Source organism: Amphibalanus amphitrite, unplaced genomic scaffold, assembly GCF_019059575.1.
Source record: "Amphibalanus amphitrite isolate SeventyFive unplaced genomic scaffold, NRLGWU_Aamphi_draft 000599F_arrow, whole genome shotgun sequence".
NCBI classification, from domain to species: domain Eukaryota; kingdom Metazoa; phylum Arthropoda; class Thecostraca; order Balanomorpha; family Balanidae; genus Amphibalanus; species Amphibalanus amphitrite.
Window position 1 is genome coordinate 354,984 of NW_024882093.1, and position 59,947 is coordinate 414,930.

At 47.9% G+C, this 59,947-nt stretch overlaps 2 protein-coding genes across 2 annotated transcripts; both read right to left on the bottom strand.

Moving 5' to 3' along the window:
• Window positions 1–550: 550 nt before the first annotated feature.
• On the bottom strand, window positions 551–8,960 carry LOC122394563 (cell surface hyaluronidase-like). The gene is made up of 3 exons (XM_043391529.1): window positions 8,820–8,960; window positions 1,597–4,469; window positions 551–1,235 (listed from the first exon to the last, which is right to left on the bottom strand). Exons 1-3 carry the CDS (start codon window positions 8,949–8,951, stop codon window positions 1,028–1,030), a joined length of 3,213 nt encoding a protein of 1,070 aa, XP_043247464.1. The 5' UTR covers window positions 8,952–8,960; the 3' UTR covers window positions 551–1,027.
• A 21,737-nt stretch (window positions 8,961–30,697) lies between these two features.
• Window positions 30,698–40,689, bottom strand: LOC122394570 (serine proteinase stubble-like). Its single transcript, XM_043391547.1, has 6 exons — window positions 39,281–40,689; window positions 34,976–37,124; window positions 32,995–33,455; window positions 32,534–32,665; window positions 31,515–31,673; window positions 30,698–31,484 (listed from the first exon to the last, which is right to left on the bottom strand). The coding sequence occupies exons 1-6, from the start codon at window positions 39,335–39,337 to the stop codon at window positions 31,470–31,472; spliced, it is 2,973 nt and encodes a 990-aa protein (XP_043247482.1). The 5' UTR covers window positions 39,338–40,689; the 3' UTR covers window positions 30,698–31,469.
• Window positions 40,690–59,947: the final 19,258 nt, after the last annotated feature.

The window sequence follows — 59,947 nt, forward strand, 5'->3', positions numbered from 1 at the left end:
ACACTAAAAAACGGTGTATGGACACTGTTTTTCAGAATCGGATTACACCATGGGTGTCAGTTGATTTCCAAATAGGGGATCGTGATTCCCGGGGGGAGTAATTATTTTTCTCCGTGTATGCCTGGTTTTAGTAATGGTTTCTATTCAATACAGCATTTCTTTCATATTACCGTTCAAAGAAGTTCCATCTTCTATATATAAATTTCATTATATCGTTCAAGTTTTAGGTCCTTTTTGCATTACATAATATGTTACATTCATGAGAAAGCGTTATTCCAATCAGGGTCATGTTCTGAAAAAAATAATGCAATTTATCAGACTTAGTACCTCATGGTTAACAATACCTAGAGGTCGAACAGAGGTTGATCTCGAAGACAACAAGCAGCCAAGATAATGAGTATGTATGTACTCTAGTAACTGCATAGTGCATGGATTTACTTATTCTGGTCACCCTAGTCACAAGTCATCGGTCATTACTCTCAAAGGCAAATGCTTCCAAACTTGTTCATCTGGAGTCACCACACAGCGCTCCATCTTTCTATCCCGTTATAAGCAGGCTGTTGCTAAAACTGTATATTGAAAGATAGGTGCATCACAAACAACATTTTCGGACGACAGTGTACACACTACACAGTGACTTCTGAGCAAACCCACGGCAAACAAAAACCACTCCGGGAAATCATGATCGATAAAAATGCAACATAAGAGGGAAAGTGCCAATCACCAAACTTTTGAAAACATTCAACAAACTTTAACCGTACATAATTGAACAGAACTTGAAAAACTAATAAATGCAAAATGTCCGGATTTCGGTAATCAGTCTTTCTAAAAGGTCGATTTACCAGAAAATCTCGGTAAGAAAATGAATTTCAGAAGACTCGCTAGTCGCTGCAAGGGCCTCCCTATCAAAAGCTGGCAAACATAGAACATACTTAGCACACAGGCGCCAAAAGACAATAACTTTCAAAGGACGGTCCTTTGGTCAGATGCTGCCATCTCCAGTAGTTCCACTGTCCGAGGATCTCCCTCAGAAGACGGGCTCGGTGAGAGCTCCGGTCGCCGACACGGGGTCCGTGCTGTAGGCCGGGTAAGCCCGCGAGCGGCAGTCGCCATCATCATTCTCCGCGTCCAGCTCGATCTTGATCTCGAGGCTGCAGATGCCGTTCAGGTCGGCGTCTTCAGTACCCGGGCAGTGAGAGTAGGTGTTGCTGCCGCGCGGGTACGGACTGGTGAGCCTGCAACGGCGCGCAGTGGCGGTCAGAATACAGACTGATCGGTGCGATCGCTTCTTTTCTGGCTGGGAGGGGGGGGGGGGGCAGCATGAGAGCTGAGCTGGCTTTCAAAGTTTTCATATAAGCTGCAAAGTTAAGATTTATGCTGCAAGCACATCACTTAATTATGATGCTTTTGAGCTACTTCCAGCTTTTATGTCACACATGTGCAAAAATATGCTAGCAATCCACCATGATGATCTGTAATTTTTAACAAAAAATTGTAGCCTTGTAAGACTTCGATTAGAATACATTTAACAGCTAAAAGTATAGTAATCTATCATGTCATCAAGGCAACATCAACGGAGTGTTTTCGTTAACTCACTTGAACATGACGACACCGATGCTTGGGTCGTAGTAGTACTTGCTGTTGGAGTCATCAGCTTTCAATTCCGTCATGTTGTCGGTCTTCGTGTACGTGTTCGGATCCACTTGGAGTGATGTCTGGTTTGCTCCGACGCACACACCAACCAATTGGGACACGTTATTCTGCAGACCATATGGCGCCATCTTGAACTTTTTAGGAACAGTGGTGTTGAAGTGCAGAATGTATGACTCGGCAGAGTTGAGAGAGTAGCTCATCTGCTGCTCAACTAAGGAGATATCCGGGTCACTGGCACCAAGGTCGTTACGGGTCATGAACGTTGGCACCAAGCCGGCCAGTCCTGACCAGATTTTCAGCCGGGAGAAGCGGTCGGGACAGAGGGCCGTGCCGGGACCCCACCTGGGCACGACCACACAGCGCGCGTTGATGAGGAACGGAATGGGCCGGACGATAGTGCAGCCCGCGTGGCCCGTCAGCGTGCCGTCAAAGTCCATCAGGGTGTTGTGCCGGTTACCGTCACGGTCCCTGTACCCGGTGACAGTCGCGTTACCGTCGTAGAAGCGGATACCCTCCGACGGATCGGCAAAGTCGAACGAGACGTTCCTTACGCTGTTGATGGGCGAGCCGAAGTAGACGTTGGAAAATCGCTTTCCGATGGCCCCTGCAGGCCGCAGGGAGCTGTTCTTGAAACCAGAAAAGGTGATGTTCATAAAGTGCTGTGGTCCTCTGTAGCTGGCAATGCCAAGGAGAGCGTGCTCGATGTTTTTCACTGGAACCGAACGATTCATCTGAATGGTCTCTCCCGACTCCAGGGTGATATTCCCTGCTGGTTCACCAATATTTTCCGACTCCCCGATAAATGTAGAATTGGCCAGGATTTCATAATGGGTGCCGACGTCATCGGAGATCGAGGACGCGGTCAGGATGCCAACGGCGTTGTCGGAAAATTTGAAGTTTGTCATGTGCGTGTACATAGTTTTTAGCCACGCACCATCAGTGTTCTTATAAGCTGTGAGGTCGTCCAGTTCTAGCAGTGCATAGGCGCTGTCGGGATCGGTCGGATCCACCTGGGGATGGTACAGATCCGGGGCAAAGGTTCCGTCAGACTTCAGCTCATCGTCCAGTCGAAAGCCAGTGTCACCGTTGGAGTGGACAACGTTCTCTCTGAACGCCTTCAGAAGCGTGCGCTGTGACTGACGCTCCGTCAGACCAAGATCCATATCGGCTGAATGACCAATTGGAAGAAGAGGCATCAATATCCAGATTCCCATGCCCTGGGAGCCGGCAGCATGGTTGCCGATGAGCTTGTTGTCGGGATTGGTGATCCAGAACGTGGCGACACGCTGGGCCACATCAGACGGAATGAGGGTGCCCCTCCTTGTGACAAGACCGAGGTTACCCTTGAAGACGTTGTCCTGCTCTCCCCCGTCTTCTAGGAAGAAACAGTGACCGAGATGATCAAAGGCCACGTTCTTTTCCACAGTGACGTTGTGAGTTGCATGAAGGGTCAAACATCTCGAAAACGTGTGATGTATGGAGTTCTTTCGGATGTAAACGTCTTTTGAAGAGGTATCGAGACACGTGTGGAAGTGAATGGGGTACGCAGCAAGAACAGGCTGCTGACCCATGTGGAAAAATTCAGCGTTTTCAATCCGTGCCGATGTAAAGTTACGATGGATTTTTATATGACCTCCATATGTGTCGTAATCAAATGTGTCGCAAAGATTCCCGCCATAGCATGCGTTTTCCATCTCCCCATGGAACCGCACATTGCGCGAAAGGATTCCAACCTCCGCCTTCATGTTGACCCCGTTCGTCACCTCTCCCCAATGGGTGAACAGCACAGGGCCCATGATATTTAGTTGATTGTTCGCGCAGGAGTTACACTCGACTATCTCAAACTCCTGCGCTTGCAGCATGTCATAGTCCGTTGAGGCCATAACAATGAAGTCTCCCTCCTTCCATGAGCCAACGGAGTCGTCCAGTGTGATGGTCCTTACCAGGGACGGCACCGTCCCAGTAGCGTAAGACGCCGCCTCCACTTGGCCCTCAGAGTTGATTCCGGTCAGCGATACTACAGACATTGCAGCGAAGTCGACGCTGCCGACAGTCTGCGTCAGCCAGCCCGTCTGAGACCTGTAGTTGATGGACGTGCCGACAGTCTCCACACCATTAGCGGGGGTTCCGATGTGACAGATGGCTGCGAATCCAACCCGCTGCCCCTCGACCATGTTACGAATCTCAGACTCTTTGGTGTCGTTGAAGCATAGTGATTCGAAGGCCGCAGCAGTTGCTGCGATGTCATTTCCGTCAAACTTAGCCTCTCGAGAGATAACAACCGCAACAACGTTTCCCGTGTTGGATGCGACTTGGTTGAACTTACTAGCACCTGAGACTCGACCCCAGTTTTTCACAGGATGTCCTGTCGCGTTGAACTCAACCATCCGAAACCCAGATCGAGAGAAGCTGTCATCATTATCAGACACGCTGTAGATGGGTGTACCCATCATATCCTCCCTCGTCGTTTTGTTCAGTGTGCCTGAAAGCTGAGTCCACGGACGTTTGGGCTTCCCGTGAACCTCAAGCCTACCCGTATGAACAACCACGGCCTTCTGCACGCTGGGCGCTCCGGCACTCTCGTCACGTTTCCCCGTCAGGAGGACCTCGGCGTCTCCGGTGAAGTGGCAGTCCTCGGACCCGATCCAGAGCTCTCCGCCCATGAGCTCCACCATGCTGGCGCTCAGCCGGACCGAGTCGGCGGACGGATCGAACACCAGCTTCCCGCCGGTGGTGATGGTGACAGTGTCCATCCGCGCAGAGTTCACGTCCAGCAGGACACTGGTGTTGATGGTGACGTCACCTCCGGAAGGCACCTGTCCACAATCGTGGTGTGAGTAACGATTAGACGATACGCTCTGTAACCAACAATATTCTGTTTACGTTCGCATAAAACTAATTATTTGAGCATTCATAAATTGAATAAGTACGTACAATACAAGTATTGCTGTTAAAACTCCAACTGTAAAACTTGATTTCAGCACTAAGGTAAATTGAAAGTTATGAATCAACTGCGGAATATTAAAATTTGATTATTATTACTCTGTTCATCTGAAAAACTGACTTCAGTTAATTTAGAATCGTCGCGTAAGGACCTTTCGATTAGTATCGGTTTTGTTTCCGTAGCTCCCTTATTTACGGAGTTAGACAGTGGGGGGGGGACGAAAAAGGCCCCCCCCGGGCTGCGGTGGTTGGGATTACCCCCCCCCCCCCGGGCCCGGACGGGTTAACGAAAATTTCTGAGTATGAGCGGCCGGCCGGCCGTGCGGACGCTTTTGCGAGGCTTATATCTCAGCAACCACTTGACCGATTTACACGCGGTAATTTTTGTAGGGTAGCTTCATTCCTTCTACCAAGTATTGGACTATTCCTGATGCATGTGGGTGACCCCTTATGCACGTGCCACGTGCAAAACGAAGAGGTGTCAGTTTTGTAATTGTTGCACTATCTCGGTAACTACTTGGCCGGTTCAGGTTGTGCTGAAAGTTGGCATGTAGGTAGGCACCCACTAGGCACTACATATCCATGTGCCAGAGTTGGGGTGCTGCTGCACGTGCGCACGTGCAGGGGTCGTTTCCAGATCCCGAGAACGGCTCGACCGATTGCGCTCAAATTTGGTACACAGTTAGGGACCGGTTAGTAGCGTGCCGTGCACAAGTCAGCTGGGACCCATTTTGCACGTGCGCACGTGCAGGGTGCCGCTTCCAGATCTCGAGAACGGCTGGGCTGATTGTGCCCAAATTTGGCCCATCGCTAGAGACCGATTAGTAGGGTGCCGTACACCAGTCAGTTTGAGGTACCCCCTCGCAATTTCGCACGTGCAAGGCCCACCCTCTCGTTCGCTCCGTTAGTCGCCCCAAAAGGCGTTATACTGGTACTGTCGCCACGTGTCCTCTGGTATTTCACACGCCAACGACACTTATTTAGCCGGATGATAGACAAGGACTGTAGGAGAGCGATGGGTAGATAAGGATGGTGAGGAAGACGCCAGCCGCTGCCCGATTCCAGCCTCTCGATGGCGAGACCACTGTAATCGGACAGATCAACCGATACTCCGGCGCCTCGATGGCGAGGTTAGCCGGAGCCGACTGGTCGCACCCCTGTCTGAGCGGAGACCCCGCACCCGAGTCTCGATGGCAAGACCCGGGGAACGAGTTTAAGCTCAGTGACTCGATGGCGAGACACTGTGGCCGCCTCCCTCACACACCCCGGAAGAGGCCGTGTTATGAGTCCCGGATGGAAGGAAATGATCGGCTACTCGCACGCTGAGAAGACTCGCTGCTGTTCACTGTCCCTTCCCTTTTTCCACTGGTCCAGCTCCTCTCCACACCAGTTAAGATATTTTCACTTGCTGTATTGAGCACCACCACCACACCACAGCCAGAGCACCACTTCCGCCCACACAGCGAGCACTTCCCCGCCGAGCATTCAGAACGAACTCCCCTCGAGCCCCGTGCGCCGACCCGAGGTCACCTCGCCGGCGCCCCGAGGGCAGGAGCCCACACAGCCAATCACGGGGCCGCTTACAATGAGCCAGCTCAGTGCCGGCATAGCCCCGAGCGCCACGTGGTCGGCCGGCCGCCACATGGCCCGCTCGGAGGTCCGGGCGGCCCGGCCTGCAGCCGCCGGTGCTAACAGGTACCTACCTCGGATTTTGATCCTTGATATGTTGGGACACAGACTTCTCTATATAACTGGGACAAGAAAATATTTAGAATATTCGAAAACAGTAAAATAGAAATAGTCTCAACATTAAAAATTGCATGACACGCCTCCGCCAGGACCATTAAATCATGTCAGATTTGGCTAAGTTGTTCGATTCTTAGTGTTGTATAAAATACGACCAAAGCTACCCAAAATCAAAGACATCCTATTTTCAAGCTTGATTTTCAACCACTCTAGGTCACGAAGCGCCGCATAGGTTAAATCACCATCTGATTCCTCATGACGTGTTGTGTCGGATATATGTACAGTAGACAGCCTTTCATACAAAAAGAAAAAGTTGTCTGTTCAACATAATAATGACCTCACCATCAGGTCAAATTAGTCTTCACCGTTCCTGGTGATCCAAAGACCATTATTTGCAATACAACATTGGCCACAAAACGTGCATCATTATGACACAGTTTTGCAATTAAGCAGCCTTCTATGGTGTGGCCTGTGCAGCATAGCATGACCTGATAGCAATGAATACATATTCTGACCAGTCCTGTGACTTTATCGGTAGTGTCACAGCAAAAATAAGAAAATATGAATCCGCCTGGGAGATCTCAAACGAGGCTAATCATGGCCAATTTCTAAGGTAACAAGGGTTGCAAAAAAAATCCCCTACGTCGCTCCGGTCAGGGTCTGGCAATAGCCCTACGCGGTGTAGATTAACCCGGCAGGCGGTGGGCCTACCAGCCACCTTCCGCGCGGTGGGGGGGGGGGGGCACTTTTTTGCCCACCCCCGTATCTCCGAAACTACTGGACGGATCCGGAAAATTCAAACGGCGTTCGATAGCCCTGTCAAATTTGTCGAAGGAAACCAAATTTCATTGACCTCGGGGTCACCGATGACGTCACAGGTCAGGTCAAAGGTAAAATGTTTCACCGTTCACGGGGCTTCTAGGGAAAGCGCTATAACACAGAGTAAAACGCATTTTGTCGAAAATCAGCGATAAGGCGTCAGTTGTCTAGTACATATGTTGCTATTAGAGGTCACTGGTCATACCAGGTCAGGTCACAGGTCAGGTCACCAAAGGTCACCAAGGGTCACCACATGAGCCCAACTTTACTGGCAACTTAGCGGCCCCCGGCTAAGAGGCGTTGGGCGAGGGCAGACAGATGCCGGAGAGAGCGAGGGAGAGGGAGGGAGGGTGGGAGAGAGAGAGATAAGCGGAGCGGGCGGGCTGGGGCGGGAGGCACGAGGGGAGCGCGGGATATAGGACAGTCAGAGACGAGCCAGCGAAGGGGACGGACCATCGGTCATGGTCTCGACAATTTTTTTTGTTCTTCTTTGTTTTTTTTCCTGTCGTGACCCCACTGTGGCGGGTGGTTCCAGGAGCAGGAACTGCCACCAGTGGGCGATCGGCCTTTACTCAGCCAACAGAGTGTCTAGATCACGGAGGCGTCAGGCATGAGCCCAATAAGGCTATGCGATGCATGTTTTATGGCCAGTTTTTCATTTCCAACTCAATGGTGTTGGTTACAAGACCATCAGGTACGGTTTAGGTCACTTTCTGGTGGAGGTCAGGTCAAGGTCAGGTCAAAAAAGGTCAAATTTCAAAGTTAATATTTTTGCATAAAATGGGTATCGATTCGATGCAGCTCGTCACGGGGAGTCTAATGGTGGTCTTTGTTTTGCGCTACGAGGTCTAGAATTGCTAAAAATTGAGTTTGAAAATTTGACGTCATCAATTTTGAACAGTTTTTTTCGCTATAACTTGGCCAAAAAAAGAGGTATCGATCTCAAATTTGGTATGTAGATAGAAGGCGGTAGGGGCTATCACATATATTCCGGTTTTTCCAAAATTCAAAAAAATTTATGGATTTTTTGGCTATTATATTCAAAAAATCTATTTTTTGATTTTTGGGGGTCAAAATCCAAAAAATTCGAAAAACCGAAATAGCAGTTTTGTAGCACTTTTAATTCCACACCTTTTATGTTTGAAACATTTGTCTGTATCTCTAAAGCTGTAGGCCTGACAGCTCTTCCCGCGAAACCTTTTTTTGGGTCGAAAATGGCAAAAATGACGTCACTCTGACGTCATTAGCGGCCAACCTATCATAGCCTTTGGAAAACATTTTTGGTCACCATGTGCGCTAGCTGCTCCCGGGAGGGTACTGAAAGTTTGGTGACGATCGGCGCAGCGGTTCTCGAGATATATTGAAAAAACTAAAGGGGGGCAAAAAATGCCCCCCCCCCCACCGCCTGGAAGGTTAACTCTAATCAATAATCATATTTTAAGCCGTAATGTTGTACATCAAGAGCATGAAAACTATAAAAATATACAACTTAACGCTTAATTCGCGTTCCACTGAGCCTTGAACAGACCTCCAACTTCCAAGGTAAAGTCATTTATGGGATGGTTGAAAAGATTCATTCATAGACAGTCCGCTTAGTTTTATGAATGATATGGTAGTGATGCTCTACGTTCAAATAAAGCCACCCAGTAGGTACTTACAGCACCAGAGGGCCAGGTGGCATTGGAGCTCCACAGGTTGATCCCGGCCTCTTGGTGTGGACAGGCAGCCCCGGAGAGCTGCGGCAGCAGGACCAGACCGGAACAGAACAGGAGGGGGGTGAGCGCCGCCATCGTGTCGCTGAATGTTTACAGCGCGCTACTGCCGCCCTATTTATACCTAACCAGCAGGGGGTACTGCTGAGGGGGTGGAGGCGGGGGTGGGGGGGGGATGATCATTGAATGGCTATGAGTACTGGCAACAACGCAGTGCAACAGAGCGTATTGCAGCTTCATTTACTGGGGGGGGGGGGGGCAGTAATAGCCGTAATAGCCACGCCATGCGTGGATCGCCCATGATCGTAAATGCATACATACAATACGCTGTGGCGAGATGAGCTTTCAAGCCCATCCCTCACACAGAGTTTAAATATATTATAATTGATATATTTAACATATATTGGAAGCATTTCAAACCCAGATGAATAAATGTCCGTTCACCAGGACCCGTCAAGCGATCACACATCACGGAACTGCAGCGCTTGATACGGCTTACAATATTGTACAAAACTGTTGGATTTGTATACCGTTGACGTCAAGTCGAGTGAACTTTGTAACGCCTCACTTATCACTTGCAAGACAATGTAATCCAAACTTTTGACCATTTCTAGCATTTTTTATATATTTTCCTCGAACTCCTACATATTGACCTAGGGGCCACAAAGTGTGCAAAGGGTCGAAAATTTATGTATATCACGCGCACCGACGAGGGGGGGGGCGGATGTCCGCCCCCCTGAGGTTTTTCGCGAATAGCGGGAAAACCGCGGCGTATAGCGCCGCGAAATTTGGTACGACTATTTTGTCATCGATTTTACACATGGTGTGCAAGTTTGGACCTCCTACCTTTTAACCCGCGCACCGATGGGGGGCGGATATCCGCCCCCCCCCCCTGAGGTTTTTCGCGAACGCGAAATTTGGTATGACTATACTTTCATCAATTTTACACATGGTGTGCAAGTTTGAACCTCCTACCTTTTAAGGTCAGGTCACCAGGTCACTTTGAATGACCCAACCTCAAGTCACTTTTTTGCAACTTTGTCACCGTGCCAGAGCTACAGTAGATGTCGGAGGCCTTTGAAAGTCGCAGGATATTATTAGGTCATTAGTAGCTATAATTTGTATATCTCGGAATTTTGATATCGGTGACCTAAGGTCAGGTCAATTTCGCGACCTCCCCATTATAAGTCAACGGGGGAAAAATCAACTCCCTGTTTTTATCACTAAAACGGGTCGGAATGGCCCCATATACCATACATGACTTCATATACGATCAGCCTTCACTACCTTGAGGTCTGTTTTGCTGTTGGGCAGCTGTGAGGTCATGTGACGTCATCAAAGGTCACCAAAGGTTTTTGGCCAATAACTCCGTACAGGAACAAGATACAGACACGTGGATGGTCTCATTGTGTTCAGCTCGTCAAGACGCATCGAATGATATGCATGATGACCTCGAGGTCACGTGACCTGAGGTCAACCTTTGACCTTGACCTTTCGAGGTCAACATATATGTATATCATTCGATGCGGATTGACGAGAGGATCACGATAATGCCCTTAGTTTGTTCCTATCTTGACTAATTCGAAAGTTATTCGAGAAAAACTCTCTCCATACCTAGCGCCGCCATTTTGACTTTTTCGACCCCTGTGACGTCATCTTTGACCTGACCTGAAAATAACCTTTGTAAAAATTGTAGATCTTGACCGTGCGTATCCGATGCCGTTTACCGCTTGTCGCTATCTTGCTTCGTTCTCGAGATCTCAGGGGGGCGGTCATCCGCCCCCCCCCCCGTCGGTGCGAAGTTGGCGCAGACCCCCGTCGGTGCGCGGGTTAAGGTCAGGTCACCAGGTCACTTTGAATGACCCAACCTCAAGTCACTTTTTTGCAGCGTTGTCACCGTGCCAGAGCTACGAGGGGCGTTCAAAAAGTTCTCGGCCCAGCCATGAAGGAGTTGGAATTTCGGCCTGCAACGCGGTGTGTTCAATGATGTGTTATTGGGATGTCCACTTACGTAGCCATTAACCAATCTGCCCTGTGATTGGTTCAGGCTGCCAATTAGTCGTAACATAGTTTGCTATTCCCGGTCAGAATGGGCGACGCCCAGAAGAGAACAGTGATTTGGTTCATGTATTGCAGAAAAATGCACCAAACGTTATTCACGAAAAGCTAGTGCCAACACATGTTGAGGTTTGTCTTTCTTACAGTAGCGTCAAAAAGTGAGCATCTCTGTTCAATTTTGGTCAACAGATCATTAATGGTCACCCCCGTAGTGGCCAGCCACCAACAGCATTGACTCAAGAAAATATGAAAAATAAGCACTTCTTTGTGAAAAATGACAAATTTTCTGGTCTGAAACAACGCAGCAGAAGCGGAGGTGTCTATCAGGTTCCTCAAAGCCATTCTTCGACAGCGTATTAATATGTTTAAGATCTCTGCAAGATGCATCCCCCGTTTGCTGACACCAGAGGAAAGGGAAACTCGAAAGGAGGCGTAACGCGAAAATTTTGGCCCCTATATCGAAGATCCAAACGAGTTCATTGAACTACTTGTTACCGTGGAGGGATTGTGGGTGTCACACATTGACCCTCAGGGCGTGACCGAGTTGCACAAGTGGAAGCACACTGAGTAAAGGCCACCAAATGTGTGCGACGTGTTTAAGTCAGACGGCAAGGTGACAGTGGTTGCATTTTTGGATGATGGCGGGGCTCTGCTCGTCAACTTTCTAAAACAGGGGCGCACAATTAATGATGAATGCTACAACTCCCTTCGATAACACTAGCGAGGGCAGATATCAAGGAGAGCTGACTAAAAGTGTGCGCCTGATCCAGGACCACGCACCAGCACACATGAGCAGGGTGACGATCAGCGAAGCAGTGAGCTGTGGCTTCGAGTTGTTGTCACAGACACTTTTTTCTCTGTACCTTGCACCCTCAGGTTGCCACCTCTTCCCCAACATAAGGAAATTGCTTAGCAGTGGCAACTTCGCTGACAGCAAGGAGACAAAAGCAGCCGTTTTGGACGTGCCAGATGCGTCCAAAACCCACTTGGCTATGGAGACCCAGGGGCCTCTCGCGAAGCGCTGCGCGAAATATTTTTGTCTTAACGCTGGTTATTTGACTAAATGAACATTTTTTTTGTCTAATAAGTCGACATCGTATCTCTGCTCCTTCATGGTCGGGCCGAGAACTTCTTGAACGCCCCTCGTACAGTAGATGTCGGAGGCGTTTGAAAGTCGCAGTATGTTATTAGGTCATTAGTAGCTACAATTTGTTTATCTCGGAATTTTGATTACCTAAGGTCAGGTCAATTTCTCGACCTCCCCATTATAAGTCAATGGGGGGAAAATCAACTCCCTGTTTTTACCACTAAAACGGGTCGGAATGGCCCCATATACCATATGTACATGACTTCATATACGATCAAGCTTCACTACCTTGAGGTCTGTTTTGCTGTTGGGCAGCTGTGAGGTCATGTGACGTCATCAAAGGTCACCAAAGGTTTTTTGCCAATAACTCCGTACAGGAACAAGATACAGCCGCGCGGATGGTCTCATTGTGTTCAGCTCGTCAAGACGCATCGAATGATACACATGATGACCTCGAGGTCACGTGACCTGAGGTCAAACTTTCACCTTGACCTTTCGAGGTCAACATATATATCATTCGATGCGGATTGACGAGAGAATCACGATGATGCCCTTAGTTTGTTCCTATCTTTATTAATTCGAAAGTTATTCGAGAAAAACTCTTTCCATACCTATCTAGCGCCACCATTTTGACTTTTTTGACCCCTGTGACGTCATCTTTGATCTGACCTGAAAATGACCTTTGTAAAAATTGTAGACCTTGTCCGTGCGTATCCCATGCCGTTAACTGCTTGTCAATATCTTGCTTCGTTCTCGAGATCTCAGGGGGGCGGTCATCCGCCCCCCCCCCCGTCGGTACGAAGTTGGCGCAGACCCCCGTCGGTGCGCGGAATATAGTTTCACTTGCCCTATACAATTTGGTGCTTCTAAGTGTCATATAACTATTCTATTTTCTAAGCTAATCGCACAAGGGGAGATGGACGGACGCATTCCACCCCCATCCCCACCCCCGGCCGGTCGCGTTATGGAAAAGGACCTGTCCCGGAATGGGTTAAACAAATGCATCTTCATTAAATCTAATATCTATTATTGTCTCGATTGCTCTTTGCCGATATAAGGCGCCGACGTGTTTCGTCTTCTTACCACAGTCGCTCTAAGTTTCTTTTTTTTTTAGAAAAAAAAAGAAGAGCTAGAAGGATGAATGAACACTATGAACCATACACAACAAGAATAATTAGGACAGTGCAAAAAAAAAGAATCGATAATTCATTGAATAAAACTTACGCACCACGCTGACAGTCTCGACATCATTACACATTTAGAGGAAAACAATGTATAGTAAACCGAGAAAAGGGTTAGGGGAGAGCGGGGCCAGTTGAAACACGGGGTCAGATGAAACATGGCTTTATTTTCAACAGTATGCAACATATGGCGTTGCCGACACCACTGCGCATCCGCGCTCGACCACTTCCTTTGTCAACGGCGTTTGGGCGGCAAACGGACGGTAATTTTGATTTGACACTTGTTTTTGTGTTTTTTAGGGGCGTTTGGGAGAAATCGTTTTTATGAATATTTTGTGATATCTCATATACCTTTGTTTGCTGAAAGAAGAACTCCTGGCTCCGGAATAACACCTTATTTGGCCCTTCATTCAGCATGATGCCGTCCCTCCAGCTCGTTTGACATGTGCTTTACGGCGCGTGCGAGATGGCGGGAGCGGATGGGGTCAATTGAAACGCTTCTCTGAGGGTCAGTTGAAACAGGGCCACAGGCCGTTTCAATGGACCCCGGTGACTTTTGCAATGGTTATTGTTCAGGGTCTGTAAACATTAAAGGAAATAGTCCACCTTTGAAATGAGCTTTTAAACTGAAATAGTAGTTTAATAGAGCTCAATTTTTGACCCCTTTTTCTCCAGCCTTTTGCTTGAAAGCACACTATAGCCTGAGATATTTCTCATTTTCCTCATCCGCCCATTTTACCATAGTCTATGTACTTTATGTCACCTATTATGAGGAACTTTGCACTTTTAGCATTCTAACGACCTATTGAATGTAGCATTTGGAAAAGTAAACCGGACAAAATATCTCCTTAAGAAAGTGGCCTTAAAGAGGAAAACATCCCATTGTTAAGGATAGGTGCAATTGACCCCATGGGCTGGTTCAATTGACCCTCGCATCGGGGTCATTTGAAACGGGCGTAGAGCTGTTTTATAAGCATGCGTTTGGCAGCAAAATATGTTTGAAACATAATTTTACATATCTTAAAATAAAGCCAAAAGAGCATATTTTTTCATGGTCTTGTGCATTTTTCGATATGACAACTAGATCTCGCTGTGCATGTCAATATATAAAAAGTGGTTCAACTGGCCCCGCTCTCCCCTACAAATGTGTTAATCCGTCGACCTTGGGTCGACGAATTACTAGAATATACGGACGGATTGACAAATTTTTATTCCTGCGAGTGGTTAAACCCTCGCCGGCCAAGAGGTGGGCGGATGCCGCACGCTTCCCCCCCCCCATATATTTTTTTCGCGATAGCTCCGAACACGCCAGAGATAGAAAGCTGAAACTTGGCTTACCTGATCTTCGATTCACGCCAAATCTTTTGACATCAACTGCGTATTCAGGTCAGGTCAGGTCACTGAGCTATGACGTCATACGTGAACCTCTGCACGGACTTTTCAGATCTCGCAACTTCGCAACGCCCTCAGTGCCAGAGAAACTTTCACAGGGAGATGAAACTAACAGGGCGTAGTATCCTCCGTATGTATCATAACTTGTTTATCTCGGATTTTTCCTAAACGTCACATGAGTTCAGGTCGGTCACGTGACTTTACCATTACGAGTCAATGGGGAAAAATGAAAACTACTAATTTGACGCCGGGAACGATCTCAAGACTCAAACTATCTCAAGCACACGGAATCATGATTTCATACGTGAATTCATCCTCGGAAGTTTCGATGCTTCACTTTTGCATTTTTGACCTTGCGTGACGTCATTTATGACGTCACTGGGGTCATAAGTGCTTTTGTCAATAACTCCCGATCAAATTGAGTTAGCGAGTCGGGAAGGCCACCAATGGACTCGGGAAGACCTGCTGAATCGAATGATATGCAATGACCTCCTTTGACCAACTTCGTGACCTGGAGGCCCTGACCTAGCCTTGACCCGAGGTCAACACCCCAATTTGACCTCATCCGAACAACAAGTATACCATTCGACGCGCCTTAGAGAGGCAAATCCGATGATGCCAAAATCGCGGCGCTGCGACCGTGTTTTGAAAACTTATTTATAAAAAACCGAACTCGTGCTTGGGACACTAGTACTAACCTTATAGGTCACCGGTCGACCTGAGACCTTAACCCTATTCCTGGCGGGGGGGGGGGCCTCAGGAGCCCCCCCTGAGGTTTTTTGGTTATTTCTCCCAAACGCGTTGAGCTAGGAAGCTCAAATTTTCTGACTTTTCCTAAAAGGCTTCTACGCAACATGTCTGAAAATTTTGAGTTGATCTGACCTCAGGTCGGGTCACCAGAGGCGGTTTGGTGACCCTACCTCAGAAAAGTTTGCAATCACGCCAGAGCTAGAGTTTTTGACCGATCAATTTCTTCTCTTCAGGCTTTAGTAAGGGTACCAGTATGTGCAATTTGTATATCTCGGAATTTTGATATCGGTGACCTAAGGTCAGGTCAGTTTCGCGACCTCCCCATTATAAGTCAATGGGGTCGTTTGACTTTGACTACCATTCCGCTCCATCAAGGCCGAGCCGGGCTGGGGAAAGTGTATGTATAAGGAACTAAAAATTATGATAAAATACATTTCTCATAACAACAGCTCTTCATAAAACCGCTTGAAAAAAGAGCACCCATAAATTTTCGTCATGCATTTTCTTGTTCCTATTTGCTTAATCATCAGTCATGAGCCTTTGCTGGCAGACGATTATGGAGCTCTCGTTCATTCAGTGAATCCAGCTCAACCACTGTGCAGGACCACGCGTTCGCCGCCGACCACTCGGCCGTGTCGGGTCGGCCCAGTAGCTGGTAGTTTGACGTGGGTCGGAAACATTAAACGAAACACGACAATGGGCTGGGGCCGTGATTATTGTGCTAACAGAGCAGAGCAAACGGCGCTGATGATGTGAGCGCACAAAAATTGCAGCGGCACTGCGGGGGAACGGGTGGTGGGGCACATATTGCGGGCACATGAAGTGCACGGGGTGCACACACTGCAGAGCGATCTCCAAAAATGCCCCCGCCCCGTCACAGGACAAAGGATTGGTCCTGTCCTGCGCAGCATCAGCGCTTTGAATTGCCGCACGGGGGAGGGGAGGGGGAGCGAGGCCACATGGCGTGTTTTGCGCTGTGGCGCCACATTGGCTGGTCTAAATTTATACTTTTCATGTAAATGTTTCTGTCTGGCTCGGCAGGATCAATGACAGGCATGTTGCTATGGAAGAGGTGCAGTTTTGCTGTACGTCATTGCTGGTAATATCACAATCATTAATATACATATGCTGGTCATTGCGATCTGCATTTGGAAAAATGAATGTGAATAGTAGGTAAATATAACTAGTATGAAATGCGCTTTTGTATATTGAGGGGACTTATTTATTCGACATTTCCTTGAGTAATCCCGATATGGCTAGCAAAAGACAAGCATTAAGCACCTCTTCTGCATCTTTTATAAACATGCTGATAATTAATAGAAAAACAACCAAAAGTTTGCGGTAGGCCAGCCAAAAATGTTTTGAAAACATTAAAGAAACTTAAAGAAACTGGATCACGCGGCATGTCTTAGGTTAGCATTTGAATTACTGCGGCTCCCCCAACCCACCCGGCTGAGGAGTTGGTACGGACCATGAATTGACCCTCGTGACCTGATTGGTCTTGACATGACCTTGAACTCAGGTCAACGCCATAAGTTGACCTCACCCAAACAAAATGGACAACAATGGATGTGCCTGAGCATTATGGTAAAAAATCGCGGTTTGTGACTACTTTTTGAGGGGGATCGATAAAAAAAAACAAGCCCGCACCTTGCGGCACATAAACTTAACCCTCGCCGGACCTATTGGTTTTCTACATACGCGCCGGCCGAGGGGGGGGGGGGCGGGTACGACCCCCCCCTCGCCGTTTCGCCCCTGGTGGAGCTAGCGCGTCGCGGAAAAAACGAGCGTGTGCGCCGTTACGAGACGCAGAGATTGGTACCCGATTTTAAGGTCCTAGGTCAACCGGTGACCTCTGAGGTCAGGTCAAGTGCCCCAAGGTACGGTTCAGTTTTTGGTGAATAACTTCGCAAAAAACGGCCGCAGAGCGCCGATTTTGGCAGCATCGTGTTCGTCTCGCTCAGGCGCGTCGAATGATATACTTTTTGTCCGGGTCAGGTCAACTTGGGGTGTTGACCTCAGGTCAAGGTCAGGTCAGCACCCCCAGGTCACGAAGTTGGTCGAAAGAGGTCATGTCGCATATCATTCGATTCGGCAGGTCTTCCTGAGTCCATTGGTGGCTTTCCCGACTCGCTAGCTCAATTTGATCAAGAGTTATTGACGAAAAACTAATATGACCTTGATGACGTCATAAATGACGTCACGCAAGGTCAACATTGCAAAAGTGACGCATCTCACCTTGCAAGGAGTGCATCAAATCACGATTCTGTGTGCCTGAGATAGTTGGAGATCGTTCCCGGCGCCAGAATAGCAGTTTTCATTTTTCCCCATTGACTTATAATGGTGAGGTCACGAAAATGACCTGACCTCATATGACCTTTAGGAAAAATCCGAGATATACAAGTTGTGGGACTCATAATGGATACTAGATCCTGCAAGTTTCATTTCCCTGTGACATCTCCTCTGGCAGTGAGGGCGTTGCTAAGTTGCGACATCTGAAGACCGTGCAGAGGTTCACTTATGACGTCATAGGTCAGTGACCTGACCTGACCCAAAAATGCGGTTGGTGTCAAAAGATGCGGCTTGGATCAAAGGTCAGGTATGCCAAGTTTCAGCTCTCTATCGCCAGCGTGTTTGGAGCTACCGCGAAAAAACCCTATGGGGGGGGCGGCACCCGCCCCCCCCCCCTCGGCCGGCGAGGGTTAACCCAGGTCAGTGGCTGACCTAATGTTAAAAAAAAAATGGTACCAGCCACCAGGGCTGCGGAGTCGGAGTCGGAGTCGGAGTCGGAGTCGGAGTCGGTCGGAGTCGACAGTTGTGACCGGAGTCGGAGTCGGAGTCGGAGTCGATTTTAGAAACCCGAGCCGGAGTCGGAGTCGGAGTCACCGAAAATCTGTCGACTCCGCAGCCCTGCTAGGTCTGCGGAGTCGGAGTCGGGAGTTGGAGTCGGTCGGAGTCGACAATTCTGCCCGGAGTCAGAGTCGGAGTCGGAGCTGGTTTTTGAAAGCCGGAGTCGGAGTCGCCGAAAATCCATCGACTCCGCAGCCCTATCAGCCACTGTGTCTCGTAACCGTGCACATGATCATTTTTTTCTGAAAGGATTTAGCTTTTTAGAGGCGAAATGGCTGGGGGTTTTACTATGTCACGCCCCGTATGCAGAAAATGGTTCAGGCTGGTTAGTCTTCGTCGGAAAACATTCGAGCTGTAAAAAATATTGACTAGCCCCTCGTCAAATGATTCTCAACGCTAAATGTCGGGGGTACAGACTAGTTTTGCATCCTACTTTTGACACACGCTGCGAGCCCCTGGCTTGTTTTGTGTTCGTCAGATGACAGTTACCAGGTGTCGGTTAGTTTTTACCACGTCCCAAAAATAGCTGGAGCGTTTCTGCCTTGTTTTGGAAGCAGGTCCTCGTTAATGCTGTGTATGATAACAAAGTACCTAGTAACAATAATAACGAAAAACAATGTCAAAACGAGGGCGGCTTGTTTAGTGACGATGTTCAAAAGAAGCATCGTCTTGTTCCTACTTAACGAATGAAGCTCAAACTAGGTCAAAACTAGGGGCCCAACTAGGCCCTAATCAACCCATAGTCAGATGACCAGCAGATCCTACGCCGCCCAATCCAGTCATCGAATTTGCCAGCGAATTCGTTTGAAGACCATTACATATATATAAATCAAAACGTCTGTACGTATGTATGTATGTATGTATGTATGTATGTAACGCGTCAGTCACGCTTGGCGGGCTATTGCTCCGGAACGGTGCGGGCTACGGAGGTGAAATTTTGGGCGCAAGTCGGACGCGTGCATCTGTTTGTCGTATCAACTTTTCGAGGGGGTGCGTGCGGCGGTTTGCACGTGGCGGGCGCATCTTTGCGGAATTTTGGGCCGCGGCCGGCGCCGAGCAGACGGCACGCGCCTTAGGCTCAGATTGTTCGCTGCGAAAATGAGGGAAAACAGAGTCGGAGGTCGTTGACCTTTGGCAATGAATACCGGAACAGAGCACCGCCGGCCAGGAGGAGACGCTAAATTTATTCTGGCCATAACTCGGCCGCTACTGGGCCGATTTTTATGAAACTTGGTTTATTACGCTGCGCGTAATGCTGTCCCTCTTTACGCTGCGCGTAATGCTGTCCATCTAGTTTACATATATAAAAATCAAAATGTCCGTATGTATGTATGTAACGCGTCAGTCACGCTTGGCGGGCTGTTGCGAGGCGACGGTGCGGGCTACGGGGGTGAAATTTTCGACGCAAGTCGGACGCGTGCATCTGTTTGTCGTATTAAATTTTGGTGGGGGTGCGCTCGCCGGTTTGCACGTGGCGGGCGCATCTTTGCAGCATTTTGGGCCGCGGCCGGCGCCGATCAGAGAGCACGCGCCTTAGGCTCAGTTTCTTCGCTTGCCAAACCGTGAGCGAAATCAGAGCCGGCAGGTCACTGACCTTTGGCAATGAATACCGGAACAGAGCACCGCCGGCCAAGAGGAGACGCAACATTTATTCTGGCAATAACTCGGCCGCTACTGGGCCGATTTTAATGAAAATTGATTTATTACGCTGCGCGTAATGCTGGACACCTAGTCATATTATTAAATATCGGTGGTCTTCAAACGAAATCCCTTACCAGTTTGATGACGAATTCATCCGGCCCATTCCAAAAACGCTCAAGATAAAATGAAAGTGTATTTCTGAAATAATGTGCTTTCTTGCAATGCACCTTTCGTATATCAAGCAAACCTTTCACCTCCAGCGCCCGTTTACAGTTATCAATCGAATCAGAAGCATGCACATACCTATCGATAGATCTGAACCTAAGAACACAGAAGACTTTTTGTAGAGTACCTGTCTGAGCCTATGCAGTGGAGCCCGTGAGCCGCCCAAACCGCAGCTGCCTCATGAACTTGATGGTCTGAACCTCAGATTGGCCAGAGCTTGGCCGTCAATAACTAGCTTACTTATATCCACAGTTGTAGTGACTTAGGGTTTGGAATTTGCCAAACCTAAGTTTGATTACCAAGAGAAGTTTTGTACTTCTTGCACTTGCCTTTTCTTCATAACTTTGGCGGAAATCGTCGTAGTGAAACTTCAGTGTTCCGTTAGCTGTCGGTTCTTGAGAGAGTTGGCCAGGCCGGACACCGGGGGCGGCTCCACAACTTTCGAAAAATTAAACCTAAGTCCTATTGCACTGCATGGAGAGCAATTCATTTAAAATCGCTCTTGTCCCCCCCCCCACCCCTCGACAACTTTGCAAACGTCTCTGCGCGATTTGGTTGAGAATAATGGCTTATGGCAAGTTATTAAATCAGAACGTTGATCACTGCAGGTCATATATCGGCAAGCAATTCTTCATAACTAGACACTGCACAAATGGAAACGATACAGGTTTGCCCAGTGATAAACACTCGCACTTCACAGACGCGCGTACCCCCGACCGAACGCGGCACGGCACAGCGCAACTGGCGCCGGGAAGCCGGGAACGCATTAAGTGAAGGATTCACGGGTGCGCAACTTTACTGCGAACAATAAAAACCTACCGCAAACGATTAAAAAAAAAGTTTTAGGGCAATCGGAAATACAAATGTATTGACTTATAGAAATAAAATTGTCATTCACCTTCCAAATAACCCAACAATTTATTTGCCGTAAAAAGTGTCTGGAAATGGAAAGTTGCAAACATGATTCAGCAAGTAGGGAAACGCAGCAGCTACCTGGCGAATAATCTCAGGCTGGTTTAGTGACGAGTGCATTGCTACGGCTTGTTCATCACCCTTCACAGATTACTATGACAAAACTACCCCTAGTATTTTGATCATCCTGAGGCTGGCTTTCACCTAATAATTTGATAAGGGTCTTCCTCGTTTCGGATTGAGGCGAAAACAAACGTCAAACAACCTTGATAGTTAATTCAGCACTTCAAAACAAAGGTATACCTAGGGTATCATTACAATACCGGATCATAACGATCTGGATAGTTCTCAGCCTGTAAGCTAACTAAGCGGTAACTAGTCAAGTGGTAGGTACCGGAAGCATTGACAACCTGGTGACTGTTTCGAGACCCTTGTTTTGACACATAGCTCGTCAATATTTTTTACAGTGTGCAGCACAGTTCAGTTGGGGAAACTACGAGGAGCCAAACAAAAATTGGATTAGCCAATCAGCGTCTGGAGTGGGCGGGGCGATGACCATATATGGTCATAAAATCAGACAACTTCATCTTTTCAATGAATTTTAGCATTCAAATGAAAAAATAAGGCATAAGGATGTTTTTTAACCACACAAGGCCTACACTCACCCGGTGCATAATTAATTGGCGGCTCTAAATCGCAGAGTTACAACGCAAGGTCAAACCGTGATTGGCAAATATGGCGGATTGAAACACACGCGCCAAAAAAATGTAAGCAGTACCATGATTTAGAAATGTCATTTTTTATTATTTTGTTTATGGTTTTTCTAATGGTAGTTAAGTTATTATTTTAGAATTAAATATTTTTGTTTATTGTAATTAAATTAAATCTTTTTAACAGTTTTCTTTCATAAAACCAATCCATTTATTGAATGGCCAGCTGATTGTGACGCCCAGAACCTGCAGAAAAGCCGTTTTCCTATCGCCATTTTCGAGTCAATTCGCCGAATTTAATCAAATCACACCAATTCCTAGTGAAAAATGGAAGCCTTTTCTCTCCAATAAGTTGACGCGATACCGCAAGTACCGGCTCGTTATACCGTTTTTCACCCTTAGTAGCGGGGGCTGCATTTATGCCCATATATGGTCATCAAAAGTCCATTTATTGACCAATCCATTTTTTGACGTTCGCCTCGTAGTTTCCCCAACTGAGTTATAAGTTATAACACATATAGCAGACGTCTGTAGTCCGAGGCACCCTATGCGATAGACGCGACCTCTATGAGGCGCGTGTCCTGTCCTCTCGCGGCTGAGAGTCTTGTCGCTCGACTGCTGCATCATGCATGTGCTCTACGAACGGGTTACGGACAAAAGTACGTATCGCTAAAGTACGTAGGACAAAAGTACGTAAGCAAAAGTACGTAGGATTAAAGTACGTATCGCAGAAGTACGTACAGTATAAAGTACGTATGGACAAAAGTACGTCAGGGACAAAAGTACGTATCGCAGAAGTACGTACAATATAAAGTACGTATGGACAAAAGTACGTCAAGGACAAAAGTACGTATCGCAGAAGTACGTACAGTATAAAGTACGTATGGACAAAAGTACGTCACGGACAAAAGTACGTATCGCAGAAGGACGTAGGGTATAAAGTACGTATGGACAAAAAAGTACGTCACGTACAAAAGCCTACGTATAGCAAATGTACGTAGGTAGAGTATAAAGTAGGGTAGACTTGGGCAAGACGCCCCAGATAATTTATTTTGCTACATAGGTACCTACTTTTGTCTCACACCACCTGGAAGGCCAAATTTGTGCTCAATGTGTTCTTTGGACATTTTACTTTAAATTCCACCCCTCAAATTCATTCACTTATGATCGGACTCCCAGCTAGGAAGTGCTTTGTGAAGCAACTGCAAATGGGGCATTTTGCCCCAACCCCAGGGCAAAACGCCCCACGGCCTGAGGCAAGAAGCCCCATACACTAGATTAACCCTCGCGGGCCCGGGGGCGTTTTTCGCCCCCCCCCCGGCGAATATTTGCGATAGCTCCCGAACGTTTATAGGGATAGGAAAGCGAAACTTTCAGTACCGTTTTTCCCATCAATTTGACATCTTCTGAAGTAAAAAATTTGGACCTAGCCCCATTGATGACGTCACAAAGTCGATTTTTCTAGACCCCTGCACGGCAAACTTCGGTGTCACAGACGCGAACTTCAAATAGCTGCTAAAAATAGAGTTTTAGAAATAAAGACAAATTACGAGCACGGTTGTGTAGCGTTTGACCTAGAGAATAATACAAAAATAGTTTTAGTGACCTGAGGTCAGAGGTCAGGTCAACTACCCCGAGCTGTGGTTTTAGTTTTTTGCAAATAACTTCAACGAAAATGGTCCTAGAGCTACGGCAGTGGTACCATCGCATTTGCCTTGTCAAGCCGCGTCGAATGATATCTATTTTGTTTTGAAAAGGATAAGTTTTATGTTGACCTCATGTGACCTCGAATGACCTTTGGTTGACCTTGACACATCAAAAGTCGTTTATGATGGATTCCTACCCGCTGATCACGAATCTGGCATCTATTTTCCTCTAAGCCTTTATTTAGAGCCTTCGGATGGCAAAATTGTCTTATTTATTATTACTAACTTGAATCAGTGAAATAGCCTCTAGCAAGGACTCTCTTCTGTGACCTTGACCTTTGAGCAGCCCTTTATCGTAAGATGAACCACAAATAGGGACCTGATAAGCCTCAAAACATTTCAAAACATCTTGGAAGTGGACACGCAAGATGTACGAAAAAGTGCAAAGTTTGAGGTCAATTTTGAGCATGACCTGGACCTTGACCTTTGATGTTGAGCACATTTTCAGAATTCTCAGATGATTCTCTTCTTTCGTTTGACACCCAATTCTGCCGGTTTTATGCATCCTGCCGTCCTCTAGAACGCTCACTTTGAGATCACTACACATGTGCCGGTTTTTGCCTTTGACCTTGACCTCTGACCTTGAAAATTGACCTGAGGTGAAAAATTTTGGGTGCTTTAGAATCGTCTCGTAAGGACCTTTCGTTTGGTATCTCTTTTGTTTGCGTAGCCAGGGGTGAAAAAAAGCTCCGACTCGCCGACGCACGCAGGTGACAGCTTATGACATTTGATGAGACAGCTGGCGGCTTGTCAAATTGATAGTTGACAACGAAAAGCTATAAACAGTCATCACGTCCGCAATCCCTCACAATTCACATTCATTCCAAAGCATAATATATATCCTAATGTGAAGTCACGTTAAAATCATACCACGCAAAAATATAGCAGACGCGTCCACCAGCTTCCGACATCCCTGCTGGCCAATGAAAAAGGCCGGCCATGTCGTGAGTATACCGGTGGGTTCGATGGGTCAGCTACAATTATGGCGCGATTCTTATAAATAGTGGCTAGTGATTTGTTGCACCACATTTTATCACAACGTAAATGACGTCACTAAATTTGTGAATTATTTTTTCCATCTGTAAGAGTCCATGTAAAAGCAGTTATTTGTTACATATTTAGATTGTTTAATCCAAAAGTAATGTTTTCATGTGCCTTTTGAGCTATTTGCTAAAATACCTACTCATAAGTTTTATTTGTCAACGACTCGCGTTTTTCTAGCAAGCAGACCAAGTCAACTAAAGAATGCACGCTGTTTCTAGCAAGTAGGCAGTAGCCAGTAGGTAGGTCACATTTTGAAGTTTATCATCCTGAAGAAATCAACTAATTAATTCAAATGGTGAATGACCCGTGCTCACGTGAATGATCGCAGCAGATCGCAGACTCTTTGTCCTGTTTGTGTGGCTTGATTGTGGCCGTTGGCGTTTTTGGTAATTTTTGTTCCACGTGGTTGTGCTCCACTGAAGATGGGAAAAGCCAGACATCGGACACCAACACAAACACCACGAATGATGCGAGTGGTGCCTCTGCATCTGTCTTTTCTCAATCTCAGTCTACTGCAAACATGCCATGTCAGGTAAGTCAAAGCATTTGGTTGGCTTATGGCTACCATTTTGCACGAAATCAAGCCGATCTTCTAGGGCGTACAGAGTAAATATTTCTCTGCACCCCACCAGCCACATCCCATCTCTCCGGGCCGCGCCGCTCGGGCCCATGTAGCGTAGTTGGTAGCGTCTCGGATTACGGATCCGTGGGTCGTGAGTTCGCATCTCGGAGGCGACGCATGTTTAATGTTTATGCGATGAAGTTCGAATCAGGTTTGCATTATAAAGAGGAAAAGTGTTTAACGGTGAACATATGTTATTTGTAATACCACCTTGCTCCTGAGGTCGATAACAAGTAAAAGTGCTATCTTGTTCAGTAATATCAAACAATCAGGTTACGTTTTTTCAGCTAATTGTAAATTAAATTTGCGGGGTATTTGTTAACGGTGATTCTATTCCCGAAAAAAACTACAAATGCCCGATATAGGTACTTACGATGTTATACCAATGCGTAGCGCTAGTCACAATTCCTCTGCGCAATACTCGGCCTCACAACCGACACAACGAGGTTCGATCACTAAGACTTTTCAAATTCGACTGACCAGTAGAATCTTCGGGGTGCCATCGCCGGCCCCATAAACAGGCCTCGGACGTTATGGGACGATAGGACTGAGACTTCGCCGAATCGTCATAAACCGTGGGCAAGGCAAGGCCGTATAACAGGGACAGGGGACGGCGATCCTCGCCGCTCGCCATGGGCCTAACAACCGTAGGTATCTATTGGTGTCTCGAACAAGCTGAGGTTGTTGGTGCTACATACTAATCAACTACTCTCTAACCGAACCAAGTTTTAGAAGGAGCATGCTAACGTCACTCGACGAGAGCCACCCGTGTTTTGAGGATTATGATTTATGATCAACCGTTGTTCCATCTCCTTTTCTCGAAAACATTCACCTAAATGGAATTGTGGATGATAATCTTGTTTGTGATGTTTCTCTTCGTGTCGAAACGACCTCAAGCCATGCATTAAATAGAACGAAAATTTGCTTCCGCTTTGAATGGACAATACACTCAGCGCTCCTCTACAGCTTCTTCCTTTTATCTACAGGGTGGGGCAGCATAATCGGGAATAAATATCAAACGGGATTATTTGGTCATGAATTAAAAAATATAGCTCCAAGCACTATTTTAACAACATCCCATCAATCGGTCACCTTTTACCTATCCCTCATCCTATTTGACCGCCCTTCGCGTCGATGACCTTCTCAAGGCGGGTCCAAAAGCACGCGCATGCACGTGCAGCCTCCTGCTTGTCCATGATCGCCCATCAGCTTCGTACCTTGCACTGAAGACCGTTTTTACTGATGATAAGTTGTTCATTAAACTTCTACCAAAAAACGCTCCATATAAAGAATTTGGTCGGATTTAAATCGGCGGAGTTGAAGGACCAGAAGTTTTTGGTTCATCTCAGGTGGAGGTGCCCTACACAATAACATGTCGTCCTCACTGCAGTACCAGCACGGACAGAGTCCTCGTAAGACGTGATCTGGACCGTCAGTGATCCTCTCTTCCGACGACTCCACGTGAGTCTGCCAGAGTGTGGATGTATTTACCAGAGGTGCTCGTTTTATCCGGGCTCGATGAAGTAGGGTGCACCAAGTGCACCTCCCTTGAAGACCACCCATAGGTCCATCACCTCAACAGGATGTTTACTTTGCATGACCGCTGCAATATTCTCGATACAATCCCCTATATGGCATGCCATTCTTTTTTATCGTATTCCAGTCGGTGATAAGATTTTTGGTCGCTGAAGTTTTGAACATTGTTTCTTTTTAATATGCTCAAGAGCTTCTTCCTTATATTCAAGTGAGTCATCTTGTATGTCCTCTGCTAAGAGTTATTTTACGACGATTACGTTAACTTTTTGTCCTAAGTATCCCCACACAATCCTTATCGTCCGTGATAACACGTTGACCTGTCCAGCAACCTTTACGTGGAATGGCATTGTTTTAAACAAAATGTTCTTGTTTTACTCGTTTAACATTAGTGTCTATGGGCGCGCGCTAAGCACTTGGAGCACCGTCGAACTATTTTGCTGCTCTTTTCCAGGAAGTTGCATGCTCATGGATGTAGTCATGTCAGATGATGCACAACTTTTGGGCGTTTCATTGCCATGATATAATTTATCAAAATAATGCCATGCCTACTCATGACCAGAGCCCAAAAAGCATTCCCGATTATGCTGCCCCACCCTGTACGTGTCAGTCAGTAGCGGCGGAACACCTTCAATTAAGGGGGGGGGGGGGGCACTGCCGACTTTTGGTACCATTCTTTCCATGCAACGCCTATAGGGCTAATGTTAAAATGCCAAAATCAAGGGGCACGGTGCCCCGGTGCCCCCCCCCGTTCCGCCGCCTATGGTGTCAGTGGTTTGTGATTCCAATAACTGCAGCACAATGATGTGAGTTGTGACTGTCGAAAATTGATTATTTCATGATGGGCGTACCTTGAGGTCCTCAGCGCATCTCAAACTTCATTTAGCTACTGCTCAAATGTCAAAATTAGGCGTGAGTCAGCTGGACCTTCCGTCGGTGACAGCCTGAGACATTTTTTCACCCCTGTGCGTAGCTCCCTTATTTACGGAGTTAGACAGGGGGGCGAAAAACGCCCCTCCCCGGGCTGCGGTGGTTGGAATTACCCCCCGGGCCCGGCCGGCTTAACAGAAGAGAGAATCTTTCCCCAGAACCCTGCCAGTTCCGAGAAACATCGGTGAGGCGTTTTACCTCAGCGGGGCGACTTGCCCCGGTCTACCCTACGTGTGGACAAAAGTACGTCACGGACAAAAGTACGTATAGCAAATGTACGTAGGGTATTAAGTACGTACCCTACCCTTGGGTTAAGTTGATCAATATGTAATACCTTTCTTATTCTTTATTTAATGAGCATTTGTTACAAGGCATAGCAAAATTTCTCGATGAGTAAATGGGCGAAATGGACAAAGCTATATTATTTGGTATATGAATTTGTCATGAGTTCCCTGTAGTATGGCAACAGAGCAGCAATAAAGAAAAAGTGGCTCAACTTACACTACTATACCCTACTTCTAGCTTACGTACTTTATACACTACGTACTTTTGCATACGAACTTTTGCGTACGAATATTTGCGTACGTACTTTTGGCATACGTAGTTTATACACTACGTACTTTTGTATACGTACTTTTGCGTACGAACATTTGCGTACGTACTTTTGGCATACGTACTTATACACTACGTACTTTTGCATACGAACTTTTGCGTACGAACATTTGCGTACGTACTTTTGTCATACGTACATTTTACACTACGTACTTTTGCATACGTACTTTTGCGTACGAACATTTGCGTACGTACTTTTGGCATACGTACTTTATGCACTACGTACTTTTTCATACGTACTTTTGCGTACGAACATTTGCGTACGTACTTTTGACATACGTACTTTATGCACTACGTACTTTTGCATACGTACTTTTGCGTACGAACATTTGCGTACGTACTTTTGGCATACGAACTTTATCGCGTACGTATATTTGCGTACGAACATTTGCATACGTAGGGGAAAGTGGGGTAAGACGGGCGGGGTAGGAAAGACGGGCACCGGCCCTCTAGCCCAAACCGTTGGCGCTAGCAACCTCTTGTTGTGGTTGGTAATCGGCCGTGTGGTTCTTTGCTGTGAGGTGAAGGCAGAGGTACGCATCTTAAATAGTTTTTGAAAAATTGTGGAAAAGCTAAAAACGTGCCTTGCACTCTAAGCAGAACTATCGTGTTTCGTAGTGTTTTCTGACCTCGCTGTTTCATATTTTGTTTTGGAAATTTGATGAGAGTTTCGTCTTAGGGTGTCATCCAAATGTGTATGCTGGCGAATGAATCCTTTAATTTGGTGCCCGGAGGCGGTGTGATATCCTTATTGGCAGCCGAATGGGGTAAGACGGGCAACAATGATGAAAGGAATGCAAACCATCTGATATTGTTATTTTAAGCTAACTTACGCTGTTCTACATCATTTGCAACGCATTTCCATCGAAATTATTTAAATAGACAGCTTTGAATTTGTTTAATTTTTTCATTACATCGATCAATACCATTACGCCTATAAGTAGCCGTGCGATGCTACGAACCTTACAATATTGACTGTAAGATCAAAAGCCAGATGTGTAAGATGTATTAGCATAATTATTCGGCAGTAAATATGTAAAGAAGTTCAAACTAACGTTGTGCCCGTCTTGCCCCAACATCAGTGCCCGTCTTACCCTCCCCGGTGGGGTAAGACGGGTTTTTGCAGGGTCTTGCTAAAAACACTCTCAATTGAAAAGTATTGGATTTAGACCTTAGGTGTCAAAGGGGCACTGAAAGAAAAATGCCTGAAGATGGTTGTGCTAAATTGGTGAAGCAATCGAAGAAAAGACTTCAGAGGTACAGACCCGCAAAACTAACATGCCCGTCATACCCCACTTTCCCCTACTTTTGTCCTACGTACTTTAGCGATACGTACTTTAGTCCTAAAATCTCTACGAACATAGCATAGATGCAAAAGCTAACCACCCATAGTTGACGTTCCCTAGTAGGGACGTAACCAAGCGGGGGGGGGGGGGCGAAGGCCATGGTCCTCCTGAAAACGAAAAATAAATTAATAACATAAGAAATAAGATAAATAAGAACAGCTGCACCACACCCCCAAACATAATGGACCAAATCCGAGGAGTTTTCCTTTTTTGGAGGGGGCACGACACTAGGCCGTGACCTGTGGCCCCTCCCTGAGCAAAACCCTGGCTACGTGCCTGTTCCTTAGTGGCGCTCCATGAAACCGGTCTTACATGTTACTCTGCCGTACTAGAAAAATGAATATTTTGTCATAAAACCGCGCCAGGCGGTGCTCGGCGCCAACCGCACCGGGCCGGGGATAGCGCACTCAAAATAGCGCCACAAATCATGAAGAAAGTAGGTACCTCTGTCATTGTTTCGGTCAGATCAAAGGCTAGGTCACAGGAGCTCATCCAATGTCAAGTTTTGCATATTTTAGCATTTTATGGCAGATCGGTGCATAGCTCGGGAACGAGCAGAGCTACAGAGCCGCGAAAAAGACGCATTCGATAGCTCATTTAATGTTTCTTTTAAAATACTTCCTTAGATTTGATTTGACCTCTGGTTTCGTCTTAGATAGAAAACATTCTCAAAATAGACTTTTAACGGATAATCTTTTCTGCAAAAAAAAAAAAGACTTTTGACAGGAAACTTTGACCGGCAGAACTAATTACTGAATCGCATTCCTCTCGTCGAGACGCGTCGAATGAACTATAATTTGGCCTTAAAAGGCCATTTTAAAAATCTGAGCTAGGGTCTAGGTCATGACCTTATCGGAGAAAGTTATGTTGCGATACATCAGTCGATGCGCATCCGGCATCGTTGAGCTGAGCACATTCAAGGCATTTTCATTTATCCAGCATGCACCAGCATGCAAACGTTATTCACAAAAGCCTGGTGAAGACCTTTTATGACCTGAGATGACCTCAGGAGCATATACAGGGGCTCCTTGCAATTTTTTCGATTCAGTGTCATGTTTACCTACTTGTTTCCCAGTCCTGGAGGGTGTTCAATATGACTTTCGTCCAAAAGGCACAATAAGGCATATCTCCACATTCGAAGACATAGAACATTTTTCAAGCGCACTGTAAATTGACACTCATACACCAGCTAATTGACACTAATACATTGACACTAATACATTTATCGAACTGGTATATTGAGCATTTCGCAAAACAATAGCCGACGCAGTGCTTTCAGAAGCAGCACACATCAACCTGACAGCACATTTACTTGACACCCTCATTAGCCTCTACTCACTCCATAGTCCATTGAGCCAAAACACTAAAACATAACAGTGGCATTTGTAAAAACAAACTCGCGAACAACGCCACCCAATGCCACCAGCACCCTAAACGTCCCGTCATCTCGGCTCTCACAATATGGACGGCTCTCACCATACAACGATGCGCCCACAATAAAACAGAGGAAACGGTTGATATAAACGATTGATAAACACAACAAAAGACACCACACGACATTTCCACAATACAAAATATATCTAACAAAGTCTCTTATGTAGCCCAATACCAAATTAATAACAAAATGAGCAGTATCCGACGACAAATTCTTTCCTTGTGCTTTGCTCGAAAAACAAACAAAAGATTTTTGCACATTACACCAGTCTTTTATCAGGCCTTCGTTAATCCTATATTTCCACTCCCATCATGCTAAGATTGACCCCGTTCCCTCTGCCATCCTCATAAGTACCGGCATCAGCAGGCCTTTTTTTTTGTCCTACAGCGGCACCACTATGTTACTGTACCTTGAGAGTGGCAATAATAGTCCGCAGTACCCTCGGAGCGGCACCATCAGACCTTCATATTCCTACAGAGGCACCGCCAGACCGCTGTTTTCCTACAGAGGCACCAACAGACCGCTGTTGTCCTCAGAACGGCACTACCAGACCTTCATAGTCCTACAGCGACACCACCAGGCCGCTGTTATCCTACAGAGGCACCACCAGGCCGCTGTTATCCTCGATCCAGTCCAGGTAGGCCGTGACGCGGGTATAGATGGCCGGCATACCGACATCGCAGCCCTGGGCGCTGGTGAAGCTGCTCACCCCCAGTAGAGTGTAGCGGCCGTGCCTCCGCAGCTGCAGCGGGCCGCCCGAGTCGCCCTGAGGGCAGACAGGGGGTCAGCGGACGGCACAAGGCACACACCGCCCGAATCGCCTTGAGGGCAGACAGGGGATCAGGGGACGACCGCCCGAGTCCCCCTGAGGGCAGACAGGGGATCAGCGGACGACCGCCCGAGTCGCCCTGAGGGCAGACAGGGGGTCAGCGGTCGACACAGGGCACACAGTGGGCTATTTGGTGTTGTTCGACAGGGCTACCAATTGAACGGGTTTTGCAAAGGCCTTTTTATGTTGTCACATTCGACCACTATCGCAACCACGCTACAACTATGTTAAATATTGGCATGCAATTACGCTTTCAGAACCTGCTCAAGGGATTACAATACAAATAACTGCATTAGTAAAGTGACTCTAATTTGACAAGTTCCTGCTTCGCGCTCATTACAGATCTCAACTGAGCGGGAATCTAAAAGATCGGTGAGCGATACTACAAACACATTCGCTCTGCGGGGTTCGTCACACAAAAGGAAGGTAGCAGAGGGCATCGAACTTCAGAAGAAAAAGCGGCCCGCATACCTGGCTGAATAGCGCTAATCAGTCTCAAATTGTATCCGTCATCCTAATTCGTTATACCACAGCACTGAAGTTTTGGTATTCAGCCATGTCTGTGGACACTACACGATTGGAAACCAGTGGCTGACGTAAGCTGATAAAAAACTTCAACGATGTTTCGCCATATTTGATCGCCATTTCCCACAAGTGAGTGAGGGCCTAAATGTCATATTCCTGAAAGCGCCCCAATTCTAGTTGGTGTCTGTCTCGTTCCGCTTAGCGCCCATCAGTCAAGGTTTGGATATTTTACATTCACCGTGGTCCATTTTCCGATCACCGTGAACCGTTACCTGACAGGGCGAGTGGAAGCGTCCGTGGCAGCAGATCTTCAGCGGTGTCATGTTGATGGGGAACGAGGCCATGCAGTCGCAGTTGCTTCTGATGGGGACCTCGGCCCGCTGCAGCACGAAACTGCCGCCCTTCTGCGAGGACACATTGAAACTAAGACGGTCATCATGAGTTCGAAGGGACGCGAAGGGTCAAGGGATGCAATATAATAAGTCATGGAAAAAAATATAAAGAACCAAAGTGAACAACATCACTCATTTGCTGCATCTCGTTTTGCGATTGTAAGCGTCGACAAAAGCAGCAGACACATCTGCTAAGTAAACATGTTTCTACGAAACGATAAATTTTAATCAATGAATTTGATATATAAAAGCCAAATCCAACAAATATCCATCTTATCGATATTATCCCTCATCTGCAGTCTCTCGTGAGCTACCTCGCCAATCCCTCCGGCACTACTCACCTGATCATTGTATGTCTTCCCCCATCCGCAGATTTCGGCACGTGCCTCCACGAACGTGTTTCCGACCTCGGAGCGGCGCGGCAGACAGATGGGCCGCACGTGCTCCGTCCACGTGACGTCCCGTGGCAGTCGCACCAGCGCCACGTCGTGCTCCTTGGCCAGACGGGTCCAGTACGGGTGCACACGGTAGTCGTTCGACTCCATCTTCAGTGTCAGGTTGGTCTCCTTGGAGACGTCCAAGTAGCCCATGCTGATGGTCGTGGTGACAGCGTAGTCGACGCAGTGTGCGGCCGTCAGTACCCAGCGGCGGGAGATCAGACTGCCCGTGCAGTAGGTGGTTTTTGTGGTGGACTTTGGAGAGTCAGAGACCAGGTAGACGACCCACGGGTAGCTGCCCGGTAGAGCGTCCTCTCCTCCAAACACGCGGGCCTGAACGGCCGGCCCGGCCAGGCCGCAGCCCTCTGCAATAGGTCGGGGGTTAGAGATGAATGAGACACGCCGCACGCCTATGTGACATTGTGGGATGGACCTAGGGCTGACCTGCCACTCATCAGCGTGGCTTGCTTGATTTAGTGATATTACTGAGTGGTGTTAACACTTTACTATCAAACACATAATAAGACACCAGACACTTTCAGGAGCCAGCACAATTTGAAATGACTTGAGGTCTCAAGCCATTGGCTGTGGACCGTTATCTCATCTAGACGGTTTAATCTCATAAAATGGCCATGGGCCTCCTGAAATAAGCCCACAATAGCTCGCCTCAGAAGTCGGAAGCATAACACGAGTCTCGGTCCACACCCCGCCCTCCGGGCATGAGGTCAGTGATCTACTTGTTATGCAAATGGCGTCATCCATCGCCATTCAGTCGCCGCCATTGTCGGGACAACGTCAGATGGCTGGCCGTCGCCGAACGCAACGTTTACTGTCCAGCATTTGTCGCCAGCGTTTCACGAGGAATTCAGTGCCGGCCTTCACCCGTACTGGACGTAACATAGATGACAGCCAGACGCATTTAGAGGCCTATTTACAACGGCAACAACCGACGGCCGTCTTTATGACTGGCACATTTGCGCCGTCTGATGCGCCGGCTGAATTTTGAGCGAACTTTGTGACACGCTGTGCTTTTAGAATCATTTGAAATTTAAGCAGAGGACGACGAAACCGAGGAAGCATTGGACAGGCTTCAAAGTGTCCAGGAAAATTGCGACAGCCGACAAAGCCTATACGTACACCTTCACTGACACTGAGGATTTGCCTAGCTTCACTTTGTTAATGCAATCATAGACTTTTTGGAACTAGACGAAGTATTTTTTTTTTCTTTGGGAAGACGTGACTCGCAAAATTTTCATTTTAAAAATCAGCGTCCAAAATCAGCGCCGCCACTGCCTCCAAGAAGCCACGAGTTTTCCCCTATCCAGCTCCCTCTACTTCTGTTGGCTGGTGTCTGTTTGACATACGCCCCTGCAGCCGTGCCACAAGTCTGGCCATAAATCTGGCGAGGGCGCCGACCGTGTGTGGTGTGCGTCTGCTGTCGACTATTTACGGCCAAAATGCCGCGGAGACAAATACACAGTCCGTGGGTCAGCCCCTGGAGGACTTCTGACGCATGGTTACAGTCTCAGATTTATAGCATCGAGTCAACAGCAGTGGAACTGCTTTTAACGTTTTTGTGACCGAGCGAAGACAAAAGACACGTTAAGCTATGAGATGAAAAGGTCTAAAATAACCTTGTGAAATGCGGAAGGTGGAATTTTAGAACCCTTCATAATCCTATAATTCTCATTTCCCATGTATAACAGGTGCTTTGTTTATTGCTTTTTCTATTTTAGGCTGCTATAAAGGAACCATAAAATGCTCAAAAACTTAAAAGTATGTGACAAAGCATCACGTAATTAAACGCTTAAAAGCCATATAGCACTTGATCGACAGTCAGAAGAACAATTCTATCTGTTGTAGATAGTAAGTATAACTGTCTCACCTTCGTTTGGTCGATCCACGTCAGGAACAGATTGCTTCTCCTTTGGCCTCTGTGGCTTGGGTTTAGGTTTGGGACTGGGAGTGTCCACCCTTCTCACCGGCTGCTTAGCTGCGTCTACGTTCTTCTGTTCATTTTTGCTCTTTTGACTGGAGCCCTTCTTCCTGTTACCCTTCTGGCCATCAATAGTAACGTCTTCATCAGGCACATCCACTCTCCTTGAACCTTCTTTGGACTCATCTGCATTGTTTGCATCCTCCGGGACGCTCTCGTCTATCCTGTCGAGGGTGGTCTGGGTCGCTTCATTCACTGACCGCTCTGTCGTTAATGTCGCTTCTGTCACGGGACGTTGCGTGGATTTATCTGCACCCGATTCCTCTGACTGAGAAGTTGGAGCATTTTCTGCCGTTGTTTCCTGTGTCTGAGACTGTTCGATCACCCCTGGCGCCTTGCTCGTGACCACGGGCCGACGTGACAGCCTCTGTCCCCATGGCTGTGGCGTGGTGGGGAACTGCTTCGGACGCGGGGGACGCAGATGTGACATGACCTGCGCACCATCAGCAGTGGCGTGGAGCACCACAGGATGAGGCGTCACCACGTACGGCACCACCTTCAGCGGAGACTCGGTGGTGTTGCTGGTGACGCGCTCCCTCCGGAAGAAGGCTGGCGGCCCCTTCTCCGGATCGAACGGAGCGGAGAACCGGATAGGTGTGAAGATGTACTCCACCTTCTCCGGAGGAGTGAATCCGCCGGAGTCCTGGTGAGGAGGGATGTGCTCAGCGGACTGACTGGGAGGAGCGGGCTCGACCTCGAGCTGGTCGTCGTCGACAAACACAGCACTCCAGTCGCTAGGTTCGTCCGACAACACCGGCGCCTGTCCTTCGGTGGATGTCGCGATGCTCTGTATGTCCGAATCTCCCGTCAAAATCCTCGCCTTCAGCAGTTCTGCGAGCGACCTGCGGCGTCGGCGTCTCTCGTTCGGGAACCTGATGTACCCCGCCGGGTGGTGGTGGGCCACCCTCTGGATCGGCCTCCGCAGGCGCCTCGGGTTCCTCGAGCCTCCCCTGGAGCCGCGCGAGGGGCCGCGGAGTCTCGACGGTGGTCGCGCTGGCCTGCTCTGCCGGGGCGCCGAGTAGGGGACGAACAGACTGGCCAGTCCCTGTAGGGCGCCGATGTTGGGACGTCGCGGAGGCGCAGGGGCGTTACCACCGCCCGGGGTCGGACGACGGTAGCCGGGGATGTTAAGCAGTGGAAGGACCTGCTGAAAGCCGCCGGTGATAAGGGACTGTGTATCGACAGGTCGCTGCGCCTGCTCCTTGAACTCCTGCTGATCTGGCTGGGGCTGAAACTGCTCCTGAAACTCTTGCTGTTGGAACTGCTGCTGCTGGAATGGCTGTTGGAACTGTTCCTGAGGTTGAAACTCTTGTTGCTGGAACTGATGCTGCTGACTCGGCTGGAACTGCTGGGGCTGAAACTGCTGCTGTTGCTGGTGCTGTACTCCCTGTGGCTGGAAGTTGTTCTGCGATCCCTGCTGCTGATGTTGTTGATGTTGCTGTGGTCCTATCGTTCCCTCCGACCCGCTCGGACCGGACTCATACTCCACCAGACCCTGCGGCGGCCTCTGCACCGCCGCACCCCACACCTGGCACGAAAACCCGCGCCGCTGCACAAAGTCGTCCGAGAAGAAACCCATCTTGAGCGCCTGTCCGGGCGCCGCGCGCCTGGTGAACGGTACCGCCGCACACTGCGTCACATCCACGCCATACACGGTATGAACCTTCCTGTTTACCACCGCACCGGGGAACTCCAGCATGTCCCCGGTCACCCGACCGAGCACACCCGTCCCGAACGTGTCCACATCTGTGCAGACCATCACCACGGAGGTGTAGGCGTCAGTCGGCGTCAGTACCAGCTTCCTGCACTCGTTGGGCGGGTACGGACCCGGGTAGTTGGTGGAGGTCAGTGTCAGTGGAACGCCCGGCTGCACGGCGTAGTATTCGTGAAGACAGTTACCACGGACCTCCGTGTGCTGAGCGCTGCTGGCACTGGGGTCCGGCTCCGTCGGCTGTTGTGGAAGAAGATGGTTCTTCAGCAGGCTGAAGAAGTCGATGGCCCGGTCACGGACGTCGTTTGAATGGCAGGACGAGAAGAGCTGTGGGTAGAGGCAGTGGTCAGAGATGGGTGACAAGAAATGGAGAAGGGAGAGAGAGAGAGAGAGAGAGAGAGAGAGAGAGAGAGAGAGAGAGAGAGAGAGAGAGAGAGAGAGAGAGAGAGAGAGAGAGAGAGAGAGAGAGAGAGAGAGAGAGAAAGGGAGGGAGGGAGATAGAGAAAGAGAGACTGCAATTTATCCGAAATACATAAAATATTCAAGCACAGTAAGAAGCGCATAAATTTGGAAACAAGCCGGCTTGTCTCCGACGTCCGACTATTCCCGACGTCATACATCTCCCTGTCTCTTACGAGACACAACAAACATGTCAGCGTTTACCAACTACCATCGCAATCTTTCCCTCTCCCAAACACACACTTCCTTTACCGTACCATCGGTACAGGGTGCACCTGGCCCGTGTTTAGCCACCACCGTTGTGAAACTCCCAAACTGCCCGCGGGCATGACTGGACATCGCATGAGTGACGTCACAATGTTACGTCACCGGTCAGGGCTCCGGGTCGGTCGCTGCAGCAATGATGAGCCCACAGAGCAGCGTCATTAATATTACGTCACGCGAATAGTTCCGAAATATGCCCGGGTGGGACGGAACGGTCGGGTTCTTGGGAATCCGGAAAGGGTCCTGAAGCGGATGCTTGGGAAAGGAGGATATGGTCCTTGTAGGATCCGGGTGAGGCAATAATATTGGTCCGGGTGTGAATGGGTTTCAGAATTAAAATGTAGAGATATAGTTATGGTGGTCAAGAAGTGTTCTAGCTGAAAAAATAAAAACTTTAGATCATATTAATTACAAAGCTCCTGCATATCTTATGCGTAAGTTCTAGCCATGTTGATGACGTTCTATATTGTTGGGCTGATTTTCAGAGTGACTGTTGTGGACTAATCGGAAAAGTGGCGTAAGGTTTGGTCCGGCGATGGTGGCGCTAGTTTCCACGAAGTCGTGACAAAAACGAGATCTCACGCGCCACGAGCTGTGACGACACGTAACTCAATCACGGTATGAGAATGACGCTGGTCAAGGGATGGAAAGGAAACGGCAGGAAAAAAAAACACGAAAAGAAACAGGGCCGGAAGTGTGTGATGAGAATCAGACAGAATATGGAAAGAGGAAGAATATATGATGACAGCCAATAGGATATGAAAGAGTACAATCAGACCAATGAGAATTTAGTCGTGGCGATAGCGTTTCCACGGAAAAAGACACTGTTGCTACACTACATAATTGCTCCAGCACTCGGATACCAGGTCAACCACAAAATAGCAATGTGCCCCAATGGCGTTTTTCTTCTCGTTATAAAAACAAGCTGCCTCGTATGTCGTATTCCATCAAATAATCTTGTGCAAAAACTCAACAGTGGCCTGGATGATCACCGCATTGTAGGAGATCAATCACATTGCTCTAGATTCTTGGCAACTCCTCTGCACATTACAGAAATGGCAAACCAACGAAATACCACACAGATTCGGGGCAGCGGTGAGGTTTTTCAGTGCAAAAGCTGGGGTAGTTCATCACCGGCATGGCAAATAAAAACGAGAACGGCCAGCAAAGAAGCCATGATGCAAAAGAGCGTGGCAATACGATACAAAGGCCGTTCCCTGGCGACCAGGCTAAGGAAAAACAGCGGCACCGTCCCAGGTCAGGGCTGCGGTCTATCAGAGGGCAGTCTTTGTTTGCGTTTTGATGCCTCTGTTTATGATTGTGTGATTATGTGCATAGCTCCTGCAGCGGACATGCAGGATCCAGCTAGACGGTAGCTCTGAGTTATTCTCATTCATCATTGTTGCAAGGAAAGACACTTTTATCGTGAATAACAGTAAAATAAACAATTAGAGTCGGAGTGGATCAGTGGAGTAAGGGCAATGGATGAAAGAGCGGACTTGAGGATAATGGCCAGTGATGTAAAAAAAAACTTATAAACCACGTTCTCTGCCAACTTTGCCACGCTTAAGGTACACCAGGCTGCAACAAACATCAACAAACTTTTCTCAGAACTGGTTCTCGATAAAGATCATAATTGATAACTAATGAAAGTTGTCCATTCAGTGCAATTAAAAAAAAAAAACTGAATTACAAACGATCCAGTGCATTATTGCTAGCATAAAACAGTTACAATAAGCAAATGTATTCCTCCAACTTACCAGTGTCAGAAGAGTGGCGACTGCAGCAGCCCTCCTGATCACCGTCAGTGGCTCCATCACTGTCTAACCACCGCGGACCGCGCGCCACACGTACTGTCTGACCACAAAAAACGGATTGCGGTAGACGTTTTGACTTCACTGCACCCGTCTCATCCTGATCAACGCATTCAAACTGCAGCTAAATGACGCTTTTAGCATAAGGAAATCTCGTAATTTGCCACAAAGTTTCGATCCACTCTGACTAGCAAAACGCGCACCTCTCGCACCCCACTCGCGCTCGCACGTCGGCTCGCGCGCCGCTCGCGCCGCTAGTTCCGCGAGTATTCTGCCGGCCAGTGGAGACAGCGCTCGACCGGGAGAGACGGTGAAAGTGCAGCGGCCTGGCTGGCCGGCCACGGCGGTCACTGTGGGACGCAGGAAGCGCCGCCGCACCGCCCTCAACCTGGCCCAGCTGAGTCCCGGGGAGAGTTCCCAGCCGCCGGCCCCTGTCGTCACCGTGAATAAATCGACTCGTATGCGTGTGGATACGGCTGCGGGACAGCGACCCGCTTCCTGAGAGCGTGCGTTCTGATTGGCTCGTGGATGGGAGATCAGAGATTATTTTGTTATTATAGACAGGTGGCTGGTGTGATGGGAATGCTCGAAGTCACGGGCGTGACGGACGCGCACGCAACTGTTTGTGTGACGAGCAGGTGACGCACAGGAGCGGACACTGCTGTTGGCCACTGGACTCCACTCGAACAGCCACTGCGTTACACCACGACTGAGCCAACACAACACCAGGCGACCTCACTGTGGACGACGCAACACCGACACTACACAGTACACTCGCCACTGGATGTGTGTAATGTCTACTGACGAGCTGCGTTTCTCGGTAGACGTCAACACAGAAGCGTGGATAGACGGTCAAACGACTTTCGTAGGCGCCAGGGAGACTCTCTTCGTCTATCGGCAGACACCAGGTACACACTTCTTCCCTCGCTGTTCCTCGCCGACTGCCCTCGTCCGTAGCGAAGCGCCGGCCGAGCCGACCGGCCCGCTCCGCTCACAGTGAAGCACTGCTTCGCTCCCAGGCACCCCGTATATTAGCTCAGCTATCCAGCTTTGTCATGCACGACTACGGCCGATGGGTCGTAACGAGGCCTGACATGGCGTTATTAGGGCTGGTCTGACGGCCCCGCGGGTCACACGAGGTCACCCAACGGTACAGGTCACAGGAACCGGGGCAGTGAACTCGGTATCATAAGGTATGTACCATCAAACAGTGAGAAGCTCTCAGCTCAGTCGTGCAGCCTGACCTGACTCTGGTGAAACAATCCAGGTGGACGGCTGCAGGAGGATGGGAAAGGATAAAAGGTAGTTAAATATGAGGAGGAAAAAGTAACCAGTTACAGAGAGAGAGAGAGAGAGAGAGAGAGAGAGAGAGAGAGAGAGAGAGAGAGAGAGAGAGAGAGAGAGAGAGAGAGAGAGAGAGAGAGAGAGAGAGAGAGAGAGAGAGAGAGAGAGAGAGAGAGAGAGAGAGAGAGAGAGAGAGAGAGAGAGAGAGAGAGAGAGAGAGAGAGAGAGAGAGAGAGAGAGAGAGAGAGAGAGAGAGAGAGAGAGAGAGAGAGAGAGAGAGAGAGAGAGAGAGAGAGAGAGAGAGAGAGAGAGAGAGAGAGAGAGAGAGAGAGAGAGAGAGAGAGAGAGAGAGAGAGAGAGAGAGAGAGAGAGAGAGAGAGAGAGAGAGAGAGAGAGAGAGAGAGAGAGAGAGAGAGAGAGAGAGAGAGAGAGAGAGAGAGAGAGAGAGAGAGAGAGAGAGAGAGAGAGAGAGAGAGAGAGAGAGAGAGAGAGAGAGAGAGAGAGAGAGAGAGAGAGAGAGAGAGAGAGAGAGAGAGAGAGAGAGAGAGAGAGAGAGAGAGAGAGAGAGAGAGAGAGAGAGAGAGAGAGAGAGAGAGAGAGAGAGAGAGAGAGAGAGAGAGAGAGAGAGAGAGAGAGAGAGAGAGAGAGAGAGAGAGAGAGAGAGAGAGAGAGAGAGAGAGAGAGAGAGAGAGAGAGAGAGAGAGAGAGAGAGAGAGAGAGAGAGTAAGGGAGAGATAATGAGAGACACAGACATAGAGAACAAAAAAATAAATAACATAGATATGAATATCAGATATGCAGACCGACAGGGAGAAACGGTCAACAAGGATAGAGGAAAAAGACTGTTATATGAGGTCAAAATTGGGCAGAAAGAAAACCGGAGGAATATAAATAGATGAGATGGGCAAAACATAATGATGGGCAAACAGATGAGGTTAGGTAGCGGCGAGATAATATTTTATTTCCACGCTTTCCCAAACAAATGGTTTTGACTTTTATTAAGAATTGGAAAAAATGCTGTGGGTAAGGCAACACGAATGTATACATACACCATACACCATATACCATAAGTCATCGGATCTGACGGCTCATCTCTTACAACTCCTGAAATTGCCAAACGGGAGAGTCGCAACACAGTCTCCCTTCTCCGAAAAAATACAGCCCTGGCACTACCAGTGTACACTCTAAAGTGATGCCCATTGCAAGACCATGCAGACATCGTGCAAGATCCGACCTATAAGTTGTGTCAGCAACCGCTCAGACGGTGCATACCATGCAGACCTCAATGAATAGTCAATTTCTGTAGAAAGTGAGCGCCCATCTCATAGCTGAAGTCTGAACAAAACTAGAAGCCTGGATATGGATAAGCTCATGCGACTCAGTACGAAAGTTTCTTGACCTCGCTGTTTGAACACCAATGAATTGGGGTCGGTCTCCCACACGCACGTACAAATACAATGGATGGATAGGTATTTACTTTGCTCCCACTTCCTGCTTGCCCTCGCTATTACCTAACTGTACCGACTATGAACACAGATGACCGGTATTACACGGCAGTTAAACGTGCCGTCGTGACCGCCGGAATGGGACCACGGGTCGCTATTCGTGGGATCGTTGTCCTAATAGCCTGAGATGCAGCGGTCGGACGTAAATGTAAATGTAGCGTACCCGCGCTAATGACGCACTGCTGGTGGCATCTGCGCCCAACGCTGGAAGAAACTACCCTCAGAATATTTGTGTTACTTATCCTCAGAATAAGTAAAGTAACGCTCATACCAGTCTACACAAGTGTTCGATCACACTAAAAGTCACCCTACCAAAGTTTGGGACCAATAAGACCAGCCCATTAAGTTTTGAGCTGGATTCCTAAATACGGGTATGTTATGAATAGACAAAATGAATAGGTTTGTGTATGTTACAGTGTGTCCGCGAAATCCGTGAGTTCGCAAATTCACTGGTCGATCCTAGGGGCTCCGCGGAGTCACGTAAACTCTCGTGAATCCGCGTAATCACTGCCGTGGCTTCGCGGATTTACAAGAGTTTTCAGTGCATCCGTGAAGTCACTGAAGAGTCGCGGGGATCTGCGAACTTCCTAGTTAGTCCGCGGACTAGCGATTCTTTTTCAGTGAATCCGCGAAATACCGATTCTTTTCAGTCATATATACGAGTTAACATGATTGGAGCGGACTTCAGCCGTCTATAGTACTATTCAAGAAGGCTGCGTCTGTCCGTTACCGAGGTCCTGATGCGGTGAATATACAGTATACACACGGCACATACCTCAAGTCGGATGGACCCCATGGTTTTTCGCTAATTTCTCGCGAAAAAGCAGCGCTGATCACGACGAAACTTTCGGTACCCTCGAGTTCATCAATTTTACACCTAGCCTAAAATTTTCATGACCCTAACCAAACTGACCTTTTGTCCTGTGACCTATTTCTTGAGACAATGTTTGGGCAGAATCGCGAATCGGCGTACGTCAGCTTACATTATCCGCACGTTTTTAGTCTTTTTGTGGCTTTAAACGTTGCCACATGTGTAATGATGTTGATGCAATGCATTATGGTGGACGACAAGGTCACGTTGAGGTCAGTTCAAGGTAAATGACCATTGATGACCTTGGTTCACTTTTTGAGTTTTATTTGTTTCTAGAGTGTTTTTTTGAGCTGATTTCGAATTTAACAGCTATTTGAAAATTTACGTTAAGTAGTTTTGTCGCCTTCGTAACATTCTTCAAAGCTGTCAATGGTAGTCGACACCTACTATGAATAGCAAGCAGGACGCCTATTGGTTGACATGACCTAACATAACCCGACCTGGCATATCTGCATGAAGCGATCGTCTGTGATAAAAACTAGCATGAAATTCGTGATCAGCACCCCGAAATACCCTGTAACATCCTCACTTTACGGAGTTCTAAGAGGGCCCGATTTTTCCAACTTTTTAAGTCATTGACCTGACTTGGAAAGTCAAATGATGACCTTAGACTTTTGCGAAATTGCGAAATTAGCGCAATTGCGAGGTCGAGGTCCACTCAGATAGTTACATAACTATTTACAGCAAATACCCACGTTTAAGTGGAATAGTGCTGCGAGCAAGTTTTTTTATAATCTAAGAAAATAGTACCTATTTACAAAAAAGTTAGGGTACCTACGTAACAATGTAACATAAAACTTACCAAACGTCCCGACATTTTTATTCTGATAGACTGATTGTACCTAATTGACATGCCGGCCAAAGCACAACACGACCACCATATCGGCAACATGATTCGGTTCCAAATTCCAATTGTCTTTGAGCCTCTACGAATAATCGGCATTAGCTCTAAATAACGTTTTTTTGGACATTCTCTGAAAAAAAGAATCGGTATTCCGCGGATTCACTGAAAAAGAATCGCTATTCCGCGGATTACCTAGGAAGTTCGCAGATCCCCGCGACTCTTCAGTGACTTCACGAACGCACTGGAAACTCTTGTAAATCCGCGGAGCCACGGCAGTGATTCCGCGGATTCACGAGAGTTTATGTGAGTTCGCGGAGTCCCTAGGGATTTCGCGGATTAACTAGTTACTTCGCAAACTCACGAATTTCGCGGACGCACTGTAACATGTATAATGTGCGGCAAATATTACGGAAGGTATTCTAACCTTGCTTCAGAAAAGATAATCATATTCATGAAGAACAAAATTCAATCGTACTATTTTGTATACTCGTAGCTAGGGGTATGGACCCTTCAGGACCATGCACGGGAGCGGGACCCCTACGGTGTGAGGTTTGGGGGCCGGTTCAACCAAAAAATACGCATCCTTATACATTAGGCTGCATTACGAAAGTGAAATTACATATTAGGGGGTTCGGACCCCCGCTACCCCTCCGGTGGCGGAGCCCTGCTTCAGTCGAACAACGTCCTATTGTGAGAGGCTTTGACCTGACCTGAAAAAAAGAGATCAATATCTGAGCTGACTTTTCCCCAAACAAGAAGTGTGTCAACCGACGCGGCTGGCCAAGCAAACGCGATGGTGGGAAAGAATGTTACTCTGCATCATTTTCTTGCTTGGTGAAGTTATTTAATAAAAAAAAAATCCTACCCAGAGAACTTCAGGACTTCGCCCTAACCTCACAAGTCAATGGGTGACCTGAAATGCGAAGGGGCCAGGGAGAGTCGTAGGTATTTCTCCTCCCCAGCTCTCGGCCGATATGTACATGGAAAACCATATCGTCCTGGATATGAAAAATATCAAAAGGTTTGGCGACGCGTAAATATCGTTAGTCAAGTTCATGTCCATGCTCCAACGTGTAACTTCCTCCGGGCACTGACCTCATAGGTAAAACATTTGAGTCCGTAGTCATTTTTTTTTTTGCCAAATGACTTTTTTGGTCCAATGAGCGCAAGTCCAGAGGCTTTCCAGTTTCCACCACACAGAACCGTCAACCGTGATGAGCTTCACTGCACGGCTCGACTGCAGCGCCTCTAGTGGACACGAGAAAAGGTTTTAGTTCGACTGTCGACAGGGTGGCGCATTTCTCTGGATGAGGCAGGAGCTGTGGAAGTTGTGACTTGTGAGCTTGCCTGTTGTAGCAGCGGCCAGCGCCTCTGGTAGCGAGGTTCGGAAGCTTTGGTGTTAAAAGAGGACGCAGCAGTAGATTGAAGCGAGCAGGTCATGTCGCGTCGCGGTAGGAACACGAAACAGAAACGTTCAAAGGCAACAGGGGCGCGGACAATACTTTCAGATTGGGAGGGGGGACACCTTAACCCTCGCCGGCACAGGCCATTTTGCGTCCTTCGACGGCACAAGGGGAGGGGGGGGTTGGCACAAGGGGAGGGGGGTAAGGGGGGGCCCTCGCGTTTGGCCCTTGATCGAGCTAGAGCTTCGCGGAAAAAACGAGCGTGCTGCCCGTCACGAGACGAAGCCGATGATACCCAATTTTAAGGTCCTAGGTCATCGGGTGACCTTCCAGGTCAGGTCAATGACCCGAAAACCGGGAAAATCGGGACCTGTTAGAAAGTCGTAAATTGTGGCTGCTATGTGGTTTTCCGGGGTGCTGATCACGAATATCGCGTTAGTTTTGATCAGAGATGATGTCTTTAAGCATTTAGACCAGGTCGGGTCAGGTCAGGTCAGGTCAACCGGTAAGGGTTGTGACGGGTATTCGTAATACGTGTCAACCGCCTCTGACAGCTTCGTAACATGTTACGAAGGCACCAGAACTACTTCGTGAATGTTCAAATGGTTGCCAAATTCGAATTCAGCTCCAAAAACTAGCCTAGAAACATGTAAAACTCGAAAAAGTGAACCGAGGTCACCCCAGGTCACCAAAGGTCAATGACCTGACCTGACCTTCAGGTGACCTTGACACCCACCCTAATGTATGGGAGCGACATCAAATCACATGTTTGAACGTTTGAAACCACAAAAAGCTTGCAAACGCGCGGCTAATGTTAGCCGACATATACGCCGAATCGCGATTCCGGCCAAACATGGTCTCGGAAAAGAGGTCACAGGTCAAAGGGCATTGGGGTCAGGGTCATGAAATTTTCAGGGTAGGTGTAAAATTGATCAATGCGAGGGTACTGAAAGTTTCGTCGCGATCGGCCGCTTTTTACGCGAGTTATTTGCGAAAAACCTTAGGGGGGGTTGCATCAACCCCCCCCCCCCCTGTGCCGGCGAGGGTTAATAGAGATCAACCTAGGGTACCCCCAAATCTAGTTTTCTCACCTGTTTTAGGCGACTTATCTTTCATGTCTTGACTTTTTCAGCAAAAAAGAAAACATTTGCATAAAAAGTGCAGTATTCCGTCTCAAAGTTGTCAGGGCACCTCCCCCACGGCCCCAGAGTAATTGGGGGGGGGGGGGGCAGCTGCCCCCACTGCCCCCCACCCCGGTTCCCGCGCCTATGAAAGGCAATGTCTCCTAGGTGTTAGCGGCATCGCGTCGAAAACTGGCTGTGCCCGCATTACACTACTGCAGTGCGGCACAGTCTACCATGGTAGCCCGCAAGAAAGTAACACCAATAATGCAGTCTCTTTTGTTATAAGTTAGGCATGCGTTATGTGTAAATATGATACGATGTCTGCTAGGACTTGGATGGACATCGTAGCAATTGTACAGTATTTGAAATTTCGATACATATTTAGCTCACTTCAATATGGTTTGAAGGAACAGAGCATGACAGCATTTCACGAAACGTTAAAACTTCCATTGCTCAGAAACAATGGCAGTCACCCATGGAAGTACAATCGTCAAATCGTGTTAACCCTCACCGGACCTATTGGTTTTCTACATAGTCTACATAGTCAGGTCGAGGAGGGGGGATTGGTACGACCCCCCCCCCCCCGCCGTCTCGTCCCTGGGCCCCTGATGGATGGAGCTAGAGCGTCGCGGACAAAAACGAGCGTGTGCACCCACGAGACGCAACGACTGGTACTCGATTTATGGGTCTCATATCCACCGGTGACCTCTGAGGTCAGGTCAAGTGACCCAAGGCACGGGTTCAGTTTTTCGTAAATAACTTCGCAAGAAACGGTCGCAGAACGCGAGTTTGGTATCATCGTCTTCGCCTTGCTCAGGCACGTCGAATGGTATGCTTTTTGTTTGGTTGAGGTCAACTTTGGGTGTTCAGCTTGGGTCAAGGCTAGGTCAGCGCCCCCTAGGTCACGAAATTAGTAGAAGGAGGTCATGTCGCATAGCATTCAGTTCGGTAGATCTTTCTGAGTACATTGGTGGCTCTCCCAACTCGCTAGCTCAATATGATCGGGAGTTATTGACGAAAAACTCTTATGACCTAAGTGACGTCATAAATGACGTCACGCAAGGTCAAAAATGCAAACATAAAGCATCGAACCTTGCAATGAGTGCAAGAAATCACGATTCCGTGTGCGAGATATTTTGAGATCGTCCTGGCGCATAAATAGCAGTTTTCATTTTCCCCCATTGACTTACAATGGTGAGGTCACATGACCGACCTGACCTCATGTGACCTTTAGAAAAATCCGAGATGAACAAGTTGTGAGACCTCTGGAGGATACTACATTCTGTAAGTTTCATTTCCCTGTGAAAGCACAATATGAGGCTTGGATCAAAGGTCAGATATGCTAAGTTTCAGCTCTCTATCGCCGGCATGTTCGGAACTATTGCGAAAAACCTATAGGGGGGGGGGGGGGGCGGCACCCGTCGCCCTCCCCCTCGGCCGACGAGGGCTAACACAGACGGCGACGACCGCTAACACAATAAGCTGGAGGAGACTAATGACGGACTTGAATCACGCTAATATTACACACACAAAAAAAAAAAACTTATTTTACATGACTGACTCCAATGTCTGACAGTAGCAGCAAAAATTGTTTGTGGTAAAACGAGCCTTCCAAATCAATATCATTTATGACATACTAACAAGTATCAAACATTTCTAATTAAAATGGAAGCTTCATTGATTGCATTTCAATTTATATTTACGTCGTGTTTTTAGAATTATTGTCCACGTGTTAGCTCTAATCACTGACAATGAGCCGTAAAATATGGTCTGATGTCTAGGTAAAAGACTACTTGTAAGATATGTCACAGACCAACCCCAAAGAAAAACACTTGCACCGTCGTTTGAACGCCTGCAAGACAAAATAAACAACTTTGTATGCATCCTTGCAGTTGCAATCCAATGCTCTGCAAATCTTTCGTCTCGACAACTTCAGAAATAAAGCGGTAAACGGACATAAAACTGTCTCATCTGCCTCCCAGCTGAAGAATTTCTCTCATTAACTGAGCGCGAGCCATGGGGACCAGGGAATAAACTCAGCTGCGGGACACCTGAGCGAGACCTATGAACGAGTCGGACAAGTTATGCTCATATTTGCCCTGTCGCGGTGTGTATGGGCAGCATAGCAATGCCGAAGGAACGCGCTAAGGTCGTCCTCAGGTGACCTATCTGACTCAGACCGGCGACTGGCTCTTCCACGAGCGTCGGTTCGAGAGGCCGACTCGAGTGCTGAAAGCTGACGTGAATAAATTATCAGTGTGGTGGCTCGTGAAAATTCTTGCGGGAGGATCTGAACAGGGATCAAAAGACGGAGCAACAATGGGGCGGGCTGGTTCAGTGCGGTAATATTGAGGAAAGTCAATAAATGGTCCTGCTTGAATGGAGCACAGGGCGGAGGAATTTTGCTGGCTATTGTGTGCTGTGGAATTAATTTGCACGGGTTACAGCGCATGCTTGACCTGGGGAATAGCCCGATAAAGGCTGAGACAGGCTGTTTGCTGTTCACATGGTGTGTCGTTTCGGGAACTAGCGACCCGCGGCCGGGCGCCGCGGACACGTGCCCGTCATAGGGTTTTGGGGCTATTTTTTTTTCACGTTTCGGTCTGAATCGTGAAAAGTACTGGTCGTAGCAAATATGTTCCCTGGTTTCTGAATTTTTAGCCCACGTGGAATGCGATAGGACAAAAGTCATTTTCGTACAGACAAAACTGTGCCCGCGTTTTTTGGTCAAAGTAAAAATGTTCAGCAGCTTTTAACACGTGGGCCGTCGCAAAACAGGGTACACCGGAGGACTTACGATTGAATATCTCCTAAGCCATCACAGATAGCAAATATGTTCCCTGGATCTATGTAGATAATACTTTAGCGAACACTTCAGGCCAAAAATTGTTTCTCGACAACTTACACCCAGTCCGCGTTTTTGGCTTAAATGCAATGCAACACGGCAGCCGACCTTGAGGGCTCAGTTAGCGAGTTCATTTTTTAGCGAGCACTTCGAGCATTTCAGCGTTCGATGAAATGACATATTTTTTCAACGCAGTCGTTTCTTCATTTGCATCTAAACGCGACCTATATGATAATGTGACTGTATCGTCACACTAGAAGGTGTAATTCATGGTAATTTATAGGGCTAATTCTCGGCGCACAGCAGCAGACGGACACCGACTGACCCACCATCTAAAGGCAGTTTGGCGAAGCAGTATCGTGAATCACAGCCGCGAGATGTCCCTAGCGTAGAACACCGTCTGTTTGCCCAGTTTAAATACGTGATGTTTGCCCTCTGTCAACCCCTCAGTCATGGGGCAGGGGTCGCGGATGAATGGGCGACCGCCCGCCGCGCGGGGAGGGGGCTGCTCCCCTGACCCGGACCGCCACGGCATGGGGACGGTCCCGCACTTGCGTGCCTCACGTCGCCGCCTCACACCGGTCTGAATTACGCTGGTTTTGAGGAACCACCCATTGTGGTGGTGGGTGATCCAACGCAGACCATGCCAGAACCCCACTGAGGGGGTGTCACCCGTGTCAGCTGGCTCAGACCCACGATATCCCCATACCGAAAACGACGTTCCAAAGAGCAATATGTCTTTAGTGGGTATTATTGATGTTTAATTCGAGAATTTGCCGGTCCCGTAGCTCAGTTGGTTAGAGCGTTGGATTCCGCGTGGTGAGAGCACGCGTTCCCGGTTATGACAGTCCGGGTTCGAAGCGCGACGGGCGCTCGACATTTATGGGCCTCCTGACAGGTATGGTTGCGGTTGGTGGCAGGCCGTAGCCAGGCGAAGTCAGCGAGGGGACCGGCCGTGCGCGGCTTTGTGAGCACGTTAAACTTTGGACTCTAAATTCTGCCATAGAATCGGAATTGCGCGATCGGAGGGTAGAGGGCAGGGTCATCGCAACAAGCTTCGCTTAGCGGTGGCTCTGTCCTTGTGAATCCTTCCCATCAAAAGGTTCGGACTAAATTTATAAAAAAAAAGAATGTATGCATGCATGTAAGCACATACCTACATGATGTGTTAAAGTACCTACTCCAACTGTACAACTTTGGCCTCTCAGCTCGAGGAATAAACTTTTTTACTTTAAAGACAGATTTTTAGTGACTTAACACTCGCACTTACATAGGTATAGCGGGGTCGAACGGACCCCCTCCCGGTTTTACGCGAATAGTTCGCGCAAAAAGCGGCCGATCGCGACGAAACTTTCAGTACCCTCGATTTAATCAATTTTACACATACTCTTAAAATTTAATGACCCTGACCCCAATGACCTTTGACCTGTGGTCTGATTCTCGAGACCATGTTCGACCGGAATTGCGAATTGGCGTATGTCGGCTGAGGCTCACATTATCCGCGCAATTTCCAATCTTTTTTTTGGTGTGGGTTTCAAGGTCCCGTGAAGGTCAGGTCAAAGTCTTTGACCTTTGATGACCTTGCTTCACTATTTCGAGTTTTACATGTTTCTAGGGTAGTTTCTGGGGCTGATTTCGAATTCCCATTTGGAGATTTATGAAATAGTTTAGGTGCCCTCGTATGCTACGAAGCTGTCAATAGTGGTCAACACCTGCTATGGATGGCCGGCAGGTCACCTAATGGTTGACCTGACCTGACCTGACCCGACCTGGCCTAAATACATTAACCCGGCAGTTGCTGGGGTATTTCGCCACCCACCGTTTGCTGGGGGGGGGGGGGGGCGTTAAACGCCCCCAGCCGATAACTCGAGAACAAATAGGCGCAGCGAAACGCACGAGGCGGCAAACGAAAGAACGCGACAAGACGCTTCAGATGAGTACTTTAAAGTTGAATGTTGAGGTCACAGGTCAGGTCAAGGTCAGGTCAAACACCTAAAATCGGGCTTTCAGTAGCATGGACTTCAGTACTTCGCAATGGGCGCCTCTCGTCAGTAACTCTGTCAAAACGGTGCACAATCCATCATATAAGGCCTACAAGAGTGTCGGCTTCATGTAGGGGTCAGTCAAGCATAGGTCAGGGTCAAGGTCAGGTCAACCGGGTAGGCACATACCTATCCCCGAAAATCAAAACTGATATTCGCAGCCCGTGACACATGTTTTATGGGTAATTTTGGGCGTAGAACACGAATGTAACATTCATTTTATCATATCTGTACGTGTTTGGCTCAAAAACTTCAATTTAAGAAATGCATGTATCATGGTCGTGAAGTAGTCACGAGAAATTGCCAAGATTTAGTTCAAGATTTTGGAAAATGCGGAACAATAATCAATAATCGAAGATAGCCATTTGATTGTTCATGGTATTGGCAGTCTAATGGCGTTTATGGCATGTCTGTATGTCTATTTTGTGATTTTATATGATTTTTTGAACATATGCCGTTTTTGGTCGAAAACTCAGAAATCATGACGTCACTAAAACTTCGATATCTCAAAAAATTTTCCGACCGATTTTTTTGAAACTTTGTCACAATAACTTCAAACAATTCCCTACAGGTACCCAAAATTTGGCGCGCCTGCGGCGCCTCGTTTTATGCTATAGCCCCGCGAAAAAGTGGGGGCGTTTAACGCCCCCCCCCCCCAGCAACTCGCGGGTTAGCCCTCGCCAGGCGAGGGCCTTTTCCATAACACAGACGGCGAGGGGGGGGGGTTGGTACGACCCCCTCTCGCGATTTGCTCCTATAGCACTTAGAAACGCCAAATTTACAGGGTAGGTGGGTCCATAGAGAATCTCGCCCCTGTGAAAGTTTGGTGACTCTAAGGTCAATATTTAGGGGGGTTTTTGGGGGGTATGAGTGCAAAAATTTTGCTAAAATATGTTAAAAGTTTTTCGCTTATCACTTTTTGCCTAGAAAATATAGAGCAAAAATAAAAGCACCAGTGAACTCAGGACGTCCGTGCGCATCAAATGATATACTTGTTACCAATTTTAGTGAACTCGTCAGTTGCCGCTAAGCTAGTCCAATTTCCCCTGACCTTGTACCGGTTTTTGTGACCTGGTGACCTGACCTGAAAAGACTGGGACTTCAAATTTTCAGCTGAAAGGTGCGAAAATGTTGCCCCAGAGGGTATGCCAAATTTGGCGGCGCGTAGCGCCGCCGTTTTTACGTTATTTGCAAAAAACCTTAGGGGGGTTGCATCAACACCCCCCCCCTCGGGCGAGGGTTAAGACATCCGGTATGTAATCAAAGCTAACATGAACTACGTGTTCAGCACCCCACAAAATCCTTTTTTCAACCTCACTTTACGAACTTCCAGCAAGTCCCGATTTTCCCGATTTTTGGGTCATTGACCTGACCTAGAAGGTCAACTAGTGACATTAAATAAGACCATAAAATTGGGTATCATCGGCTTACTTTCGTTGCGGGCAACGCGCTCGTTTTTTTTCTGCGAAGCTCTAGCTCCATCAGAGGCCAAACGGCAAGGAGAATCAAACGGACCCCCCCCCCCCCCCCATATACGTTAGACGCTGGCAAACACGAATACGGGCGAGGGTTAAAGCGAAGGAGAAATATACGAGTGAACGGAACGCGCAAGCGAAGCGAAATCTTTTTAACCCTCGCCGGCACAGGCCATTTTGCGTCCTTCGACGGCACAATGGGGGGGGGGGTACGACCCCCCTCGCGTTTGCCCCTGATCGAGCTAGAGCTTCGCGGAAAAAACGAGCGTGTTGCCCGTCACGAGAGGAAGCCGGTGATATCCAATTATAAGGTCCTAGGTCATCGGGCGACCTTCCAGGTCAAGTCAATGACCCGAAAATCGGGAAAATCGGGGCCTGTTAGAAAGTCGTAATGTGTGGCTGCTGTGGGGTTTTCCGGGGTGCTGATCACGAATATCGTGTTAGTTTTGATCAGAGATGATGTTTCTAAGTATTTAAACCACGGGGACGGGTATTCGTAATACGTGTCAACCGCCTCTGACAGCAATTTGTACTCGTAACATGTTACGGAGGCACCAACACTACTTCGTAAAATGTTCAAATGGTTGCTAAATTCGAATTCAGCTCCAAAAACTAGCCTAGAAACATGTAAAACTCGAAAAAGTGGACCGAGGTCACCAACGGTCAATGGCCTGACCTGACCTTCAGGTGACCTTGACATCCATCCAAATGCATGGGAGCAACATCAAATCACATGTTTGAACGTTCGAAACCACAAAAAGCTTGCAAACGCGCGGTTAATGCGAGCCGGCATACGCCGAATCGCGATTCCGGCCAAACATGGTCTCGGAAAGTAGGTCACAGGTCAAAGGTCATTTGGGTCAAGGTCATGAAATTTTCAGGGTAGGTGTAAAATTGATCAATGCGAGGGACTGAAAGTTTCGTCGCGATCGACCGCTTTTTACGCGAGTTATTCGCGAAAAACCTTAGTGGATAGTTGCATACTCCCCCCCCCCCCTGTGCCGGTGTCCGGCGAGGGTTAACCCTCGCCCGTATAGGGGAGGGGGGTCGAACGGACCCCCCCCCCATGGTTTTTCGCGAATAACTCGCGTAAAAAGCGGCCGATCGCGACGAAACTTTCAGTACCCTCGCGTTAATCAATTTTACACCTACCCTGAAAATTTCATGACCCTGACCCAAATGACCTTTGACCTGTGACCTACTTTTCGAGACCATGTTTGGCCGGAATCGCGATTCGGCGTATGTCGGCTCGCATTAGCCGCGCGTTTGCAGTCTTTTCGTGGTTTCAAGCGTTCAAACATGTGATATGATGTTGCCTCCATGCATTAGGGTGGGTGTCAAGGTCACCTGAAGGTCAGGTCAGGTCATTGACCTTTGATGACCTCGGTTCACATTTTTCGAGTTTTACATGTTTCTAGGCCAGTTTTTGGAGCTGAATTCGAATTTAGCAACCATATGAACATTTACGAAGTAGTTTTGGCACCTTCGTAACATGTTACGAAGCTGTCAGAGGCGGTTGCCACCTACTACGAATACCCTTACTGGTTGACCTGACCTGACCTGACCCGACCTGGCCTAAATGCATGAAGACATCGTCTGTGATCAAAACTAACATGATATTCGTGATCAGCACCCCGAAAAACCCCATAGCAGCCGCCAGCCACACTTTACGACGTTCTAACAGGTCCCGATTTTCCCGACGTTTGGGGCATTGACCTGACCTGCAAGGTCAACCAATGACCTAGGACCTTAAAATTGGGTATCATCGGCTTCCTCTCGTCACGGGCAACACGCTCGTTTTTTCCGCGAAGCTCTAGCTCGATCAGGGGCGAAACGGCAAGGGGGGTCCAACGGACCCCCCCCCCTTATACAGGGTGATCCAAAAAATTTGGAACCCTTAAAGGGACCCTCCCACCTTAACATTAGTTTTGAGTTGAGATAGCCAAATTGGTGGCCATGGCCTGAAAATACCGGTTTGGGCATTCACAACATCGAAAAATGCTTTAATTTGGAGATATGGAATTTCAAACTTGCAGTTTTCGGATTCTAAGGGGCTAATGCATTGGTATGCCCCCTTAGAATTTGTGACGTCAGCGGAGATCTAACGATTTTTAAATCTTTTACTAAAACGTTTGGCAGCACGCGGTGGTATATGCTGCTTTGCGCGCAACAAATGCCGCACTTTCAAATAAAGTCGCTAGGAACAGCGGAGATCCCAAAAAGTAAACAAAAGTAAAAGTCTAATATCTTGAAAACCGGTGAATATTTTTCGATGAAATTTGGTAGATATTCATTTTTGCTCTTTCTGAACCGAGCGACATCACTTTCATGCCAATTCATTAACTTTTTTGAAGGTGGGAGGGTCCCTTTAACTTAAAATGTCTATAAGTCCGAAAGTATTCACTTTATTGACAAATTGCAAACACCATTAGAAAGAGCATTAAATCCTCTATAAAATCACGTCAAATTTGTGCATGTATGTTGTAAAGCATTAACACACTATTAGCTTTTGGAATGAGCGTCAGAAAACTGAGTGAAACGAAATCGCCAATTGTTAACAATGCACTGAAGTCCGTTAGCACTCCATCTGTTGTTTTTTTGCGAATAACACCACATCCAATTTCAACTTTATTACATAAAAGTTTACACAGAAGCACACAATAGAACAGATACACGCGTCCTAGCTTCCGCTATTCATCGCAGCATGTGCTCAAACCGAGCTCCGTTGGCCGTCACGCAGGCCTGCAGTCGCTTCGGGACGGCTCCGACGGCGCAGGCCAGCAGTCTCTGGGACAACTGATCCCAGAAGGCCGTCAGCCTTTCCTTCAGCTCCTCTATGGTGCTGATCCTCTGACCTCTATACATAATTCGCTCCAGTTCGCTCCACACGAAGAAGTCCAAAGGGTTGAGGCCAGGGTCCTCTTCGATGGCCAGGCATCTGGCTCGATGAAGGCCGGGCAGGCTTGTTCCAGAAACTCGACCACTGAGTGGGCCGTGTGGCACGGAGCACCGAATTATTTTTTTTTTGCTCCTGTTGAAATTTAAATTCCTTACAATAGCACGTGAATGAGCTATTTTTATTCATAAGCCTCCAACATGCGACATGGTCAGAATAGCAAACCGCAAATCACTGATTTGCGCATAATGTTCAAAACCGTTTCAGTGAGTTTCGTGACACAAATTTTATAGGCATATAACTAGGGCAATATTTATAGTAACAGTTAAGTTCAATCAACTTGGTTTCATAGAGAATTGAACGCTCTTTCTAATGGTGTTTGCAATTTGTCAATAACGTGAAAACTTTCGGACTTACGGATATTTTAAGTTAGGGGTTCCAATTTTTTTTGATCACCCTGTACATTCGCGGCTGGAAAAACACCAATACGGGCGAGGGTTTTAACCCTCGCCGGACGAGGGGGGGGGGGCGGGTGCCGCTCCCCATAGGGATTTTTCACGATAGCTCCAAACACGCTGGCGATAGAGAGCTGAAACATGGCATACCTGACCTTTGATTCAAGTCGGACCTTTAGACACCAACCGCATTTTTGGGTCAGGTCAGGTCACTGACCTATGACGTCATAAGTGAACCTCTGCACGGTCTTCAGATGTCGCAACTTCGCAACGCCCTCGCTGCCAGAGGAGATGTCACAGGGAAATGAAACTTGCAGGCTAGTATCCATTATCCATTATCCATTATGTGTCTTACAACTTGTATATCTCGGATTTTTCCTAAAGGTCATATGAGGTCAGGTTATTCTCGTGACCTCACCATTATAAGTCAATGGGGAAAAATGAAAACTGCTATTCTGGCGCCGGGAACGATCTCCAAGTATCTCAAGCACACAGAATCGTGATTTGATGCACTCCTTGCAAGGTTATATGCGTCCCTTTTGCAATGTTGACCTTGTGTGACGTCATTTATGACGTCATCAAGGTCAGATTAGTTTTCGCCAATAACTCTTGATCGAATTGAGCTAGCGAGTCGGGAAGGCCACCAAGGGACTCAGGAAGACCTGCCGAATCGAATGATATGCGACATGACCTCTTTCGACCACAACTTCGTGACCTGGGGGTGCTGACCTGACCTTGACCTGAGGTCAACACCTCAAGTTGACCTTACCCGGACAAAAAGTATATCATTCGACGCGCCTGAGCGAAATGAACACGATTCTGCCAAAATCGCGGCTCTGCGGCCGTTTTTTTTGCTAAGTTATTCACCAAAAACTGAACCGTAACTTGGGGCACTTGACCTGACCTCGGAGGTCACCGGTTGACCTAGGACCTTAAAATCGGGTACCAATCTCTGCGTCTTGTAACGGCGCACACGCTCGTTTTTTCCGCGACACGCTAGCTCAACCAGGTGCGAAACGGCGAGGGGGGTCGTACCCGCCCCCCCCCCCCCTCGGCCGGCGCGTATGTAGAAAGCCAATAGGTCCGGCGAGGGTTAAGCAGTCGAAACAAGCACTTTTGGACAACTGACATGTGAATGAGACGTGGAAAGGCAGTAAAAACAGCGGCAATGCGTTCAGTTTTACAATAGGCAATCGATTGGGATGCCACATGAGTTTTACCGGTCAGGTCATGAGCTCGACCTTAAAAAATGTTCATCTTTGGATGATGTCGAGGTCAAATTACACACCAATCTACACCATTGGACGAGAGAGACATGATGCTAGCCGAGCTGATTGTTTTTAATGCCTATGTACCCACAACAATGACAACAATGCACCGCTTGGCTACGCTTGGCTTGCGATCCAGGACCGTAGGGACGTCACAGGAAGGGACGCGGGCGGACCGCTGATGACCCGCCCGCTGTCAAAGGGCGGGCTGGGTTTGACGGGCGCACAATAGCGGCCGCGTGCGTGTTCCTGAAAGCGATAGCGAAGGCACGGGCGCCGCACAGTGGGCCAGGCGCATCAAAAAAGCGGAATTAAGTCGAAAATCAACTTCGGTGAAATTCCTGTAATTATGGGATAGAGTATTGTAAGAATGTCCAAAGTTTCCGAATAAGCAAGTTTCCTTTCCCCAATGTCAAGGCAGATAATGCTATAACGTCGCAAAGTAGGACTTACCGACTGGAGATGGAAATGACTGCTGTGTACCATTTTCCGTTCCCCGATTCAAAAGCTCTCAGCGTAAAATCATTAAATTTATTCCGTACAAGATAGCTTAAAAAAAACAGCCGGTATTTCTGCGCATGTTTCTCGTACTCAAGTTCCCGGGAACTATTTCATGCTTACTAGTAGCGGTGGGGTTTACAGTGCCTGTTCGGAACCGTGGTAGTGCAACGACGCAATGAATTTATATAAGGATAAAAGAAAACGTCACCGAACAACACGAAGATATTTGCTGCCTGACTTTCCTCAAGGTGTATAGCTTGCTGCCCAATGCAAATATTTTGCGCATTTTTGCGCGAAATGGACAAATAAGGGTTTAACCCTCGCCGGCATAGGCCGTTTTGCATCCCTCGACGGCACAGGGGGATGCAACCCTTCTCGCGTTTGGCCCCTAATTGAGCTAGAGCCTCGCGGAAAAAACCATCGTGTAGGTCGTCACGAGACGAAGCCAACGGTACCCGGTTTTAAGGTCATAGGTCAAATGGTGACCTCTGAGGTCAGGTCAATGGCCGAAAGTCGGGACCTGTTAGAACGTCGTATAGTGTGGCTGCTAAGGGGTTTTTCGGGATGCTGATCACGAATATCATGTTAGTTTCATCACAGATGATGTCTTCATGCATTTAGGCCAGGTCGGGTTAGCTCAGGTCAGGTCAACCAGTATGGGTCCTGCCGGGTATTCGTAGTAGGTGTCAACCCGCCTCTGACAGCTTCGTAATAGTTACGAAGGCACCAAAACTACTTCGTAAATGTTCAAATGGTTTCTAAATTCGAATTCAGCTCCAAAAACTAGCCCAGAAACATGTAAAACTCGAAAAAGTGAACCGAGGTCATCGAAGGTCAATGACCTGACCTGACCTTCAGGTGACCTTTACACCCACCCTAATGCATGGGACCAACATCATATCACATGTTTGAACGCTTGAAACCACGAGAAGACTGCAAACGCGCGGCCAATGCGGCATAGTGCCCGCCTGTCCCAGGCATATGTGCAGCGCAGAAATTAAATAATGACGTCATAAGTCAGTGACCTAGCGTAACCAATCAAATTTGAAAATGGATATCGGATTCGGCTTTAGCATGATATTTTACCATGTAACGAATCATTTTTGGCACCGCAGCTGTGCTCATTGATTTAATTCCGCTTTTTTGAAGCGCCTGGGCCCACTGTGCGCCGGAAGGGTTGGACGCTTTGACCCTCTCCCAGACCTCCCGCTGTTACTGCCAAGGTTACTGCTACTGAGAAGGAAAATAAGTGACGGTGGTATTCTAGGGGTGGTATTCACACAGGCTTTTCACTAATTTCTGACGTTTCGCACGTGTCGTCAACAATCCTCGTCCCCTAGAGATACTTGCACGAACATTAACCCTATTCCTGGCGGGGGGGGGGCCTCAGGAGCCCCCCCCCTGAGGTTTTTTGGTTATTTCTCCCAAACGCGTTGAGCTAGGAAGCTCAAATTTTCTGACTTTTCCTAAAAGGCTTCTACGCAAATGTCTGAAAATTTTGAGTTGATCTGACCTCAGGTCAGGTCACCAGAGGCGGTTTCGTGACCCTACCTCAGAAAAGTTTGCAATCACGCCAGAGCTAGAGTTTTTGACCGATCAGTTTTTCTCTTCAGGGTTTAGTTAGGGTACCAATATGTGCAATTTGTATATCTCGGAATTTTGATATCGGTGACCTAAGGTCAGGTCAATTTCGCGACCTCCCCATTGGGGAGGTCGCGTCAATGGGGGAAAAATCAACTCCCTGTTTTTACCACTAAAACGGGTCGGAATGGCCCCACATACCATACATGACTTCATATACGATCAACCTTCACTACCTTCTTGTTGTTGCTGTTGGGCAGCTGTGAGGTCATATGACGTCATCAAAGGTCACCAAAGGTTTTTGGCCAATAACTCCGTACAGGAACAAGATACAGACCGTGGATGGTCTCATTGTGTTCAGCTCGTCAAGACGCATCGAATGATATACATGATGACCTCGAGGTCACGTGACCTGAGGTCAACCTTTGACCTTGACCTTTCGAGGTCAACATATATATCATTCGATGCGGATTGACGAGAGGATCACGATGATGCCCTTAGTTTTCCTATCTTGACTAT

Bases quoted from the DNA above. Each gene is read 5' to 3' on its own strand.
- LOC122394563 (XM_043391529.1), bottom strand. From the start codon at position 8,951: ATGGCGGCGCTCACCCCCCTCCTGTTCTGTTCCGGTCTGGTCCTGCTG. The intron at 4,470-8,819 runs GTAAGTACCTAC...GATTGTGGACAG, and splicing joins CCACCTGGCCCTCTGGTGCT to GTGCCTTCCGGAGGTGACGT. The intron at 1,236-1,596 runs GTGAGTTAACGA...GCGCCGTTGCAG, and splicing joins ATCGGTGTCGTCATGTTCAA to GCTCACCAGTCCGTACCCGC.
- LOC122394570 (XM_043391547.1), bottom strand. From the start codon at position 39,337: ATGGAGCCACTGACGGTGATCAGGAGGGCTGCTGCAGTCGCCACTCTT. The intron at 37,125-39,280 runs GTAAGTTGGAGG...CTCTACCCACAG, and splicing joins TCGCCACTCTTCTGACACTG to CTCTTCTCGTCCTGCCATTC. The intron at 33,456-34,975 runs GTGAGACAGTTA...GACCTATTGCAG, and splicing joins CGTGGATCGACCAAACGAAG to AGGGCTGCGGCCTGGCCGGG.